Source organism: Triticum aestivum, chromosome 3B, assembly GCF_018294505.1.
Source record: "Triticum aestivum cultivar Chinese Spring chromosome 3B, IWGSC CS RefSeq v2.1, whole genome shotgun sequence".
NCBI classification, from domain to species: domain Eukaryota; kingdom Viridiplantae; phylum Streptophyta; class Magnoliopsida; order Poales; family Poaceae; genus Triticum; species Triticum aestivum.
In genome coordinates, this window is record NC_057801.1 from 662,642,182 (window position 1) to 662,714,270 (window position 72,089).

General features: G+C 45.5%; 2 protein-coding genes across 2 annotated transcripts; both read left to right on the forward strand.

The window, feature by feature from the left end:
* Positions 1–13,317: 13,317 nt before the first annotated feature.
* LOC123071539 (tubby-like F-box protein 3) lies at positions 13,318–16,673 on the forward strand. Its single transcript, XM_044495119.1, has 6 exons — positions 13,318–13,566; positions 14,445–14,505; positions 14,588–14,994; positions 15,121–15,208; positions 15,488–15,620; positions 15,705–16,673. The coding sequence occupies exons 3-6, from the start codon at positions 14,629–14,631 to the stop codon at positions 16,468–16,470; spliced, it is 1,353 nt and encodes a 450-aa protein (XP_044351054.1). The 5' UTR covers positions 13,318–13,566; positions 14,445–14,505; positions 14,588–14,628; the 3' UTR covers positions 16,471–16,673.
* Positions 16,674–33,708: 17,035 nt separating this feature from the next.
* On the forward strand, positions 33,709–34,454 carry LOC123065997 (uncharacterized). The gene has a single exon (XM_044489174.1). It carries the CDS (start codon positions 33,822–33,824, stop codon positions 34,248–34,250), a length of 429 nt encoding a protein of 142 aa, XP_044345109.1. The 5' UTR covers positions 33,709–33,821; the 3' UTR covers positions 34,251–34,454.
* The last annotated feature ends 37,635 nt before the right edge of the window (positions 34,455–72,089 follow it).

Sequence of the window (72,089 nt, forward strand, 5' to 3'; positions counted from 1 at the left end):
CTAGTGAGCCTCTAGTTCACTAGCTTGTTGATCAACAAATATTCATGGTTTCCTGACTATGGACATTGGATGTCATTGATAACGGGATCACATCATTAGGAGAATGATGTGATGGACAAGACCCAATCCTAAGCATAGCACAAGATCGTGTAGTTTGTTTGCTAAAGCTTTTCTAATGTCAAGTATCAGTTTCATAGACCATGAGATTGTGTAACTCCCGGATACCGTAGGAGTGCTTTGGGTGTACCAAACGTCACAACGTAACTGGGTGACTATAAAGGTACACTACAGGTATCTCCAAAAGTGTATGTTGGGTTGACACGAATCGAGACTGGGATTTGTCACTCCGTATGACGGAGAGGTATCTCTGGGCCCACTCGGTAATTCATCATCATAATGAGCTCAATGTGACCAAGTGGTTGGTCACGGGATCATGCATTACGTAACGAGTAAAGTGGCTTGCCGGTAACGAGATTGAACGAGGTATTGGGATACCGACGATCGAATCTCGGGCAAGTAACGTACTGATTGACAAAGGGAATTGTATACGGGATTACTTGAATCCTCGACATCGTGGTTCATTCGATGAGATCATCGTGGAACATGTGGGAACCAACATGGGTATCCAGATCCCGTTGTTGGTTATTGACCGTAGAGCTGTCTCGGTCATGTCAGCGTGATTCCCGAACCCGTAGGGTCTACACACTTAAGGTTCGGTGACGCTAGGGTTATTAGGAAGACTTGTATGTGATTACCGAATGTTGTTAGGAGTCCCGGATGAGATCTCGAACGTCACGAGGAGTTCCGGAATGGTCCGAAGATGAAGATTTATATATGGGAAGTTGTAATACGGTCACCGGAAAGTTTTGGGGGCATACCGGTATTGTACGAGGGCCACCGGAAGGGTTCCAAGGGTCCACCGGGAGGGGCCACCTCTCCCGGAGGGCCTCATGGGCCGTGGAGGGAAGGGAACCAGCCCTTAGAGGTCTGGGTGCATCCCCCATTGGGCCCATGCGCCTAGGGTTGGGGGGAAACCCTAAGGGGGGCGCCCCCCTTTCTTGGGGGGCAAGTCCCCCCCCCTTGGCCGCCGCCCCCCCTCTAGATCTCATCTAGAGGGGGCCGGCCCCCTTCCTCCTCCCCCTATAAATAGAGGGGCGAGGGGAGGTCTGCACAAACGCCTCCAAGGCGCAGCCCCTCCCCTCCCCAACACCTCTCCTACTCCGCAGAAGCTTGGCGAAGCCATGCCGGAGTACTGCCTCTCCATCACCACCACGCCGTCGTGCTGCTGCTGGAGCTTTCTTCCTCAACCTCTCCCTCCTCCTTGCTGGATCAAGGCGCGGGAGACGTCTCCGCTCCGTACGTGTGTTGAACGCGGAGGTGTCGTCCGTTCGACACTAGGATCTTCGGTGATTTGGATCACGACGAGTACGACGCCATCAACCTTGTTCTCTTGAACGCTTCCGCTCGCGATCTACAAGGGTATGTAGATGCACTCCTATCTCTCTTGTTGCTAGATGACTCCATAGATTGATCTTGGTGATGCGTAGAAATTTTTTATTTTCTGCAATGATCTCCAACAGTGGCATCATGAGCTAGGTCTATGCGTAGTTTCTATGCACGAGTAGAACACAATTTTGTTGTGGGCGTAGATTTTGTCAATTTACTTGCCACTACTAGTCTTATCTTGTTTCGGCGGCATCGTGGGATTAAGCGGCCCGGACCGACCTTATATGTACGCTTACGTGAGATAGGTTCCACCGACTGACATGCACTAGTTGCATAAGGTGGCTAGCGGGTGTCTGTCTCTCCCACTTTAGTCGGATTGGATTCGATGAAAAGGGTCCTTATGAAGGGTAAATAGAAATTGGCATATTACGTTTTGGTTTTGGTGTAGGTAAGAAATGTTCTTGCTAGAACCCTATAGCAGCCACGTAAAAACTTGCAACAACAATTAGAGGACGTCTAACTTGTTTTTGGAGCATATGCCTTGTGATGTGATATGGCCAAAAGGATGTGATGAATGAAATATATGTGATGTATGAGATTGATCATGTTCTTGTAATAGGAATCACGACTTGCATGTCGATGAGTATGACAACCGGCAGGAGCCATAGGAGTTGTCTTTATTTATTGTATGACCTGCGTGTCACTGAATAACGCCATGTAATTACTTTACTTCTTTGCTAAACCGTTAGCCATAGTAGTAGAAGTAATAGTTGGCGAACAACTTCATGGAGACACGATGATGGAGATCATGATGATGGAGATCATGGTGTCATGCCGGTGACGATGATGATCATGGCGCCCCGAAGATGGAGATCAAAGGAGCAAAATGATATTGGCCATATCATGTCACTATTTGATTGCATGTGATGTTTATCATGTTTCTGCATCTTATTTGCTTAGAACGACGGTAGTAAATAAGATGATCCCTCATAACAATTTCAAGAAAGTGTTCCCCCTAACTGTGCGCCGTTGCGAAAGTTCATTGTTTCGAAGCACCACGTGATGATCGGGTGTGATAGATCCTAACGTTCACATACAACGGGTGTAAGCCAGATTTACACATGCAAAACACTTAGGTTGACTTGACGAGCCTAGCATGTACAGACATGGCCTCGGAACACAAGAGACCGAAAGGTCGAACATGAGTCGTATAGAAGATACGATCAACATGGAGATGTTCACCGATGATGACTAGTCCGTCTCACGTGATGATCGGACACGGTCTAGTTGACTCGGATCATGTATCACTTAGATGACTAGAGGGATGTCTATCTGAGTGGGAGTTCATTAAATAATTTGATTAGATGAACTTAATTATCATGAACTTAGTCTAAAACCTTTGCAAAATGTCTTGTAGATCAAATGGCCCACGCTCATGTCAACCTCAACTTCAACGCGTTCCTAGAGAAAACCAAGCTGAAAGATGATGGCAGCAACTATACGGACTGGGTCCGGAACCTGAGGATCATCCTCATAGCTGCCAAGAAAGCATATGTCCTAGAAGCACCGCTAGGTGAAGCACCCGTCCCAGCGAACCAAGACGTTATGAACGCTTGGCAGTCGCGTGTTGATGATTACTCCCTCGTTCAGTGCGGCATGCTTTACAGCTTAGAACCGGGGCTCCAAAAGCGTTTTGAGCAGCACGGAGCATATGAGATGTTCCAAGAGCTGAAAATGGTTTTCCAAGCTCATGCCCGGGTCGAGAGATATGAAGTCTCCGACAAGTTCTACAGTTGTAAGATGGAGGAAAATAGTTCTGTCAGCGAGCACATACTCAAAATGTCTGGGTTGCACAACCGCTTGTCCCAGCTGGACATTAACCTCCCGGATGAGGCGGTCATTGACAGAATCCTTCAGTCGCTCCCACCTAGCTACAAGAGCTTTGTGATGAACTACAATATGCAGGGGATGGTGAAAACTATTCCTGAGGTATTTTCAATGCTGAAATCAGCAGAGGTAGAAATCAAAAAGGAACATCAAGTGTTGATGGTCAATAAAACCACTAGTTTCAAGAAAGGCAAGGGTAAGAAGAACTTCAAGAAGGACGGCAAGGGAGTTGCCGCGCCCGGTAAACCAGTTGCCGGGAAGAAGCCAAAGCACGGACCCAAACCTGAGACTGAGTGCTTTTATTGCAAAGGGAACGGTCACTGGAAGCGGAACTGCCCCAAGTACTTAGCGGATAAGAAGGCCGGCAACACCAAAGGTATATGTGATATACATGTTATTGATGTGTACCTTACCAGTACTCGTAGTAGCTCCTGGGTATTTGATACTGGTGCGGTTGCTCATATTTGTAACTCAAAACAGGAGCTGCGGAATAAGCGGAGACTGGCGAAGGACGAGGTGACGATGCGCGTCGGGAATGGTTCCAAGGTCGATGTGATCGCCGTCGGCACGCTACCTCTACATTTACCTACGGGATTAGTTTTAAACCTCAATAATTGTTATTTAGTGCCAGCTTTGAGCATGAACATTGTATCTGGATCTCGTTTAATGCGAGAGGGCTACTCATTTAAATCCGAGAATAATGGTTGTTCTATTTATATGAGAGATATGTTTTATGGTCATGCCCCGCTGGTCAATGGTTTATTCTTAATGAATCTCGAACGTGATGTTACACATATTCATAGTGTGAATACCAAAAGATGTAAGATTGATAACGATAGTCCCACGTATCTGTGGCACTGCCGCCTTGGTCACATTGGTGTCAAACGCATGAAGAAGCTCCATACTGATGGACTTTTGGAGTCTCTTGATTTCGAATCATTTGACATGTGCGAACCATGCCTCATGGGGAAAATGACCAAGACTCCGTTCTCCGGAACAATGGAGCGAGCAACCAACGTATTGGAAATTATACATACTGATGTGTGCGGTCCAATGAGCGTTGAGGCTCGCGGTGGATATCGTTATGTTCTCACCCTCACTGATGACTTAAGTAGATATGGGTATGTCTACTTAATGAAACACAAGTCTGAGACCTTTGAAAAGTTCAAGGAATTTCAGAATGAGGTAGAGAATCAACGTGACAGAAAAAAAAGTTCTTACGATCAGATCGTGGGGGAGAATATTTAAGTCACGAGTTTGGTATGCTCTCGAGGAAATGTGGAATTGTTTCACAACTCACGCCGCCTGGAACACCTCAGCGTAACGGTGTGTCCGAACATCGTAATCGCACTCTATTGGATATGGTGCGGTCTATGATGTCTCTTACCGATTTACCGCTATCATTTTGGGGATACGCTTTAGAGACAGCTACATTCACTTTAAATAGGGCACTGTCTAAATCCGTTGAGACGACACCGTATGAATTATGGTTTGGAAAGAAACCTAAGCTGTCGTTTCTAAAAGTTTGGGGATGCGATGCTTATGTCAAGAAACTTCAACCTGAAAAGCTCGAACCCAAGTCGGAAAAATGCGTCTTCATAGGATACCCTAAGGAAACCATTGGGTATACCTTCTACCTCAGATCCGAAGGCAAGATCTTTGTTGCCAAGAACGGGTCCTTTCTGGAGAAAGAGTTTCTCTCGAAAGAAGTAAGTGGGAGGAAAGTGGAACTTGATGAAGTACTACCTCTTGAACCGGTAAGTAGCGCAGCTCAGGAAGATGTTCCTGTGGTGCCTGCACCGACTAGAGAGGAAATTAATGATGATGATCAAGGTACTTCGGATCAAGTTACTACTGAACTTCGTAGGTCCACAAGGACACGTTCCACACCAGAGTGGTATGGCAACCCTGTCCTGGAAATCATGTTGTTAGACAACGGTGAACCTTCGAACTATGAAGAAGCGATGGCGGGCCCAGATTCCAACAAATGGCTTGAAGCCATGAAATCCGAGATAGGATCCATGTATGAAAACAAAGTATGGACTTTGACAGACTTGCCCGATGATCGGCGAGCGATAGAAAATAAATGGATCTTTAAGAAGAAGACGGACGCGGATGGTAATGTTACCATCTATAAAGCTCGACTTGTCGCTAAGGGTTATCGGCAAGTTCAAGGGGTTGACTACGATGAGACTTTCTCTCCCGTAGCGAAGCTGAAGTCCGTCCGAATCATGTTAGCAATTGCCGCATACTATGATTATGAGATATGGCAAATGGACGTCAAAACGGCATTCCTTAACGGCTATCTTAAGGAAGAACTGTATATGATGCAGCCGGAAGGTTTTGTCGATCCTAAGAATGCTAACAAGGTATGCAAGCTCCAGCGATCCATTTATGGGCTGGTGCAAGCATCTCGGAGTTGGAACATTCGCTTTGATGAGATGATCAAAGCGTTTGGGTTTATGCAGACTTATGGAGAAGCCTGCGTTTACAAGAAAGTGAGTGGGAGCTCTGTAGCATTTCTCATATTATATGTGGATGACATACTTTTGATGGGAAATGATATAGAACTTTTGGACAGCATAAAGGCCTACTTGAATAAGTGTTTTTCAATGAAGGACCTTGGAGAAGCTGCTTATATATTAGGCATCAAGATCTATAGAGATAGATTGAGACGCCTCATAGGTCTTTCACAAAGCACATACCTTGACAAGATATTGAAGAAGTTCAATATGGACCAGTCCAAGAAGGGGTTCTTGCCTGTGTTGCAAGGTGTGAAATTGAGCTCAGCTCAATCCCCGACCACGGCAGAAGATAAAGAAAAGATGAGTGTCATCCCCTATGCCTCGGCCATAGGGTCTATTATGTATGCCATGCTGTGTACCAGACCTGATGTAAACCTTGCCGTAAGTTTGGTTGCAAGACACCAAAGTAATCCAGGCATGGAACACTGGACAGCGGTCAAGAATATCCTGAAGTACCTTAAAAGGACTAAGGATATGTTTCTCGTTTATGGAGGTGACGAAGAGCTCGTCGTAAAGGGTTACGTCGATGCTAGCTTCGACACAGATCTGGATGACTCTAAGTCACAAACCGGATACGTGTATATTTTGAATGGTGGGGCAGTAAGCTGGTGCAGCAGCAAGCAGAGCGTCGTGGCAGGATCTACATGTGAAGCGGAGTATATGGCAGCCTCGGAGGCAGCGCATGAAGCAATCTGGATGAAGGAGTTCATCACCGACCTAGGAGTTATACCCAATGCGTCGGGGCCGATCACTCTCTTCTGTGACAACACTAGAGCTATTGCCCTTGCCAAGGAGCCCAAGTTTCATAAGAAGACCAGGCACATCAAGCGTCGCTTCAACTCCATTCGTGAAAATGTTCAAGACAGGGACATAGATATTTGCAGAGTGCATACGGATCTGAATGTCGCAGATCCGTTGACTAAACCTCTTTCGCGAGCAAAACATGATCAACACCAGAACTCTATGGGTGTTCGATTCATCACAATGTAACTAGATTATTGACTCTAGTGCAAGTGGGAGACTGTTGGAAATATGCCCTAGAGGCAATAATAAAATGATTATTATTATATTTCCTTGTTCATGATAATTGTCTATTGTTCATGCTATAATTGTATTAACCGGAAACAGTGATACATGTGTGAATACATAGACCACAACATGTCCCTAGTGAGCCTCTAGTTGACTAGCTCGTTGATCAACAAATATTCATGGTTTCTTGACTATGGACATTGGATGTCATTGATAACAGGATCACATCATTAGGAGAATGATGTGATGGACAAGACCCAATCCTAAGCATAGCACAAGATCGTGTAGTTCATTTGCTAAAGCTTTTCTAATGTCAAGTATCAGTTTCTTAGACCATGAGATTGTGTAACTCCGGATACCGTAGGAGTGCTTTGGGTGTACCAAACATCACAATGTAACTGGGTGACTATAAAGGTACACTACAGGTATCTCCGAAAGTGTCTGTTGGGTTGACACGAATCAAGACTTGGATTTGTCACTCCGTATGACAGAGAGGTATCCCTGGGCCCACTCGGTAATGCATCATCATAATGAGCTCAATGTGACCAAGTGGTTGGTCAAGGGATCATGCATTACGTAATGAGTAAAGTGACTTGCCGGTAACGAGATTGAACGAGGTATTGGGATACCGATGATCGAATCTCGGGCAAGTAACATACCGATTGACAAAGGGAATTGTATAAGGAATTACTTGAATCCTCGACATCGTGGTTCATCCGATGAGATCATCATGGAACATGTGGGAACCAACATGGGTATCCAGATCCCGCTGTTGGTTATTGACAGGAGAGCTGTCTCGGTCATGTCTGCATGATTCCCGAACCCGTAGGGTCTACACACTTAAGGTTCGGTGGCGTTAGGGTTATTAGGAAGACTTGTATGTGATTACCAAATATTGTTCGGAGTCCCGGATGAGATCTCGGACGTCACGAGGAGTTCCGTAATGGTTCGAAGGTGAAGATTTATGTATTGGAAGTTGTAATACGGTCACCGGAAAGTTTCGGGGGCATACCGGTATTGTACCGGGGCCACCGGAAGGGTTCCGGGGGTCCACCGGGAGGGGCCACCTCTCCCGGAGGGCCTCATGGGCCGTGGAGGGAAGGGAACCAGCCCTTAGAGGGCTGGGGGCATCCCCCCTTGGGCCCATGCGCCTAGGGTTGGGGGGAAACCCTAAGGGGGCGCCCCCCTTGCTTGGGGGGGCAAGTCCCCCCCCCTTGGCCGTTGCCCCCCCTCTAGATCTCATCTAGAGGGGGCCGGCCCCCTTCCTCCCCCCCTATAAATAGAGGGGCGAGGGGAGGGCTGCACACACACCTCCAAGGCGCAGCCCCTCCCCTCCCCAACACCTCTCTACTCCGTAGAAGCTTGGCGAAGCTCTGCCGGAGTACTGCCTCTCCATCACCACCACGCCGTCGTGCTGCTGCTGGAGCTTTCTTCCTCAACCTATCCCTCCTCCTTGCTGGATCAAGGCGCGGGAGACGTCTCCGCTCCGTACGTGTGTTGAACGCGGAGGTGCCGTACGTTCGGCACTAGGATCTTCGGTGATTTGGATCACGACGAGTACGACTCCATCAACCCCGTTCTCTTGAACGCTTCCACTCGTGATCTACAAGGGTATGTAGATGCACTCCTATCTCTCTCGTTGCTAGATGACCCCATAGATTGATCTTGGCGATGCGTAGAATTTTTTTATTTTCTGCAACGATCTCCAACACGAATATATCCGGATCCTCTTCGAATCCGGGGTCAAGGGCTCAGTTATGGTCCTCTGGCTGTGGTGCCGGGCTATGGATCTCCCTGGTTATTTTCTGCCATTCCTGTTATAAATGGACGGAATGAATATTTATGAAAAAAAGACTCAGCAAATGAATAGAGTAGAGTATGGGATGGCAACTCACCCAGCTGGGGGGGTTGCACATGGAAAATCCATCTCGTGGCTTAATGCGGATGAACTCCTCTCTTTCCCCCTTGTATAAACCGGACAGTATTTCCACCAGAGCGGTGGTGGAGTCCGAACCCTTCCGACCGCAGCGGGTGGCGTCGTCTTCTCCATTGAAGTGCCACATGGGACGCCCTCGGTACTGGAGTGGCTGAACCCCCCGCATTATGGATATCGTTGTAACTTCAACTATTGATAGTCTGAACTGAGCGAGCGTTCTTATCTTACTCATCAATTGAAGAACCTCCCTGCTATCTTCCTCTCTGAGGCTCCAGGGACGCCAGTTGAGGCGTTTCTTCAGTGGAGCATTTGTAAACTCAGGAAGACCCATTCGGATTGGGTCAGGAAGGGTGACGTCCTCAATATAAAACCACTCGGAAGGCCATTCTTCGGATGCCTTCTTCGGTGTGCCGGATAAGTATCCGGTCCCGGCGATGCGCCATATCTCAGCTCCGCCCACTTGGAATATTGATCCCCCTTGATTACGGGGGACGAGGCAAAACAACTTCTTCCATAGCTCAAAATGGGCTTCACAACCCAGAAATAGCTCGCAAAGAGCGACATAACCTGCGATGTGCATGATGGAGGCATGTGTAAGTTGTGCAGCTGGAGGCCATGGTACTCCAGAAGCTCGCGGAGGAATGGATGGATTGGAAATCCGACACCCCTCAGTAAGTAGGAAACAAGGCATACTCGCTCCCTCCTGGATGGGTTGGGAAAGTTCTCCGCTTGCTCCCCGCCGTGGAAGCCAATCCGGCTCGAACGGGGACTAGATATGCAGGAGGTAGAAACCCTTGGGTCTGCAACTTCACTAATTGGTCGTGGGATACAGTACACTTCTCCCAATCGCCCGGCTTGGTGCTGTGAGGGTGGGAGGAAGAGTTGTGAGCGCCGGCCATGTTGGAGTGGTTTTTTCGGGCATGTTCTAATGATTCCTCGCTTGCGGAAGATGGTGAGGATTGGATCTGAAGATCCCCGTATCTTTAATAGACAATTTATTTACATGGTTAGGGTGGCAAGTGTAAAAATGCCCCGACTTCTCGCATTAGCTCGACACGTGGAGGCTGGGGCTATAAAGGTACAAAAGCCGATGAGCGTAATATTAAATGGGAAGCCGGCCACTGCTCTTTACAACAGGTACTTTGAAGAGTTCGGAAAAGGAACCCGCCTTGCAATGCCGAAGACAATCTGCACGCTGGACTCATCGTCATTGAAGCCTGGTTCGGGGGCTACTGAGCGAGTCCTGGATTAAGGGGTCCTCGGATAGCCGGACTATATGCGTTGGCCGGACTGTTGGGTTATGAAGATACAAGATAGAAGACTTCATCCCGTGTCCGGGTGGGACTCTCCTTTACGTGGAAGGCAAGCTTGGCGATTCGGATATGAAGATTCCTTTCTCTATAACCGACTCTGTGTAACCCTAGCCCCCTCCGGTGTCTATATAAATCGGAGGGTTTAGTCCGTAGGACAAGAACAATCATAATCATAGGCTAGCTTCTAGGGTTTAGCCTCTACGATCTCGTGGTAGATCTACTCTTGTAATACTCATATCATCAAGATCAATCAAGCAGGAAGTAGGGTATTACCTACATCGAGAGGGCCCGAACCTGGGTAAACGTTGTGTCCCCCGCCTCCTGTTACCATTAGCCTTAGACGCACAGTTCGGGACCCCCTACCCAAGATCCGCCGGTTTTGACATTGACAGTGGGCTCGCCTCCCACCAACTTGGGGGGCAAGCTCCCCCCCTTGGCCGCCACCCCCTTCTAGATGCATCTAGAGGGTCCGACCCCCTCTTCCCTTCACCCTGTAAATAGAGGGGGGGGGGGCTGGGAGGGCAGCCGCACCCCTTCCCCTGGCGCACCCCTTCCCCCTCCTACACCTCCTCCTCCTCCGTAGTGCTTGGCAAAGCCCTGCCGGAGAACCACGAGCTCCACCACCACCATGCCGTCGTGCTGCCGGAGTTCTCCCTCAACTTCTCCTCTCCCCTTGCTGGATCAAGAAGGAGGAGACGTCCCCGGGCTGTACGTACGTGTGTTGAACGCGGAGGCGCCGTCCGTTCGGCGCTTGGATCGGATCTTCCATGATTTGAATCGCCGCGAGTACGACTCTATCAACCACGTTCTTGTAACGCTTCAGCTTAGCGATCTTCAAGGGTATGAATATGCTCTCTCTCTCTCGCTCGCTCGCTCTCTCTCTAGTTGCTAGCATCTCCTAGATTGATCTTGGTGACACGTAGGAAATATTTTGAATTATTACTACGTTCCCCAACATACCACCCTCGGTTTATATAGATACCGATAGGGTTAGGGTTAAAGAAGATAGATTACAATAAGAGATAAAGAGATCCTGCCTATCCTTGACTTGGAGGGCACACCACGACTTCATAAATCTCCCGTTGCTGCACGGCTTCACCAGTCCGGCCCATATTGATGGGCGAGTGCCTTGAGGACCCCTTAGTCTGTAACCCCCTCACTCAGGGTGTTGTAGCGTCTTACCCCATGGACTTGTCGGGCAGTGTCTCGTTTTACATGGATGATGTCGTCCTATTTTGCCACCCAGATAGGATGGATACATGCAATCCACGACCTCCTTGCATTATTCGGTCAGGTATCAGGGTTGCACACTAAACATTGCTAAGTGCTTGGTGACTCCCATCGATTGCTCTTGAGATGACAATGGTTATGGGCTACACCTTGCTTCCTTCCCGATCAAATACCTTGGAATCTTTCACACTGCATGAAAGTCATCCCACGAGGCCCTCTAGTTCCTCATCAGTCGGATCACATACATGCTTCCTACTTGGAAGGCGGTCATGATGACCAAGGTTGACTCTGGTCAAGTCGGTCTTGGAGGTCGCCCCACGCTGTGCGTTGAGAAATGGGCCACGAAGCAAATTGATAAGATCCTTCGATGGTTCCTCTAGACAGATAGAGCGCCTACGTTGGGCGACCATTGCCACAACTTTAGACGGGTAGAGCGCCTACTTTGGGAGACCACTGCCACAACTTTAGACAGGTAGAGCGCCTACGTGGGGTGACCACAACCACATCGAATGTTCAAGGTTTTTACGCCCTCTCAAGCTTGGCGTTCTTCCTGACCTCACGAAAATAGTGGCGCGTCTCGGGGTTCGGTGGCTTTAGATGATGCGGAACGACTTGTTGCGCCCTTGGCAGGGCCTCGATAAGCGGTTCTCTACAGATGAATGTGAGGGGTTCACTGCTTCCATCAAGATGATGGTAGGTGATGGAACCTGTCTACCCTCTTCTTGGAGGACCGATGGATCGAGGGTAGGTTGATCATCGAGACCGCGCCTGAGCTACTTCTCCTAGTCTCGAGATGCATTCGGAAGCGTCGTACCATTCGTTAGGCTATCACTGATAGGCGGTGGATCGCGGACCCGTGGCACACTTAAACCCATGACGCTGTGGCAGTACATCCAGGTCTAGTGGAGCGCTCGCCTTGAGCAACACTCTGACTCGCGGGATGCTCTGACTTACATCGACTACCAGTGGCATGTACTCCTCCAAGTCATGCTATGACACATCTTCAATGCTTGGGCTTCATGGAAGACTTGGGCCCCACGCTTGAAAATCATCTGGCTCACTTACCATGACAAATTCTGGATGGCGAAGAGATTTGCCACGCATTGTCTCCTTAACCCCTGCGCGGTGTGTAATGTGTGATTAGGAGGATGAGTCGATGGAACACCTGGTGACTTGCCCCCCTCCCTCCCCAGCGAACCCTTTGGAGATACGGGATCATTTTCTGGATCTGATTGACTCCTTATCCCCCGGCCCATGGAGTTAGGTTTGCGGATTGGTGGCACAATGCCACCCATTGTGCCCCCTACCGCTACGCGCAAAGGCGCATCGACGATGATCATGTTGAAGTCCTGATGGATTTGGAAGCATTACAATGCGGACATCTTCAAAGGCGCACGCCCAAACATCGCCAGCCTCCTCGACACGGTCAAGGTGAGGGCTAGGTTGTGGGTGCAGGCGGACGCTACGGGGCTCGCAGATCTACCGCCTTAACACTCACGGGCATGACCCTTTCTTCGATATATAAGATAAAGTTGTATCATGAGATAATCTATCATGTAAGCTAAATTCGTTGATTGAGTGAACGGTGCACGTTTCAAACCCACAAGCTCGGCGTGGGCATGTACGGTGCTGGGTGTCTGTAAAGAAAACGTTGGTCACGCAGTGGATACCGTCCCGTTTCTGGTGGCGTGGGCTCGGTGGTGCACGCCGCACGCACACACCACACCACCCTCGCCTGCACGCCGCATGGCCTCCGCTTTTGGTGCCGTGGACGCCGGGGCAAGGCAGCTAGCTCAGCTCGCCGGGCCCGGCCCGACCCGACGCCGTTAGAATAGCATAGCAGGGACGGGGACGGCCCCCCGACGGAACGGAAAAGGCGCGGTCAACTCGACCCACCCCACCACCGCCACACCGGATAAACAAACCGGAGCCCAGCGCCCCGCCCCGCCCCGCTCCTTTCCTCATTCATTCATCCCTCTCCCCTCGCCTTCTTCCCGCAGCCCCCCGCCCCCCTCCTCCCCCACCCACAGCGCGCACGCGGCGCAGCCGAGAGAGCACGCGAGGAGGAGAGCAACCCGGCCGCTCGGAGCTCCCAGCGCTCACCCGGTACCGTCGGGCGGCAGTGGCCTGGCCTGGCTCTGGCGCGTGCGCGTCCTGTGCGTCCGGGAGCTGTGGCGGCGCCGTCTCGGCTGAATGCGATGTGAGCTCCTGTCCTCCCTTCTCTCCCGGGCAGCTCTGGGGCGCTGGCCTGGTTTCCGTGGGTTTTGCGGGGTTCTGTTTTTGTGCGGGTTGTGTTCCGCGAGTGGCGGCGCGGTGATGGTGTGGCCTCCGGACGGGGGCGGACCCCTGGCCGGATCGGTAGATCGTACCCTCTCTGGTTCCGTAGATGCGCGCGTTCTCCGGGACGAATTCTCGCGGCGGAGCGTGGACTTTCGGGCCGTCTCCCTCAGAATTTATTTGTTTTTCTTACATTGCAGGGGTTGAGCAGAGGAACCAGTTGTACTTCTATATTTTTCAAAACTAGGCTTGTTTATTATGTTATCTTTCTACAGTATAACATGCTATACCATACGTACATCCTATTAAACTTGCTAGTACTAGTTTATGTATATTAGTATTAGCGTGAAGAGAAGACGAAGAGAGGGCTATGGTTTGGTTCTGCAAGGCACATGATTTCATTTCATCTTCAAAATGCAATAGAAATTGGCGGCAACTAATTGAGATTTGGTGTTCTTGGTGCTACGTTCCCCCACAGCTTCCACGGGAAGTTAACTCTCACACAAAAAACATGTGACGTGCCCTCTGGTAGCCAAACTGTCATCTCTCAGCACTGTGCATGCATATGGAGGCAATTTTCCGAAACTTCCAGCTGTCTTGCGCTTAAAGTGACGTCCGGTTTATATGTAGCCAAAAAGTGTGTTCTTGCGCCATGAGCAATTTGTGGGTTCAGGGGTTCCTCTTTGATTGCTAGTTAGGCCTACCTAGTTGTTACACAGTCACTGTGAGCCTATCTCAATCAAATCCGTCAGTGTTAGTAATCCTGCCTTGTTTGCTCATGGAGAATTTTTGTTCTCACAGGGACAGCTCGTAGCGGCTGCTTCAGTCATGCACTTTCTGGCGGTCTAATCTTTCCGAGGAGGTGCAGTAATCTACTTGTTCGATGTTCTATCGACTGGAGCTGCTAAAAGTTTGTTGGTAACCTTGTTTATTTCCAATTGCAGGCAATATCGTATGCCTTACTACCTGGCATTGGCTGGCTTAGATGTCGTTTCGTAGCATAGCTCGTGATGTTAGGGATGGTTTCGGTAGCTTGTCGAGACGGAGCTTTGATGTGACAATCGCAAGCCTTTATGGTCTTACTGGGCATCACAAGGGGAAGGCTCAAAGTTCATTGGATGACTTCCTTGATCCAGCTCCTGTAATTCAAGAGAGTCGGTGGGCAAGTCTTCCTCCTGAACTCCTCCAAGATATCATACGGAGACTGGAGGCTGATGAGAGCACCTGGCCATCCAGGAAGCACGTCGTCTGCTTCGCGGCTGTTTGTAAGACATGGAGGGAAATGTGCAAAGAGATTGTGCTGAGCCCTGAGTTCTCTGGGAAGCTTACGTTCCGAGTCTCTCTAAAGCAGGTAAAGGGAAAAAAAGAGATACGGACATCCTTTGCTGAAAGTGCCTACTACTATTTATACTAAAACTGTGAGCAGTGGACATCTTTTCTTGTGCTTCATACGCTACAACTTTTGTTGTCTTGACAGCCTGGTCCTCGAGATGGAATGATTCAATGTTTTATAAAGAGGAACAAATCAAAATCCACCTATCAGCTCTACCTGTGCCTTACCAATGGTATGTTATGCTTCCCCATTTGTACTAGCAGTTGTACATTTTTTTTCTGTGTATGCTGGGTTATTATCTCACTGAGATATAGCCGAGGATGAAAACGTAACCAGTCTTAAATATTTCATCATGCTTGAGTGCTTAAATTGACTGTTCTGCCTCGTTTCATGTAAACTTCTCTAGTTCTAACTTGTGACATGGGAAATGTTTTTCTGTATGAAGGGATCAAATGCCTGAATTATCTCCTCCCACTTAATCAAATATGCTGAATCTTTTTCTTTTGAGCAGTTGTTACTGCAGAATCTGGCAAGTTCCTCTTATCTGCTAAAAGGAACCGCAAGACATCTTGCACAGAGTATGCCATCTCAATGGACTCTGCCAACACCTCAAGATCGAACAGAACCTACATTGGAAAGCTGAGGTGATTAACACTTAAGTTTATGGAAAAAAACTTTTGACATTCTGCTTGTTTGAGAGTGTGACACCAAGCTTACCATTTTTCCAGGTCAAACTTCCTCGGCACAAAGTTTTTAATCTACGACACGCAGCCCCCGTACAACGGGGCCGTAGTGCCACCTGTTGGAAGAAGCAGCAGAAGGTTCAACTCAACAAGGGTCTCTCCGAAGGTGCCTGCCGGCAGTTACAACATAGCTCAGGTGACATACGAGCTAAATGTTCTTGGCACGAGAGGGCCTAGGCGGATGCGCTGCATCATGCACTCCATACCAGCCTCGTCGGTTGAGCCCGGCGGTGTCGTCCCCGGCCAGCCGGAGCAGATCGTGCCTCGGGCCCTGGGCGACTCGTTCCGCAGCATCACGTCCTTCTCCCAGTCGTTCCGCAGCAGCGCCACCTTCTCCAGGTCCATCATGGACCAGTCCATGGACTTCAACAGCGCGCGCTTCTCCGAGATCAGCGGCTGCGGCGGGGTGACGGACGGCGACGGCGAGGGCGAGGTCAAGGAGAGGCCGCTGGTGCTCCGCAACAAGCCCCCGAGGTGGCACGAGCAGCTGCAGTGCTGGTGCCTCAACTTCCGCGGCCGCGTGACCATCGCCTCGGTGAAGAACTTCCAGCTGACCGCCGCGTCGAACCCGCCGCCCGCCGGCGCCCCGACCCCCTCGCAGCCCGGCCCGGTCGACCCTGAGAAGGTCATCCTGCAGTTTGGGAAGGTCGCGAGGGACATGTTCACCATGGACTACCGCTACCCTCTGTCGGCCTTCCAGGCGTTCGCCATCTGCCTCAGTAGCTTCGACACGAAACTGGCCTGTGAATAATTTGTGACACCAAGACCAAAGCGAAAGCGAAGAAGGGGCGCCGGCGCAGATGATCAGACGTCGCCGTCGCCCTGGTTCTTTAGGTTCTTATTAGCTCATGTTTTCGTTTCGCCGTCGTCTTTTTCCTGGTTGTAATTGTGCTTGCTGCTGTAGTATTGAAGAACTGGACACGTACATGAAAAGCATGTGATTCTTGGCCTGCCTGCCCTCTCTCTTCCATGATACAACGTGCTCCCGGTCCATCATCCATGCCATGGTGCAATGTAACATGCCCTGGCAGTGCCACACAATAAGAAGAAGAAAGTTACGTACCATTGACCAACTGTCCTGTGCGCTTTAGTACATGATTTCCGAAACACTGCAGGAAACAAAAGCTGGCGTGGGCTCCCGTTCTGCGCCCCCTGCGTCGCCCGAATTGTGCGAGTCCCTGTCGCTCTCGCTGGCCCCGAGGCGGAAGGAGGAAGGCTCGGCATGGCGTGCCGCTTTTATTAGTGGGCATGGTCAGTCACAGAGACGGAGGGACGGTGACCACGCCTGTGCTGTGCTATGCAATGCAAGTGCGGGTTAATCATTGCGCGAACGACGCCCCTTCCGATGGCGCGCTGGTCACACAGGACAAAACAGTGCCTGCCGTGCTGCGCGCCCGACGGGGGCAATGGCATCGTCTCACATGGGGCGCTGCCTGCCTTTTCCCGTCTCCTTGAGTGAGTGTGCATGCCGTGCCAACATCTTTTAATCAGGTTCGGGTTTCTTTCATCAATCAGTGGCATGCACGCAGGGAGCTCGCCGAGTAAAGGAGAAAGGGGAAAAGATCGAAAGGGCGAGCAAACCTGGGCCTATGTCAGGACCCCGACTCAATGCCACATCGATCTAGCATGTAACACCTCATATCACTTTGCGGCCTCACGCACGGTATCCCCACGGGTGTCGCATTACCTTTGCCCGGGACCGTTTGCGCCTTTTGGCACACGTATATGACAGTGTCGCTAGCATCCATATGATAAGGAGTCCGGGCTGACATGGCTAGTCGTAAACCCAAAGTGGCACAGACTTACAGGGACAGGCATCCATGACCCAGCATCGAACGTGTCGGTCATCAGCGAGTGAATCCAGGCTGTAGCACTGGGCTAGCAGGACTCCGGTGAACCGGGCTGTAGCGGGCTAACAGGACTCCGGTATTCATCGCGTGACATTTCCCCGAAGGGACAGACACAGGAACGAAGAAGGACACATGCCGGCCAGCCTAAGTGTCCCGGAGCAGTAGCAAGCTACCATGGCTCGGTGGAAACACTAGGAGACATTTCCCGGTAAGAGAGGCTACCAAGGATAAACAACTAGATGGTCAGATCCCACACATACCAAGCATTTCAATAACATACACACAATATGCTCGATATGTGCAAATACAACATGGCATCACAACATGACTCTATGACTCAAGTATTTTAATCAATAGGCTCCGAGGAGCGAGATATTACAAACATGGGTCTCACGACCCAACAATCAGAGCATACAAGTCAAAGCACAAGCGGAAGCTATCATGTCTGGGTACAGACATCTATAAATGAAAAAGGCCGAGAAGCCTGACTATCTATCAGATCCTGCCGAGGGCACAAGATCGTAGCTGAGGTAACAAGCTAAACGTCGAAGACCACGCGGAAATACTAGTGAGACTGAAGTCTCTCTGCAAAAACATAAAATAGGCAAACGTGAGTACAAATGTACCCAGCAAGACTTACATCAGAACTATCTACATATGCATCATTATCAACAAAGGGATGGTGGGGTTTAACTGCAGCAAGCCAGCTTTGACTCGGTGGCTATCCTGAACTACGACTGCGAGTAACTTTTTGAGGTGGCGCACACGAGTCCACATATTCACCATATCAATACACCACTATGGATCCGCTCCCGTCTCCCTACGAGAACGCCATCCATAGCACTCACGCTTATCTTGCGTATTTTAGAGTATCCACTTTCACTTGTCTATGAACTGATATAAGCAACCCAGAAGTCCTTTTCCGCGGACACGGCTATTCGAATAGATGATGTTAACCCTGCAGGGGTGTACTTCTTCATACATGTTTCCACCACTTAGCGTCTGCACACGACATGTGCTCGGCAGACTTCAAGCGAAAGCCGACGTGGGTGTAGACCACGACCTACCTAAACACTCAAGTCTCTAGTCCAGGTTTATCGCCTATTCGGGTTCCATCCATGAGGAGATCCGGCCGGAGTTTCGCTCACAGCCCCAAACGATGTGAACAGGGTTCCCGAGATACCAAACGGGCATCCGGTACACCGTGCCACGTACCTACCGCATCACAGCCCACCCCTACGGTCAGCGCTGTCCACGGCCTCCAGTAAGCTACAAACACCAGAAACTACTTGCAACTCCTGGACAGAGGACTAGGGTGAATAAGAAGTCGAGCGGGGTCATATTTCAGGGCCCAATGTATGGTAGTAGCTGAATCATGGATCACAAACACAGAACTCAGTTCCTGAGGACGGCTGCAATGAGACAACCCACCATGTACTCCTACATGGCCTCTCACCGCTACCTTTACCAAATCGTGTTCACACACTTAGCTCACACACAGTAGGACATGTTCACACGCCTCTGATTCATCCCCGATGAATCAGACCTGACTCAACTCTAAGCAGTAGCAGGCATGACAAACAAGCATGAATGAGTAGGCACAACAGGGCTCAAACAATTCCTACTCATACTAGTGGGTTTCATCTATTTACTGTGGAATGACAGGTCATGCAAAGGATAAAGGGGTTCAGCTACCGCAGCAAGTAACAGATGAATCGTTGTTGTCCTAATGCAGTAAAAGAGAGCAGGAGCGAGAGAGTAGGATTGTATCAGAATGAACAAGGGGGTTTTGCTTGCCTGGCACTTCTGAAGATAACATTGAGTCTTCATCAGTGTCAACGATCACATCATCGGTATCATGTCTATCGAGAGGGGACAAATACCGGCAACACAGAAGGGAACACAATCAATGCAATGCACAATATGATGCATGATCATGACATGGCAAAATGAATGTGTTTTGAGCTAATGCAACTAGCAACAGATTAAATGAAGTTGGTTTGAATACAAGATTCAAATTCAAACTCCATATGTGATTAATCAAATGCCATTTAATTGATTTGTGCTAAACATCAGCTAAAAGTTGTTCTAACATGCATGAAAATGGTACAGATGGATTCCTTGAATTTTTCTGATAATTTTTCATATATAAATTATTTAATTTGGAGTTACGGTTAATTTTCTATGATTTATTGAAGTTTTAGCTATTTTCTGAAATTTCCTGATTATTTTTAAATCCAGAAAATACTTATTGCGTCAGCCCCACGTCACAGTGACGTCAGCAGGGTCAACTGGGCTGGCTCGGGTCAAACCTGACCAGTGGGGCCCACTGGTCAGTGACTAGTGCTGGTTAGTGACAATGACAGGTGGGACCAGGTCAACAGCCACGTCAGCTTGGTCAAAGCTGACGTGTGGGCCCATGGTGGTTAGATTAAAACTTAACAGAAAAAGATAAGGATTAAATAAGGGCGTGGGGCCCATACGTCAGCGGCTCTGGGGAGGTTAGCTGGCCGTGATTAGTGCTAATCACGCGGCCACGTCGGCTAGGGACGCCGGCGACCATGGCGACGGCGGGACCTCGCCGGAGTTTCTCGGGATGGTGCTACAGCCCGCGGCTGGTCGCGCTGAGGGCACCAAGAGGGAGCCCGTGCTCCCGCGCATCTAGGGGGACCCACGAGAGGGCGTGGGGTGGCCGGAGTTGAGCGCGGCATCGACCCCGGCGGCGGCCGGAGCTCGGGGGTTCGCGGGACCGGCGCTGCGGTGTGCAAACGAGACGGTTGTCGCGCTAGATTTACTCTACGGGACGTAACGAGTGCAACGGACGCATGCGTGGGACCAAAAGGTCACCGGGGCTTCACCGGCGACGAGCCCGTGCGGCGGAGCGTCTCGGCTCCGGTGGAGGGAGCGGCTGGAGCTCGAAATCGGACATGGGGTTAGGGGGAAACGAAGCAGGGGCTCACGGAGATCACGATGAGACGGTCGGCGTGCTCGGGGAAGGCCTGGGGCGACGGGACAGCGACGGCGATCTCCGGCGACCGAAGCTTGAAGACGAGTCGATGCGGTCGAGTTGGGGCGTCCGAGCGCTCGGGGCTTGCTCGAGGCGACGTAACAGGCGGTGGCGGAGTTTGCAGACTACACGGGGAGGCGAGAGGAGCATGGTGGGCGTGGTGGCAGCGAACGACGGCGGCGGCTCTCTGTTCGGGCGAAGAACGAAGAGGGAGAGGGGAAGGAGAGCAGCGAGTGAGGGAGAGGAGAGAGGGCCACCAGGGGGGGTTCGTGGCATCGTGGTGGCGTGAGGGGGGGGGGCTCGGGAACGCCTCGGTGGAAGCAGGAGGTGGCCGAGGCGGCATCGGCGCTCGCCACCCGAGCTGCTTCGGTGCGAGGGAAGGAAGAAGACAAGGGGGAGGAGGTGGGCTGGGCCGGCCAATTGGGGGGGGGGGGAGCTGGGCCGGCTACAGGTAAGTGGCCCAGGTACTTCCTTCTCTCTCTCTCTTTTATTTCTATTTCAGTTCTGTTTTCTTTTTTTTTTAATTCTTTTGCCACTGTTTTGAATTAAAATAATAATTCAAACAATGCCAAAGCTCCTCTGAATATTTTATATTGCTAGATGGACTTTTCCAAAAGCTTATAAAATATTTCAGGGGGTATTTGAAATTATATTCTAATTATATGAATATAATTCAAATTCAAATAGCTAATGAATTAAATCCAAAGTCCCAAAAATAAATCCTTAAAAATGTTCAATATTTTGGTTGGGACCAGAACCCTTACCAAAAATTATCAAACATTTAAGAAGAGCCTTTTGGAGCAATGAATGAGATTTCTAGGGTTTTTGCCCCTCTTTTATTTAGGGTTTTGAGGCTTCCAATATTCCTCAATTCAAGTTTCAAAAATATAGACATGATGCACACATGAAGCTAGCCTAGAGCAATGCCAGAAACTAGGGATGTGACAACTCACCCCCACTAAACAAGAATCTCGTCTCGAGATTCAAGCGTAGGGTAGGATGAAGGGGAAACGCAAACTAGTATAATCTTCACGATCCAGGGTGCACTTCAAATGAACGTTGATTTGAACACCATTATTGTCTTGAAGTCTTGCTCTGAGAAATCCTGTCAACATGACATGGAGGGAAGAAGGAGACTCTAGAAGGGTCGATCTTCTCGAAGATCGAACAACTCAGGATTAACTCACGGAATGAGACATAGCAACATCTCTCGAGCTGAGAGATGAAGCACACCTCTAGAGAAATGGAGTGGAACAGATGACGAAGGTTCACTAGGTAGACAACGATTCCACACCTAAGAAGGTGGTGAACGGTTGTCAACGTAGCGAGGAGTTGAGTTGCCATGATACCACGACGAAACATCCTGGAGGGGGGTGATTCGTAGATTATTATCTTAAGTGGCAAAGAGAATTACCTTTGATATAGAGATCGTTAAGACTCTCTATATCAGCCTAAGGCAAATCACAGCAATCGATTGGCGGGGTCGGTAGAATGGCATACTTGGACTTGGATGATGTGGATTACCTTGTTGAAGACAACGTAATGGATGATTTTGCTTATCACCGGAAATGGAAGAGACCCATGGTAGAATGGCACATTGGCGGTGCAAGCTAGGAACAAAATGCAAATGCTGGGAATGATTCTGGTAACTGGGGAAGAACCCAACAAAAGAGAGTGAATTCACTGTTTGAAAAGGTCATAGCATTTGCCGAGGAAACTGAGAGGAATCCCAGTTAGAGATGATGATAACACGTAGTGCTTGTGCGTGCTCTCAAGAACTTGAGCATTTCCATAATCATCAAGGTTTTATCAACAACCGCGTCAAGGGTGCTGACAACACAACATACTACCATGATAAATAGCGATGGACGATGCAGATGCGAAGGAGGATAACACTTTCTCAGATTTCACCTTAGCGAGGCCAAGCAAATAAAATCTGGATGATCGACCGAGAGACATTTAGCACTCCGCTTCTAATGTTCTCCTTGATGTGCTAGTATAACCCATTCATAGATATGGTTTGATATCTAAAACATCAAGTAAAAGGTCGGACTTCGGGAACACAAAAATCCATAGGGGCAACTAGGGAGTAAATCCTACGAAATCCCTATGGGGGGGGTGGCCAACTTCCTCAAACAAGATACTATAATAATAGGTCTACCGGATGGGTGTGTTGGCCACGACATCCACCTTACCGGTTATCGAGAGACCAATATTATAGTTCTTAGGGAAATGTTCCAACCATCATATCTGCCTGAGATTCAGCTCTGGTTGGTGTTAGGATATTCCAGGCTCATCGAGTCTTAGGAAGAAAAATGAAAGTTTGCAACACAAATCGACGAGATGACGTTGCGGGATTCTCGGGAGATGAACTACGATAGCAAGCTCCAAAACATGAGCTGGTTCTGCTACAAACATGTGAACACGTTGTCCCAGACAAGCATGACCACGTGGTAGTCTTATAATAAAACACTACCGAGTTCAGGAGGGGGAACCATCAACGAGGGTATCGAAGTTCTTTCATAAGTCCGGATTAGCTCTTATGAAGGAACTCCTTCTCCTTGAACAAATCAATCAGTGGCTTGGTGTGCTAGGGATACATATAGATTGAAGGTTGCAAGTCTTCAAACCACAGCATTCTTCGCACGTGTGCATGACTGATTTGGAATGATTCCAAAGAAAGCAACATTGACTTTCTCGAATCCACGGCGGCAACTTGCATCAGATGCACATGAATTAAAGGAAGTCACTACCTTCATCCAAACATATGCTTCATGAGCTAGCATGAACAAATGCTTTCAAAAGTTTCCAACACTAGCTTAATGTTCAGCAAAATTATGGAGAAGACAAGGATGTTGTCAATGGGCTCAACAACAATTCATCTAGGTTTCCTTTTAAAAGGAATTCCATAGTTAAGTGAACACGGTGATAGCATTGGTCAGACCCAAAGGATATAATGGTGTATGCTCGAGGGATCAACCACGAGTAAGACAACATTACGAACATCGTTGGTTCCGACTTGATTTGACGATAGCCCACACTCAAATCAAAGGATTGGTAAGACAATAGGTCCAGCAACTGATCACAAGGACCAATCGATGAAGATATCATCTTTCTTCAACACACACTACACAAGAATATCCCTTTGGAATGAACTAAGTCAGGCAAGCTTTTATCTTCCAACCCTCCAAGTTGTCGTTTAGCTTAACCAACTAGCTCAGGGATATCTAACACCGATTCTTGGAGAGAAGGTGGTTCACAAGAAACCAACTTGATCACGAACTCAACATAGCGGTCAGGTGACAACCCGGTAACACCTCCAAGAAGATATTTGGAAAGTCACGAACCACCGGTATGTTACTAAGCTCGAGAACAATCTTGCTTTTGAGGGCAAGACGATATGATCAAATGAGTGAGGACTTGACAAGATCCTAACTCATCAATCGAAGGGTGCACCGAAATAAGGACTAGGTAGCACGATCAGTCTTAGAAGGATGATTCGAAAACCAACATACTAAGAATGAAATTATTATCCTTTAACTACCAAGCAACAGAGTTGCTAGCAGTATTGATTTCACACATCACAATTCATTTGTCGGTATTCCGGTTGCATCAACACGAGGGCCGAGGAATGAACAGTGATGGCAAGAAGTATCACTGTACCAAGAGTTCATGGGATGGTGTGCAATTCCTATAACAATCTCGATATAAAATATGTAATACTCCAAGGTAGAGCAGAACCAAAAGCTGGATTGGCATTTGATCTGCGGAATACAACTACTTTGACCCAATCCTAGATATGGAAGAGGTACTGGAGTTTGTTTCTCCTAGTCATTCCGGAATAGAATGGCTTGACAGACCACAAGAGTCATAGGCATCGATGAACGAACGCACGCATACTCTTGACTATCAATTGATAGACGAGGGTCAGAATGCAACTAAAGAGAACAACTCAAAGGAACATATAACTTTCTGAGTTGTGGATGCATAGATTAGTATGTCGAACCAAGTTCAACATATTTCTTCCGGATAACCCATGCAGAAAGGTAGAACTGGCAGAGTCACGATTTATGAATGGAGAACTCCTGAAGAGTACTCTAATTGTGATTTTTTTTGATCCAATAAACATCTGCCATAAGTAGTTCATGGTATTTGGGAGAAGAAGATACCACGGACTTCAAGGACTATCGCAAAGGTTACTAATATCCTAAAGGCACTAGCAATTACTATCCACATGAAGTAGGTAGAGTGAATCTCGGGTTCAGAACCCAGGAGTAGAATACCTACTACTAAGTAGCATCACGGGATGCTTCCGAGAATAAAGGCCAGAATCTTCACACTAGGACACAAATCATGGCTAGACCACTAGATGATCCCCTAAGCACTTAGGGTCATAATAATAATTCCAACATATATGTCGAGGCAATAATTACCTCAACACACCGATTAGTGTGGTTAATCTGGCCCATGGGAACATCGGAAACAGAAGGAAGGGATTTGCAAATGCATCGGACTATTTAGAAACCTGGGATGACTCGGACAGCATAACGGCTATAATTGCTCAAAAAGATTTGAGACAATCACAAAAATGGTGGCATAACCACTCAGAAGCACAATATCAAGGTTCCGAGATCAACAATTAACATACGGAAGTAGTAGGAACTGAACTGAGACTTAAATCCAACAATCTTATAAGTCTACTGATTAGTAACACGTGATCCTAATAGAAAGAAGAGATAGCCTAGTTCTTAATCCCCGCAGGAAAGATAAGATGACTCAGATCAGAAGGGCATGAGGTATAAGGAGTAAAAAGAGCCTTACGTTCCATCCCACAATCAATTCCCTTATATAACTAAAGAATTTCTAGACTCAACTTCGACCAGTTTGGCTTGGTAATCCTACAGGCAGTCAAGCTCTGATACCAACGCTGTCAGGACCCCGACTCAATGCCACATCGATCTAGCATGTAACACCTCATATCACTTTGCGGCCTCACGCACGGTATCCCCACGGGTGTCGCATTACCTTTGCCCTGGGACCGTTTGCGCCTTTTGGCACACGTATATGACAGTGTCGCTAGCATCCATATGATAAGGAGCCCGGGCTGACATGGCTAGTCGTAAACCCAAAGTGGCACAGACTTACAGGGACAGGCATCCATGACCCAGCATCGAACGTGTCGGTCATCAGCGAGTGAATCCAGGCTGTAGCACTGGGCTAGCAGGACTCCGGTGAACCGGGCTGTAGCGGGCTAACAGGACTCCGGTATTCATCGCGTGACATTTCCCCGAAGGGACAGACACAGGAACGAAAAAGGACACATGCCGGCCAGCCTAAGTGTCCCGGAGCAGTAGCAAGCTACCATGGCTCGGTGGAAACACTAGGAGACATTTCCCGGTAAGAGAGGCTACCAAGGATAAACAACTAGATGGTCAGATCCCACACATACCAAGCATTTCAATAACATACACACAATATGCTCGATATGTGCAAATACAACATGGCATCACAACATGACTCTATGACTCAAGTATTTTAATCAACAGGCTCCGAGGAGCGAGATATTACAAACATGGGTCTCACGACCCAACAATCCGAGCATACAAGTCAAAGCACAAGCGGAAGCTATCATGTCTGGGTACAGACATCTATAAATGAAAAAGGCCGAGAAGCCTGACTATCTATCAGATCCTGCCGAGGGCACAAGATCGTAGCTGAGGTAACAAGCTAAACGTCGAAGACCACGCGGAAATACTAGTGAGACTGAAGTCTCTCTGCAAAAACATAAAATAGGCAAACGTGAGTACAAATGTACCCAGCAAGACTTACATTAGAACTATCTACATATGCATCATTATCAACAAAGGGATGGTGGGGTTTAACTGCAGCAAGCCAGCTTTGACTCGGTGGCTATCCTGAACTACGACTGCGAGTAACTTTTTTGAGGTGGCGCACACGAGTCCACATATTCACCATATCAATACACCACTATGGATCCGCTCCCGTCTCCCTACGAGAACGCCATCCATAGCACTCACGCTTATCTTGCGTATTTTAGAGTATCCACTTTCACTTGTCTATGAACTGATATAAGCAACCCAGAAGTCTTTTTCCGCAGACACGGCTATTCGAATAGATGATGTTAACCCTGCAGGGGTGTACTTCTTCATACATGTTTCCACCACTTAGCGTCTGCACACGACATGTGCTCGGCAGACTTCAAGCGAAAGCCGACGTGGGTGTAGACCACGACCTACCTAAACACTCAAGTCTCTAGTCCAGGTTTATCGCCTATTCGGGTTCCATCCATGAGGAGATCCGGCCGGAGTTTCGCTCACAGCCCCAAACGATGTGAACAGGGTTCCCGAGATACCAAACGGGCATCCGGTACACCGTGCCACGTACCTACCGCATCACAGCCCACCCCTACGGTCAGCGCTGTCCACGGCCTCCAGTAAGCTACAAACACCAGAAACTACTTGCAACTCCTGGACAGAGGACTAGGGTGAATAAGAAGTCGAGCGGGGTCATATTTCAGGGCCCAATGTATGGTAGTAGCTGAATCATGGATCACAAACACAGAACTCAGTTCCTGAGGACGGCTGCAATGAGACAACCCACCATGTACTCCTACATGGCCTCTCACCGCTACCTTTACCAAATCGTGTTCACACACTTAGCTCACACACAGTAGGACATGTTCACACGCCTCTGATTCATCCCCGATGAATCAGACCTGACTCAACTCTAAGCAGTAGCAGGCATGACAAACAAGCATGAATGAGTAGGCACAACAGGGCTCAAACAATTCCTACTCATACTAGTGGGTTTCATCTATTTACTGTGGAATGACAGGTCATGCAAAGGATAAAGGGGTTCAGCTACCGCAGCAAGTAACAGATGAATCGTTGTTGTCCTAATGCAGTAAAAGAGAGCAGGAGCGAGAGAGTAGGATTGTATCAGAATGAACAAGGGGGTTTTGCTTGCCTGGCACTTCTGAAGATAACATTGAGTCTTCATCAGTGTCAACGATCACATCATCGGTATCATGTCTATCGAGAGGGGACAAATACCGGCAACACAGAAGGGAACACAATCAATGCAATGCACAATATGATGCATGATCATGACATGGCAAAATGAATGTGTTTTGAGCTAATGCAACTAGCAACAGATTAAATGAAGTTGGTTTGAATACAAGATTCAAATTCAAACTCCATATGTGATTAATCAAATGCCATTTAATTGATTTGTGCTAAACATCAGCTAAAAGTTGTTCTAACATGCATGAAAATGGTACAGATGGATTCCTTGAATTTTTCTGATAATTTTTCATATATAAATTATTTAATTTGGAGTTACGGTTAATTTTCTATGATTTATTGAAGTTTTAGCTATTTTCTGAAATTTCCTGATTATTTTTAAATCCAGAAAATACTTATTGCGTCAGCCCCACGTCACAGTGACGTCAGCAGGGTCAACTGGGCTGGCTCGGGTCAAACCTGACCAGTGGGGCCCACTGGTCAGTGACTAGTGCTGGTTAGTGACAATGACAGGTGGGACCAGGTCAACAGCCACGTCAGCTTGGTCAAAGCTGACGTGTGGGCCCATGGTGGTTAGATTAAAACTTAACAGAAAAAGATAAGGATTAAATAAGGGCGTGGGGCCCATACGTCAGCGGCTCTGGGGAGGTTAGCTGGCCGTGATTAGTGCTAATCACGCGGCCACGTCGGCTAGGGACGCCGGCGACCATGGCGACGGCGGGACCTCGCCGGAGTTTCTCGGGATGGTGCTACAGCCCGCGGCTGGTCGCGCTGAGGGCACCAAGAGGGAGCCCATGCTCCCGCGCATCTAGGGGGACCCACGAGAGGGCGTGGGGTGGCCGGAGTTGAGCGCGGCATCGACCCCGGCGGCGGCCGGAGCTCGGGGGTTCGCGGGACCGGCGCTGCGGTGTGCAAACGAGACGGTTGTCGCGCTAGATTTACTCTACGGGACGTAACGAGTGCAACGGACGCATGCGTGGGACCAAAAGGTCACCGGGGCTTCACCGGCGACGAGCCCGTGCGGCGGAGCGTCTCGGCTCCGATGGAGGGAGCGGCTGGAGCTCGAAATCGGACATGGGGTTAGGGGGAAACGAAGCAGGGGCTCACGGAGATCACGATGAGACGGTCAGCGTGCTCGGGGAAGGCCTGGGGCGACGGGACAGCGACGGCGATCTCCGGCGACCGAAGCTTGAAGACGAGTCGATGCGGTCGAGTTGGGGCGTCCGAGCGCTCGGGGCTTGCTCGAGGCGACGTAACAGGCGGTGGCGGAGTTTGCAGACTACACGGGGAGGCGAGAGGAGCATGGTGGGCGTGGTGGCAGCGAACGACGGCGGCGGCTCTCTGTTCGGGCGAAGAACGAAGAGGGAGAGGGGAAGGAGAGCAGCGAGTGAGGGAGAGGAGAGAGGGCCACCAGGGGGGGGGGGGGGTTCGTGGCATCGTGGTGGCGTGAGGGGGGGGGGGGCTCGGGAACGCCTCGGTGGAAGCAGGAGGTGGCCGAGGCGGCATCGGCGCTCGCCACCGAGCTGCTTCGGTGCGAGGGAAGGAAGAAGACAAGGGGGAGGAGGTGGGCTGGGCCGGCCAGGTGGGGGGGGGGGGGAGCTGGGCCGGCTACAGGTAAGTGGCCCAGGTACTTCCTTCTCTCTCTCTCTTTTATTTCTATTTCAGTTCTGTTTTCTTTTTTTTTAATTCTTTTGCCACTGTTTTGAATTAAAATAATAATTCAAACAATGCCAAAGCTCCTCTGAATATTTTATATTGCTAGATGAACTTTTCCAAAAGCTTATAAAATATTTCAGGGGGTATTTGAAATTATATTCTAATTATATGAATATAATTCAAATTCAAATAGCTAATGAATTAAATCCAAAGTTCCAAAAATAAATCCTTAAAAATGTTCAATATTTTGGTTGGGACCAGAACCCTTACCAAAAATTATCAAACATTTAAGAAGAGCCTTTTGGAGCAATGAATGAGATTTCTAGGGTTTTTGCCCCTCTTTTATTTAGGGTTTTGAGGCTTCCAATGTTCCTCAATTCAAGTTTCAAAAATATAGACATGATGCACACATGAAGCTAGCCTAGAGCAATGCCAGAAACTAGGGATGTGACAGCCTACTCCGACGAGTGTGACCGGGCGAGAGGGATATCGTTTGTACCACACAGACGCCACGGCATGTAGCACCTCGACCCGTCGCCTTTCTCGCTCGCTGGCTCGCTCGCCCGTAGTGCTCCACGAGCGCGCGCGAGAGGGGTGGTGCCGGTGCCGGTGCCGTGGCGTCGTTTCACGTAGTACGTTTGGAATCATGGACCAGGAGGACGACAGGAGAAGCGACGGCGTGTGCGAGGACGGGGAGGCACGCACGGCGGCACGCGCAACAGCGACACTGCTTTCGGGAATGGCTGATGTGGGTACTTGGCGCCACTAGTGCATTCAGTAGTCGATCGATCGGTCGCACGATGGGTGAAGCAAGGCTTTTGACTTGGGCATCGGCGTGCTACGTGTCGCTTGTGCTTTAATATTGCGGTGAAGATATGTGGTGTTGTGATGGGGATGTAGTTTTCAGAGAACTGTTTTGTGCGTTCGAACGGATAAGGACTGGAGCGAGATCTCCTGGTAGGACCGGAAGGGTCGGTGCCCGCTGCTGGTTTGCTTAGCCTTTAGTGAACTGTACTCTGTTTTGGTTTTCTATTTGTGTTTCATTTCAGGGAGAGTGGTCTATAAATAATTTCCAGAGGTTCTAAAGGACTTGCCTTTTATCATATAATTTTTTTTTAAGAATTAAAGACTTTTTTAGCGGAACATGGTTCTTTATTCATTCAAAACATTCATTTGTAGTTAGGTAGCTACACTACAAGAGGATTTTGGAAACTTTTTGGAAGCTTCCTGGTCGATTTCTATCTATAGCTTTTCTTTTATATAGTTTTTATATAGCGTTTTCGTTTTTTCCTTTTCTGATAATGTTTGTAAATTCCAAAATTTCTTTGAATTACTCAAAAATTGTTCAGAAAATTTGAAAATTGTTCAAAAATGTAAAAACGTTTCAGATATTTATAATTCATTTGTAGTTTTTTGTAAAATGTTTGAAATTTTCAAAAAATGTTCGCAATTATGTAAAATGCTGAAAATAGAAAATATTCAGAATTTTGAATAATGATTGGTAATTATTTAAGAATTTTTTTTCAAAAAATGTTCTCCTTTTAAGAATTTCCAAAGCAAAACAAGAAGTCCTGAAATTTGGTTATAATCATCGCCTCTGTGCAAATGCCCAACATCTTGACGCACAAAGCATCATATATGGAGTCCCGTCCCAGAGGAGCCTTATGCAGTGTTGCCACTGATCCAAAGCATCGCACAACGGGCTGGACCGGTGTGAGGGGTGAGCACACGCCTCAAGCCACTGGGCTGAAACCAAGGCCCCGGAACCATTGGTTCTCGAAGAAGAACAAAGGATTTTGCCTTTGGGAAAGCTTGCCGGAGTTCACCATGACTACTAGATTGGGGTATTGATTAGAACCAAGCCAATGACCGTTGATCGCGAGGTTGGAAACTTGGCTTCCGCGTCGCAGAATACAAACAGGCAATTGAGCACACTTCTAGTTGGGGTCTTGGGGCCACGGTGGCTATATCTTGCTTGTGGCGAGATATATGCTCCCCTCGCTTAAAGCTTTGCCTGCGCGGAATAGTATAGGGCCAACCCATTTTGTATCGTTCAATCGCTCGCTCGCATTCACCGTCTTCATTCGCTTCTATTTTTATTTTTATTTTTGTTTTATTTGATTTATTAGTTTCCTCTATTTTCTGGTTTCTCCAATTTTCTTTTTTTATCGGGTTTCATTGGTTTTTTCTTGGTTTTCACAGGTTTCTTTTCTTTTCTTTCTTTTTTTCTTCAGATTCCTTTCTTGGGTTTGATCCTTTCTCTTCATTTCTTCCTCGGTTTCACTATTTTCCACTTTTGCACTGGTTATGTTCGGTTTTCTGTTTTCTTTGGTTTCCTTTTTTTGGTTTTTCTTTGTTTTTCTTTTTTTTTACTTTTGGTTTTATTGTTTATTTTCTTTCTCTTTTTGTATAGAAAGAGATTTTTTAGAAATGTTTAACATTTATTCAAATACATGAAACATTTTTTGCATACATCTGAAAATACATTGTGTACCCATTGAACATTTTTTGAAATACATGATTAACATTTCTTTCCAAAAATATATTTTTGATGTCAACTTTTTTTCATACACATTCTAATTTTCCGCATACATCTGAAACATTTTTTGTGTAGATGTTTAAAATTTCTCAAATATTTTTCTACCGTTTATTTTATTTCTATTCTTTTGCATAAACATTATACCTTTTTGTATACCCTTGGAACATTTTTGTGTACAATTTTGACATTTTTCAAGTATAATTACATTTTTTTAAACATGTATTTTTAATATCTATTTTTTCGCGTACACATTCTACATTTTTGGTATACATCAGGAACACTTTTGATATACATGTTTAACATTTTTAAAATACATGATTTGTATTTTTTAAAGCATATAATTTTTGTGTATAATTTTTCCCATACCTGTTGTAATTTTTCTGTATACATCAGGAATATTTTTTATATATGTTTATTATTTTCTAAATATATAATTAACATTTTTTTTCATATATATGTTTTTATTTCTATTTTTACACACACATTGTACATTATTTGTATATATCAGGAACATTTTTATACACCTTTTAGATTTTAAATACATGATTAAAAAAAATTCATATAAATGTTGGATGTTTAATTTTCATCTTACATATTATACAATTTTTGAATACATTAGAAAACAGTTTTCTATACACGTTTAATATTTTTCTAAATGCGTGATTTACATTTTTCAATTGAGTATGTAAAGTGATTTTTATAATAGATATACTGAAAATATTTCGGAATATAGATGTGAAAATAAAAGTTGAAGGCCTGTGGTCCCTGCAGGGCTCACACGTCTGGCTGTTAGCGAGACATAGTTGTGCTCGGTCTGGGCGAGTTTTTTATGTTATTGAAATCGCCGCTTAGGGCAAGTTTTTTTTTCAAGAAATTTTCGATCTACTCATCTCTAATCATGGCAGTACAACGAACACAATAAATAATAAAAATTATATTCAAATTCATAGACCACCTAGCGACGAATATAAGCACTGAAGCGAGCTGAAGGAGCGCCGCCGTCATCGCCCCTCCCTCGCCAGAGCCGGGCACAACTTTTTGTAGTAGACAGTCGGGAAATCGTCGTGCTAAGACCCCATAGGACCAACACATCAGAATAGCAACCACTGCCGATAAAGAGAAGTTTAGATAAGAAGGATATAACCTGAAGACACATGAACAAAGCCCGGATCCGAGCGGATCCACCAAAGACAACCATGAACTGAATCCTATGAGATCAGGCGAAGACACACCTCCACACGCCCTAGACGCACCACCGGGACAGGGGCTAGGCGAGAAGAACCTTATTCCATCTTCAAGAAGCCGTCACCGTCTCGTCTTTCTGAACAGGACATAGACTCCAACAAAACTTGAATAAGCACATAAAAATGTAGCTCTCCCATCGGCAAGGACTGGAATTCACGCTCACCCATGACACACATAAAATCGTAGCCCTCCTATCGGCAAGGACCGGAATTCACGCTCACCCATGACACTAGGGCCACAGGAGACGTGGCAGATCGATAGGGCCACCGGCGGGTGGCAGAAACCCTATCCGCGGATTACAAAAGGGGCCGCTGCTCTGTGGCTTCTTCCGCTTAGTTCGAGTTCATTGTTCGTCCACGTGAATCTGGCACCAGATCGGATTTATCCCTAGCCCCTCGCAGCAGGTTAAAATCCCCTCCTACCAGCACCCATCCCTTGTACTCATTCGAGTACTTCTAAAAGAAAAAAGGGACAGGATGGTGTCCATCCCCATTCCTTGTGCCGCCGTTGATCGTTAAACCCCAGGGAATATTAAGCGTACGTACGTCGGTACGTGTACAAATCAGAACGCGGCGGAGCGGCTCTAGAAGCAACCTCGCACGTCACCGGCAGCGAGCAACGACGACCTGGCACTTCTCCTCGGCCCGCACGCATGCTGCGCTACCACATACATATATACCACCTACCTCAGATGGACGCCAAGCGAGAGACCAAGCCGCGGCTTCCATCGCAGCCCTACCGGTTGATAATTCAGAAGCGTCGATGTCGGTAGGCAAGAAGCCGTCGCCGTCGACGTCGCGGCACAACGCGGAGGAGGCCGTCCAAGAAGTAGAGGGAGGAGACAACGGCCGCGACGTCGCCGTGATGCAGCGCAAGGAGAGCGGCAGCAGAAGCGGCGGGAAGAAGGCCGCCGATCAGCGGCGGTACAGGCGGTGCTTCTCGGGGCTGGAGATCAGCATCGGTCCGGGCCCGCTCAAGGACGTCGACGCCGGCAAGCTGAAAGGCCAGATCAGGAAGTGGGCCAGAGCCGTCGTGGGCTACGCGCGCCAGCTCAGCTTCGGCTCGCCGAGGTCCTCCCCTCGCAAGTCAGGCGACGGCGTCGGCGCCACGCCGAAGTCGGCGGCCGTCCGGTCCAAGTATGGCCTCAGCGGCGCCAGGAGCGACCCTCCCTCGGCCGTGCTGCCACCGTGAAAGCTTTGGTAGCTTAGAAGAGTACTCCTTGACCGGTCGGTTGCGTGTGACCATGAAGAGTTATGCAGCTTCTTCCTTTCTTCCTCCCATCTTATAACAGTAAAAATTTATCTCTTTCGGTTGAGTATAAGATTCTTTGATTTAATTGTTCGTGCGTAGATACCAGATATGTACATGTTTAATAATAATGATTTAGTCCTACCATGGATGCTTCAGTTGCAGCGTTACTAAATCCATACGGAGCAGTCTCGATCGCTTTGTAAACTTAATTATTTGTCTACCATTGATGGTGCGGTGATATTCTACCACCTTTCACTATGAGCAGTATCATAAACTAGTATTATGCACATGATACTATTTAATTATGTGCATATTGCTAATTTATGATAAGAACTCCCCAATGCATAGTATATACACTATAATCATATTATCATTATTTTATCATTTGTAGAACTATAATATAAAGTTATGGTTACAATTTAGTTTTTAATATAATTTTCTCGTTTGTTGTATTATGATATTGCATTATAATACGATATTACAATCATCTTTCACATTATTAAATGCAGTGTCATGTCATATTTTTCACTTAGATGCCAATGCTTATGATACTCTCATTAATGCTCTATCCATTCCTTTTTTTCCTTTGCTCGTAACTTTAATCACTCAGACCAAGGAAAGCAAAAGGTAACTTAGAATCAAATTGGATGGACGATTATATCCCTCAGTTCTTAAACCGATCTCTCTCCCCGACGGCCTTCAGCAATAACTGTTGTTGCATGATCGAGCAACCCTCGAGGCTCGGAATATTTTTGTTGCATACCATCTCCAAACCTCCATCCGTGCATACCCGATGTCGTCAGCTGCCACTTGTCTAATTGAATCATCGGACAACATGCTTTCCTGAGAACAAGTATAATAAAGTGATGTAAGCAAGCTATAAGGATCAAAATATAATATTTTCGCTGAGTTGGATGAGAGTGAGAATGAGAGAGAATGAAAGCGAGTTGAAGAATAAGCGTCAGCTCCAGCACGGACTCCAAGAAACATTGTGAGAGTGTAAGATGAGTCATCTACTAATAAAGTAGTACTTCTTTGTATCCAACTACCATACATGTTGGCTATTAGGTTGACTATAGATGACATGGCAACAAGGTATGGCTATAACTTAGCTCTACTATTAACCAATGCTCTAAGCTCACGATACTTATCCCTTTGGATCATATCGAGACGCTCCTAGCTTCTCCTGGCTCCGTCCCATGTAGTATCGATGTAGGAAGGCCATGACCTATCTCCTACAAGAAAGGAGTGATGCATCTGGCTGAGGCGCAGTCGGACGACAACCATGGCCGAGCGTCACTTCGCCGAACAGAGTGTTGGCAGCGACACTCTCCTCCATCCTCCATGTCTACACCCGCGACTCGTGGCCTCCATTACCAAAGCGGTATACTCGCTGAAGTGCAATCAAGATCGGTGCCAACCTTGTGCAACATAGCCGGATCAGACATATTAATATTCGTCATCATTTTCTCTGAGATCATGTTTCAGTGAAGACATTGAGATATTTCATGTTGGCGCTAAGAAGCAATTTACCGATGTTTTCACCAAGCTGCTTGATGAGCAAGGTTCTGTGAGTTAAGGCACGAGCTAAATATCATCGAATCGAGTAACATGGGTTGCTAATTTTGCATACACACATGAGCTCAACTAGTATGTTATTCAGATGTAGGCGGATACCTCTTTTTATTGATCCGGTAGTGAAATAGAAAAGTGTATCCCACACCTATTTCTCCAGAGGTGACCGTGGGTTATCGAACCCACGAGAGGAAGATTCCCTTGAAATGATGGTCTCTAGCAAGCTTTTGTCAAAGTGTCAAATTCAGCTTTTGACCGGATCAAGCAAGCAAATAGTGATTTAAACACTTATAATAAAAAGAGGTACGGGTATGAGGTCTTAATGCTTACAACCATGTATTTGTGTTGGGATCAGATATGATCTTAATTTGTGCGCTGGAAGTCACCTGTCGAGATGTTCTTGTTACGGATCGAAGTTGGGGATGTGTCCAAATAAGATATTGACCGACACAAGTCCTGCATCAAGAATCAGTTGTCCTATCACATGCCCTATTCGTCGCGTGGGGTTGCCTCGATAATTAAGATAACAAATCAGAAAAGAGCTTTGCGCGTTTAATGACTACACCTCATATATCCTCAAGGATATGATCCATGTTACCCCTACTGAGCCTTACTGTCACTAGTGTTCGGCATAACACTTGATGGTCTCATCGCTCCTAGCATCACCGGTGCTCGATCTCCATGATCCTGGGTACCTGCAGGGATGAAGATTGCGGACAAGACAAGTGACATCTACGAAACAATTTTCTTTCACACATACAGGACCTTATTTCCAAGCCCTTGATCCCCACTACCACAAGAAATACTGAGGGTTGCATGGCTCATGTCTCAACCCACACCTTACCAAATTACTCACGCATGGAGATCATATCGCGAGAAGAAAACATTGAAGAACACATCTTGAAGATTGATTGATTGCAAATATGTCTTACAACGGATGCCTTGTGCGATGCACGATTACAAGTATGAACTAGATAAGGAAGTACTATGGTGGTGATGGTGGCTATGGAGATGGAAATGGCGGCGGCTAGGGTTTATAGATGGAGAGGATGATGAAGGTGTTCTGGCTGCTGATGACGCTCTTCCCGTGCTCATTCTGGTGACATTTCGATGGGGTCCCCTTTATAAAAGTTGTACGAGTGGACGATGTACCTCGGTTTCCACGCTGTGTACAGGCGCACCAATGTCGTATTTTGCTCTGTTTCTGCAGATACGCCTCCCGTTGATTCCTTCTTCTTCCATTCTCCTTTCTTTCCATCTCCACACTTGATTTCTTCTCTTTTAGCCCATTTCTAGTGGAAACACATCAAAGAGAGGATTTGTGGAATCCTCTGCATTCATTAGTCATTAGTAGCAATATCAGAGCGAATATCTCTTTCTAAATGAAATATCTCGGTTTAAACAAAGGTGAATGAGTGTAAAAATATCACTCATCACAGTCACATAAGTAGTGTGGGATGGGGGTAGCTTAATTCGTGATCATACCTAGTAGTGCATAAATGAATTATATCTTTCACACAAGTCATTTATCATGACACATGTGCTTAAATATGATAGTGGTGTTGAGCCCAAGGTTCTTTTCTACGCGATGCCAAACCTAATTACTCAGACATGCTGCCTTCATCCACCGTCCTACTAGGAGGTTGGATCTTAATTGGTTCTTATTTGAGTATTTTAGACCCATATGCCACTATATGCTAAGTATGATAGTTGCACTCATCATTTGTTTTTTGTTTCTTCCTACAAATATGAGTGTATAAGATCTCTATACTCCAATTTAGTACGTTTCTGTCCAAAACCCTTGTGTCTATCTAAGGCATGCTTTTACCCTTTCAAGATGTCCTCTTTGGTCATACCATATGGTATTGGGTATATTTTCGGCATGCACAAGGTCCTTCAGATTACCTCTTTGGAAGCTTGGAATTTTTTGGTCACTCGGGAGCCTTCCCCTAAAGTGGCTTCTCGAGCCTCTAGACACCCCATGTGCACGAGGTTTGTACTGTGTGCACGGAGCTTTGTGCACACGGGGTCTTTAGCTCATGCACACAGGGTAGCAATTTTTGGGTTGGTAAGAAGTGGTCCGCGAGAGGGTTAGGGTTCCCACTCCTCACTGACCCCACCCCTTTCGTCCTGTGACGCTTTTGCAGCCACTGTTGTCACCTCGACCTTCTCTGCATGACCCCATGCCCACAGATTCCTTCCTCGATGTCATTTCATCACTATGTTGGGATCCTCTGGTTTGTGGTCATTTCCATCCAATTAGATTCGTGAATCCTCTCTGAAAATTCTTTCAAATTTCTATAGTTTCATAAAAATTGCATGAGTACTTCATCTTGTATAGATTTAGTTGGTTCAAAATGGTCTAATCCACTCGGGATGGTAGTATGGCATCTCCCTCTTTCCGGATCCGTCTAGGAAGACGGCGCCGCACTACGCCGTGTGCATGGGGTTTGAGCCCCTTGCCCATGGGACCCAGTGCCTACGGGATCGGTACTGTGCGCATGGGACCCCATGCGCGCACATGAGGTATCCAGAGGGGATTCGGCTACTTCTTTTCAACTTTGTCATCTATCCGCTTAATTGAACTCATATACTTGTCCATTCTGCTTATCTAAATCTATTCTTAGGTTCATTCACTAGGGAGATCAGGCACTCTCGTAGAAAGAAGGCCAAGGGCTTATCAAGCTCCTCATAGTTCATGTCACAGTCTTGCAAGTATTTCAAGGGCTAAGGTACTTCTACAACACCTCATACCAGCAAGGCGCATCGGGCAGCATCGAAAAAGCATGTTATTGAGCAGTCTGAGTCCGAGGATAATTCTGACTCGCAAGAGGATGAAACATATGTGTCAGATGGAGGCCAGAGGGATGATGATAATCAGTTGTCTGATGAGGTTGAAATTCAGGGGGATGATGAGGATGCAGAGAACTTGGCTACAGATTATTGTCATGAGCCTGACTATTGGGCTTATCACAATGAGAATATGTACATCTGAGGCACGTATCCGTGTGTAGATCCCCGGTTCCAGAAATTCTAATAAATGTGGGTTGACAATGAGATTCTCTTAATAAAGAAGGACATGTTGGCACACCACAAGTATATCGATGTGGAATATGTGCGGAACAATTCACATTTATAACCAGAAATATACAATATTCTTGATGACATGGGATCATCTCATTTATGAGATTCAATCAGATGTTGAGTGAGGAGCTTGGCTATAATTCTCTGCCACTGCCTGGTTTGGCAATGATAATGCTAGAACCTTGCATTGTATGTGAGGTGATAGGCACTGTGGTGCTCCTATGACATGACACCGTTCGTTCTAGAGGAGAATCCTGAGTATATGGCCATGTTAGGGAGCCTAGGCAATGCCACTGAGATGAGATTGCACTTGCTTACATGCCAGAGACCTCATTTATCATAGGATCTATCCAGACCTTGAAGATGTTCTAGGCCACATTCTCCATTGCACTCTTGCTCCTAAGGTAGGATAAGCTCACAAATTTAGAAGCACCACCATTGATCTATTTGTCTATGCTCAGTAGAGGAAGAAGGTGGATGCACTGGACTTCATGTTTGTGGAGATTTGGCAGTATGTTATAGAGAAGAGGTTATGTATCTATGCTTGTGTTTTATCCAGGCCTTGATCGAGTTTGTTGCTCTGACTGCTACTATTGCTAGATACCATGCCAACCTTCCTAAGTGTAACCCAGCATGAAATCCTCGTGTGCTTGCGACGCAATCCAAGGCCAGGGGATAATGCCACATATGTTGAGAATGACTTGTAACATCCGCATTAATCCCAATGAACAATCCATGGATGTTCCTGCAATGAACAAGAAGGAGAAACATTACTAACTACAAATCTTGTTGGAGATTTCATATTTCTCAACTCGGGCATTTGCTTGAAATATTAACTTCAACTCTTGGAACATCTCATATGCTCCATGAAGTTCAAAATGTCTTTGAAGTCCCGATTCTAAGCCGTAAAGCATGGCACACTGAACTATCGAGTAGTCACCAGCTTTGCTTTGCCAGACGTTCTTAACATCATCAGTAGCGTCTGCAGCAGGCCTAGCACCTAGCGGTGCTTCCAGGACGCAATTCTTCTGTGCAGCAATGAGGACAATCCTCAAGTTACGGACCTAGTCCGTGTAATTTCTACCATCATCTTTCAACTTAGCTTTCTCTAGGAACGCATTAAAATTCAAAGGAATGGTGGCACGGGCCATTGATCTACAATAACATAGACATGCAAAATAAGGGATCATCTTAGCTTTCCCCGTTGTATGTGAACATAGAGCTTATCACACCCGATCATCATGTGGTGTCTCGGCACGACGAACTGTAGCAACGGTGCGTACTCAGGGAGAACACTTATACCTTGAAATTTAGTAAGGGATCATCTTGTAATGCTACCACTGTACTAAGCAAAATAAGATGCATAAAAGATAAACATCACATGCAATCAAAATGTGTGACATGATATGGCCATTATCATCTTGTGCTCATGATCTCCATCACCGAAGCATCGTCATGATCTCCATCGTCACCGGTGCGACACCTTGATCTCCATCATAGCATCGTTGTCGTCTCACCAACTATTGCTACTATGACTATCGCTACCGCTTAGTGATAAAGTAAAGCAATTACATGGCGATTGCATTGCATACTATAAAGCGACAACCATATGGCTCCTACCAGTTGCCGATAACTCTGTTACAAAACATGATCATCTCATACAACAATTTATATCGCATCATGTCTTGACCATATCACATCATAGCAAGCCCTACAAAAACAAGTTAGACGTCCTCTACTTTGTTGTTGCAAGTTTTATGTGGCTGCTACGGGCTTCTAGCAAGAACCGTTCTTACCTACGCACCAAAACCACAATGATTTTTTGTCAAGTGTGCTGTTTTAACCTTCCACAAGGATCGGTCGTAGTCAAACTCAATTCAAGTAAAGTTGGAGAAACAGACACCCGCCAGCCACCTATGTGCAAAAGCACGCCGGTAGAACCAGTCTCATGAACATGGTCATGCAATGTCGGTCCGGGCCGCTTCATCCAACAATACCGCCGAATCAAAGTAAGACGTTGGTGGTAAGCAGTATGACTATTATCGCCCGCAACTCTTTGTGTTCTACTCGTGCATAAAACATCTACGCATAGACCTGGCTCGGATACCACTGTTGGGGTACGCAGTAATTACAAAAAAATTCCTACGATCACGCAAGATCTATCTAGGAGATGCATAGCAACGAGATGGGAGAGTGTGTACACGTACCCTTGTAGACCGAAAGCGGAAGCGTTTAGTAACGCGGTTGATGTAGTCGAACTTCTTTGCGGTCCAACCGATCCAAGTACCGAAAGTACGACACCTCCGCGTTCAGCACACGTTCAGCTCGATGACGTCCCTCGTGCTCTTGATCCAGTTGAGGACGAGGGTATGTTCCGCCAGCACAACGGCGTGGCGACGGTGATGATGATGTTACCGACGCAGGGCTTTGCCTAAGCACTACAATGGTATGATCGAGGTGTGTAACTGTGGAGGGGGGCACTGCACACGGTTAAGAGAAACTTGTGTGTCCTAGGGTTCCCCCTTGCCCCCGTATATAAAGGAGGGAGGGGGAGGCCGGCCGGCCCTAGGGGAACGCCCCATAAGGAGGAGTCCTACTAGGACTTCCTAGTCCTAGTAGGATTCCCCTCCAAGGAAGAGGGGGATGGAAGGAAAGGGAGAGGGAGTAGGAAAGGGGGGCGCCACCCTCTTTCCCTTGTCCAATTCGGACTCCAAGGGGGGGGGGGGGGGCACGCGCCTGCCTTGGCTGCCCTCCTGTCTCTCCACTAAGGCCCATGGTGGCCCATTAGTTCCCCCTGGGGGTTCCGGTAACCCCTTTGGCACTCCATTTTTACCCAAAACTTCCCGGAACACTTTCGGTGTCTGAATAACATGGTCCAATATATCAATATTTATGTCTCGACCATTTCGAGACTCCTCGCCACGTCCGTGATCTCATCCAGGACTCTGAACAAACTTCGGTCATCAAAACACATAACTCATAATACATATCTTCATCGAACATTAAGCGTGCAGACCCTACGGGTTCGAGAACTATGTAGACATGATCGAGACACATCTCTGATCAATAACCAATAGCGGAACCTGGATGCTCATATTGGCTCCTACATATTCTACGAAGATCTTTATCGGTCAAACAGCATAACAACATACGTTGTTCCTTTTGTCATCGGTATGCTACTTGCCCGAGATTCGATCGTCGGTATCATCATACCTAGTTCAATATCGTTACTGGCAAGTCTCTTTACTTGTTCCATAATACTTCATCCTGTAACTAACTCACTATTCACATTGCTTGCAAGGCTTATAGTGATGAGCATTACCGAGAGGGCCCAGAGATACCTCTCCGAAACACAGAGTGAGAAATCCTAATCTTGATTTATGCCAACCCAACAAACACCTTCGGAAACACATATAGAGCATCTTTATAATCACCCATTTACGTTGTGAGTTTGATAGCACACCAGGTGTTCCTCCGGTATTCGGGACTTGCATAATCTCATAGTCTGAGGAACGTGTATAAGTCATGAAGAAAGAAGTAGCAATAAAACTGTAACGATCATAATGCTAAGCTAACGGATGGGTCATGTCCATCACATCATTCTCCTAATAATGTGACCCCGTTCATCAAATGACAACACATGTCTATGGTTACGAAGCATAACCATCTTTGATTAACGAGGTAGCCAAGTAGAGGCATACTAGGGACAATATGTTTTGTCTATGTATTCACACATGTACTAAGTTTCCAGTTAATACAATTCTAGCATGAATAATAAACATTTATCATGAAATAAAGAAATAAACAATAACTTTATTATTGCCTCTAGGGCATATTTCCTTCAATTAAATATTAACATCAAAGCCTCTGTCTCTCCGACCTCAAGAGCACCCGCCGCAGCCAATGGAACTCGCATTCACCGATAGCACTCTCTAGACTGCTATAGCGCCAAACTCCACAACAAAAAAATCTAAACCTAATCTACTATGTTTAGAAGTTGCCCGCGCTCTTCTCCCGTACCTCCTCCGAACGATGACACCATTGGAGGGGGAGGGGATGAGCTGGGATCTCAACACTGAACTCTTGAGAATTGGTGTCGGGGTGAGGGAAGAAACTACCGGAAGGAGAGCTAGAAGTGTCGTGGTTTTGTCACGGCAGATGCCCTAGTGAAAGGACTTAGGTGTGGAGCCATAAACGTTGGTTAGCTCGAAGGGGTTGAACGAGACAAAGGACACAAAGGATTTACCCAGGTTCGGCCCCTCACAGCGAGGTAAAAGACTACGTCCTGCTTTTAGTTGTATTGCTTGAGTTTCGATTACAGGGGAGCAATTATGCTTGACCTAGCTGTCGATCAGTTGTTTCTTGACCTAACCCGCTGTCGGGTCTCGCCTTTATATACATAGGTCGAGGCCCAAGGCTTACAAGAGTCTGAGCCGGATCACACAACGTGATCGGCCAGGTTGCTAAATCGCCTTGCCTTACCAGACAAGCCACCATATGGCGGTTCATACGTCTGGGTCTTGGGCCGCCACCAGGCCCGCCTCTTGAGTCGCCGCCTTTACACTTGTCTTCTTGGGCTTACTTGGGCCTTCTTTGTTGAGTCCTTGATATGTCCATTTTGCATCATGCTTTTATATTGATATTTATTGCATTATGGGTCGTTATTACACATTATATCACAATACTTATGTCTTTTCTCTCTTATTTTACAAGGTTTACATGAAGAGGGAGAATGTCGGCAGCTGGAATTCTGGGCTGGAAAAGGAGCAAATATTAGAGACCTATTATGCACACTCCAGAAGTCCTGAAACTTCATGGAGATTCATTATGGAATTAATAAAAAATATTGGGCAAAGAAAGCACCAGAAGGGGGCCACCTGCCATCCACAAGGGTGGAGGGCATGCCCTACCCCCTGGGCGCGCTCCCTACCTTGTGGACAACCTGGCAGGCCCCGGATGCCCATCTTCTGCTATATGGTGTGTCTTGACCTGGAAAAATTAGAAGGAAGCTTTCGGGACGAAGCGCCGCCATCTTGAGGTGGAACCTGGGCAGAACCAATCTAGGGCTTCAGCGGAGCTGTTCTATCGGGGTAACTTCCCTCTGGGAGGGGGAAATCGATGCCATCGTCATCACCAATAATCCTCTCATCGAGAGGGGGGTCAATCTCCATCAACATCTTCACCAGCACCATCTCCTCTCCAAACCCTAGTTCATCTCTTGAATCCGATCTCTGTCTCAAAACCTCAGATTGGTACCTGTGGGTTGCTAGTAGTGTTGATTACTCCTTGTAGTTGATACTAGTTGGTTTATTTCATGGAAGATCATATGTTCAGATCCTTAATGATAATTAATACTCCTCTTATTATGAACATGAATATACTTTCTGAGTAGTACGTTTGTTCCTAAGGACATGTGAGAAGTCGTGTTATAAGTAATCATGTGTATTTGGTATTCGTTCGATATTTTGATGAGATGTATGTTGTCTTTCCTCTAGTGGTGTTATGTGAACGTCGACTACATGACACTTCACCATGATTTGGGCCTAGGGGAAGACATTGGGAAGTAATAAGTAGATGATGGGCTGCTAGAGTGACAGAAGCTTAAACCCTAGTTTATGTGTTGCTTCGTAAGGGGCTTATTTGGATCCATATGTTTCATGCTATGGTTAGATTTATCTTAATTCTTCTTTCATATTTGCGGATGCTTGCGAGAGGGGTTAATAATAAGTGGGAGGCTTGTCCAAGGAAGGACAGTACCCAAGCACCGGTCCACCCACGTATCAAATTATAAAAGTAACGAACGCGAACCATATGAGCATGATGAAAACTAACTTGACAGTAATTCCCATGTGTCCTCGAGAGCGCTTTGCTTTATATAAGAGTTCGTCCAGGCTTGTCCTTTGCTACAAAAAGGATTGGACCACTTGCTGCACCTTGTTTACTTTTGTTACTTGTTACCCGTTACGAATTATCTTATCACACAACTATCTGATATCGATAATTCCAGTGCTTGCATAGAAAACCTTGCTGAAAACCGCTTGTCATTTCCTTCTACTCCTCATTGGGTTCGACACTCTTACTTATCGAAAGGACTATGATAGATCCCCTATACTTGTGGGTCATCAAGACTCTTTTATGGAGCCATTGCCGGGGAGTGAAGCGCCTTTGGTGAGTGGAATTTGGTAAGGAAACATTTATATACTGTGCTGAAATTTACTGTCACTTGTTAATTACTATGGAAAATAATCCTTTGAGGGGCTTGTTCGGGGTATCTTCACCTCAACCAGAAGAGCAAAGAGTTGCTCCTCAACCTAGTGCACCTACTGAAAATATTTATTATGAAATTCCTTCCGGTATGTGATGTCCACTACGCAACCTTCTCCTTGTAGACGCTGTTGGGCCTCCAAGTGCAGAGGTTTGTAGGACAGTAGAAAATTTCCCTCAAGTGGATGACCTAAGGTTTATCAATTCGTGGGAGGCATAGGATGAATATGGTCTCTCTCAAACAACCCTGCAACCAAATAACAAAGAGTCTCTTGTGTCCCCAACACACCCAATACAATGGTAAATTGTATAGGTGCACTAGTCCCGCGAAGAGATGGTGATACAAGTGCAATATGGATGGTAGATATGAGTATAAGTAATCTGAAAATATAAAAACAACAAGGTTGCAAGTGGTAAAAGTGAGCGTAAATGGTATTGCAATGCTAGGAAACAAGGCCAAAGGTTCATACTTTCACTAGTGTAAGTTCTCTCAACAATAACAACATAACTGGATCATATAACTATCCCTCAACATGCACCAAAGAGTCACTCCAAAGTCACTAATAGTGGAGAACAAACGAAGAGATTATGGTAGGGTACGAAACCACCTCAAAGTTATCCTTTCTGATCAATCTATTCAAGAGTCCGTAGTAAAATAACATGAAGCTATTCTTTCCATTCGATCTATCATAGAGTTCGTACTAGAATAAAACCTTAAGACACAAATCAACCAAAACCCTAATGTCACCTAGATACTCCAATGTCACCTCAAGTATCCGTGGGTATGATTATACGATATGCGTCACACAATCTCAGATTCATCTATTCAACCAACACAAAGAACTTCAAAGAGTGGCCCAAAGTTTCTACCGGAGAGTCAAGACGAAAATGTGTGCCAACCCCCATGCATAAGTTCACAAGGTCACTGAACCCGCAAGTTGATCACCAAAACATACATCAAGTAGATCACGTGAATATCCCATTGTCACCACAAATAAGCACATGCAAGACATACATCAAGTGTTCTCAAATCCTTAAAGACTCAACCCGAAAAGATAACTTCAACGGGAAAACTCAATCCATTACAAGAGAGTAGAGGGGGAGAAACATCATAAGATCCAACTATAATAGCAGAGCTCGCGGTACATCAAGATCGGGCCATGTCAAGAACACGAGAGAGAGAGAGAGAGAGAGAGAGAGAGAGAGAGAGAGAGAGAGAGATCAAACACATAGCTAGTGGTACATACCCTCAGCCCCGAGGGTGAACTACTCCCTCCTTGTCATGGAGAGCACCGGGATGATGAAGATGGCCACCAGTGATGGATCCCCCCTCCGACAGGGTGCCAGAACAGGGTCCTGATTGGTTTTTGGTGGCTACAGAGGCTTGCAGCGGCGGAACTCCCGATCTATGATGCTCCTGGATGTTTTCGGGGTATATGGGTATATATAGGAGGAAGAAGTAGGTCGGTGCAGCTGCGAGGGGCCCACGAGGGTGGGGGGCGCGCCCAGGGGGGAAGGCGTGCCTCCCTTCCTTGTGGCCTCCTTGCTTCTTTCTTGACGTCCACTCCAAGTCCTCTGGATCACGTTTGTTCCAAAAATCACTCTCCCGAAGGTTTCATTCCGTTTGGACTCCGTTTGATATTCCTTTTCTGGGAATCACCGAAATAGGCAAAAAAACAGCAATTTGGACTGGGCCTTTGGTTAATAGGTTAGTCCCAAAAATAATATAAAAGTGCATAGTAAAGCCCATTAAACATCAAAAACAGATAATATAATAGCATGGAACAATAAAAAAATTATAGATATGTTGGAGACGTATCAAGCATCCCCAAGCTTAATTCCTGCTCGTCCTCGAGTAGGTAATGATAAAAATAGAATTTTTGATGTGGAATGCTACCTAGCATATTTCTCAATGTAATTTTCTTTATTGTGGCATGAATGTTCAGATCCAAAAGATTCAAGATAAAAGTTTAATATTGACATAAAAATAGTAATACTTCAAGCATGCTAACCAAGTAGTTTATGTCTTATCAAAATAACATAGCCAAAGAAAGCTTATCCCTACAAAATCATATAGTTTGGCCATGCTTCATTTTCGTCACACAAAATGCTCCCATCATGCACAACCCCGGTTTCAGCCAAGCAATTGGTTCATACTTTTTAACGCGCTTCAGCCTTTTCAACCCTCATGCAATACATGAGCATAAGCCATGGACATATCACTATGGGTGGAGTAGAGTATGATGATAGGGATTATGTGAGAAAACAAAAAGTGAGAAAGTCTCATATTGACGCGGCTAATCAACGGGCTATGGAGATGCCCATCAATTGATGTCAATACAAGGAGTAGGGATTGCCATGCAATGGATGCACTAGAGCTATAAATGTATGAAAGCTCGTCAAAAGAAACTAAGTGGGTGTGCATCCAACTTGCCTGCTCAAGAAGACCTAGGGCAATTTGAGGAAGCCCATCATTGGAATATACAAGCCAAGTTCTATGAAAGTGACAACATAAGAGACTCTCTATCATGAAGATCATGGTGCTATTTTGAAGCACAAGTGTGGTAAAAGGATAGTAACATTATCCCTTCTCTCTTTTTCTCTCATTTTTTTATTTGGGCTTCTTTGGCCTTTTTTTATTTATTTGGGCTTCTTTGGCCTCTTTTTTTCATAAAGTCCGGAGTCTCATCCCGACTTGTGGGGGAATCATAGTCTCCATCATCCTTTCCTCACATGGGACAATGCTCTAATAATGAAGATAATCACACTTCTATTTATTTACAACTCAAGAATTGCAACTCAATACTTAGGACAAAATATGACTCTATGTGAGTGCCTCCGGCGGTGTACCGGGATATGCAATGAATCAAGAGCGACATGTATGAAAGAATTATAAAGGTGGCTTTGGCACAAATATGATGTCAACTACATGATCATGCAAAGTAATAATGATGGAGCGTGTCATAATAAACGTAGCGGTGGAAAGTTGCATGGCAATATATCTCGGAATGGCTATGGAAATGCCATAATAGGTAGGTATGGTGGCTGTTTTGAGGAAGATATAAGGAGGTTTATGTGTGATAGAGCGTATCGTATCATGGGGTTTGGATGCACCGGTGAAGTTTGCACCAACTCTCAAGGTGAGAAAGGGCAATGCACGGTACCGTAGAGGCTAGCAAATTGCGGAAGGGTAAGAGTGCGTATAATCCATGGACTCACATTAGTCATAAAGAACTCATATACTTATTGCAAAAGTTTATTAGCCCTTGAAGCAAAGTACTACTACGCATGCTCCTAGGGTAAGGGTTGGTAGGAGTTAACCATCGCGTGATCCCGACCTCCACTCATAAGGAAGGCAATCAAAGAACACCCCATGCTTCAAATTTGTCACACAACGTTCACCATACGTGTATGCTACGGGACTTGTCAACTTTAACACAAGTATTTCTCAATTTCATAATTACCCAACTAGCATGACTCTAACATTACCACCTTTATATCTCAAAACAATTATCAAGTATCAAACTTCTCATAGTATCCAATGCACTTTATATGAAAGTTTTTATTATATCCCTCTTGGATGCCCATCATATTAGGACTAAATTCATAACCAAAGAAAATTACCATGCTGTTCTAAAAGACTCTCAAAATAATATAAGTGAAGCATGAGAGATCAATAATTTCTACAAAATAAAACCACCACTGTGCTCTAAAAAGGTATAAGTGAAGCACTAGAGCAAAAGACAAACTACTCCAAAAGATATAAGTGAAGATCAATGAGTGGTCAAATAATTGTGCAACTATGTGAAGACTCTCTAACATTTAAGAATTTCAGATCTTGGTGTTTTATTCAAACAGCAAGTAAAACAAAATAAAATAAAGTGACGCTCCAAGCAAAACACATATCATGTGGTGAATAAAAATATAGCTCCAAGTAAAGTTACCGATGAATGAAGACGAAAGAGGGGATGCCTTCCGGGACATCCCCAATCTTAGGCTCTTGGTTTTCCTTTAATATTACCTTGGGGTGCCTTGGGCATCCCCAAGCTTAGGCTCTTGCCACTCCTTATTCCATAGTCCATCGAATCTTTACCCAAAACTTGAAAACTTCACAACACAAAACTCAGCAGAAAACTCGTAAGCTCCTTTAGTATAAGAAAATAAAACCACCACTTAGGTACTGTTGTAAACTCATTATAAATTCATATTGTTGTAATATCTACTGTATTAAAACTTCTCTATGGTTCATACCCTCCGATACTACTCATATATTCATCAAAATAAGCAAACAACACAATGAAAACAGAATCTGTCAAAAACAGAACAGTCTGTAGTAATATGTATCAAACGTATACTTCTGCAACTCCAAAAATTCTGAAATAAATTGGTGGACCTGAGGAATTTGTCTATTAATTATCTGCAAAAATAATCAACCTAAAAGCACTCTCCAGTAAAAAATGGCAGCTAATCTCGTGAGCACAAAAGTCTCTATTTTTTTACAGCAAGATCATAAAGACTTCACCCAAGTCTTCCCAAAGGTTCTACTTGGCACAAACACTAATTAAAACATAAGACCACATCTAAAAAGATGCTAGATGAATTATTCATTACTAAACAGGAGCAAAATGCAAAGAACAAAAATAAAATTGGGTTGCCTCCCAACAAGTGCTAAAGTTTAACGCCCCTAGCTAGGTATGATGATTTCAATGACGCTCACATAAAAGATAAGAACTGAAACATAAAGAGAGCATCATGAAGATTATGACTAGCACATTTAAGTCTAACCCACTTCCTATGCATAGGGATTTTGTGAGCAAACAACTTATGGGAACAATAATCAACTAGCATAGGAAGGCAAAACAAGCATAACTTCAAGATTTTAAGCACATAGAGAGGAAACTTGATATTATTGCAATTCCTACAAGCATATGTTCCTCCCTCATAATAATTTTCATTAGCATAATGAATGAATTCAACAAGATAACCATCACATAAAGCATTCTTTTCATGATCTACAACCATAGAATTTTTATTACTCTCCACATAAGCAAAATTCTTCTCATTCGGAATAGTGGGAGTATCATAAGAGACTCGAATACTATAAATTGTTTCCATATTAAAAGAGTAATGTTCAAAAAAAGGATAATAATAATTGTCGGTGTCAAAACCGGCAGATCTCGGGTAGGGGGTCCCAAGTAGTGCGTCTTAGGATCAATGGTAATAGGAGGCAAGGGACACAATGTTTACCCAGGTTCGGGCCCTCTCGATGGAGGTAAAACCCTACTCCTGCTTGATTAATATTGATGATATGGGTAGTACAAGAGTTTATCTACCACGAGATCAGAGAGGCTAAACCCTAGAAGCTAGCCTATGGTATGATTGTTGTTGTATATGTCTATCGACTAGCCTGGCCCCGGTTTATATAATGCACCAGAGGCCTAGGATAACAAGAGTCCTAGCCGAATACGCCGGTGGGGGAGGAGTCCTTGTCTTGATCGCCAAGTCTTGTGGATTCTTCCTTGTATGCGGCAGCTGTCCGGACTGGCCCATGAGTATACGGCCATGGTGGTCCTCGACCCAATCCAACTGATCGGGAGACGACGCGTTGAGTACCCCCTAGTCCAGGACACCGTCAGTAGCCCCCTGAACTGGTCTTCAAGTTAGGGACGCTCCTCGATTCTTCCGAACTGTTCTTCATCTTTGGTTGCCGGTCTTGAAAACTGGTTCAACAAATCTTCTCATCTTCGATCTTGAGGATCGCCGAAATGCATTCCACGAGTTTACACGTTGGGTATCCGAGGAGCCCCTTTAAGTTTCCGGCCTTTATCAATGCCTTGTTATTTTTATGCCACACTTCGGGTTTGAAGTTGTTCCCGGGCGGCAGCGTCCTCTTGCGTCCGAGCTCCAACGCCGGACTGTATCCGAGCTCCAACGCCAGATTATGTATCCGAGCTCCAACGCCGGACTGTATCTGAGGTGTCGTAAATCACCTTAGTTCAAAGAATTTTGAAGGAGTTTAGCCGAGCTTAATGCCGGAAATGCCCTCTATGGAGCCAGCCACTAGTGCCCGAGCTTTATGCCGGACTACTTCCGAGGTGGTGCACCACCCCGAATGTGGGCCGATTTTTGTCAATATTTTTTATTGATGCAATTTATTCTCTGCCGAGATACATAGCCAGTAGCCCTCAAGGTGGGTATCGGTCTAAAACCCGAGATGCACATGAAGGATGACATAAGACCGTTGATCCCCATAGCCGCTGAGACTCAGGTTGATTTGCGAAATCAGTCTGAGGATCAAGTCCTAGCTCGGCAGAATACTTCGGGACACAACAAGCGGCGTGCTCAGTCCTCAAGACTCAGGTTGGGTGCTGCCGACCAACCTGAGGATCAAAATCTCCTCGGAGACTGTATTACACTTAAAATTTTCTGCATTGGACAGGCAATGCAGTAGCCCCCGAGACACTGGTCGGGTGGCAACATCAGATCATGGGATCGATGTGCCCCTTTAATATTTGTAAATAATAAGCCCGAAACCCAGTAGCCCCCGAGCCTTAATGCAGGCATGAGAGGCCGAATTAAGGATCGATATCCATAGTAAAATCACAAATTATGTGTAATGACTCTATGTATCCAAGTACTTTACGTCATTAATGCTCGGATCCGCATTGTACAAAACTTTGTTGACCGACCATCGGCTTCCACCTCCTTGGCCAATAGCCGAGGAGTGTTTGTCCTACTTTATAAAGCCTTTATGAGGGCAAAGATTTACAACAAACAAGGCAATCTGGCCATACGGTTTTATAAACAAAGGTACGCGGAGAGACATGTTATATTACTGTTTAACAGAAGAAATGTCTTCCAAAGAAAATAGTCCCGCTATCAGTTCCTTTCTTTGGGTTGTCATGCTAAGCATGATCATGAAACCTCAGCTCCAATGTAAGAGCAAAATATCGAGGATTTAGTTTGGGAGGCCAGTTAATAGCCCCCGGTAGTGTTCGTCGACAGTCGAGGTCAAGCCGTAAACACTTCGGCCATTGTTATGAATGGCCCGTCGTTTAACACCGTCATCAGATCGCCGACCAGTTTACGCTTATTGTGACAGTCAGTTTTCGGCTTTCTCCACTGAGGTGCTTAACCATGTGAGCTGGAAGCACAATCGCAGTGGTTCTCCCTTTGCACACCTAGTCGGACAAAGCGGAACATAGGAGGCAAGCGCAGGAGCCGGGCGACCCAACTATTGACCGAAGACACAATTCGAAACCGATGCATATATAGCAATATCTGAGAATGTTTTTGCCGAATCTCTAAAGGTGTCCGGCGTTGCACTGCGAGACTTGTGCTGAAAACACACAAATAGTTTAAAAGTGCCATGGGCTCGAAAAGCCAAAAAACTTATTCAAAAGGTTAATGTCCGAACTAGATCAAGTGTTCGGTGCCAAACCGAAAATTGGACTTTAGAGGAAAAAAGGTGCTTCTGCCGTGCTTTAACATGACACATCATGTCTCAAAACTTCAAGCGGGTCAGCCTACGACTTCAACCTTCTATCCCGAAGGCGGAGTACTTCTTACTAGGCCAGTTTAGCAAACTAAACTCTAGCGGCTTTGAGAGAGAAATTAGGCTCCCCGGCTAGTGACCGCACACTTGTGTCGAAAAAAGGAGTGATAAATAATAATAAAAACTTTGCAACGACTAAGAAGAAAAACACTTATCATAAAACGGCTCATATAAATTTAAGAGCCCCCAAGTGACTTGGGTAAAAGAATGATTGCATGTACCGAAGTACTTATATCATATCTATGTTCAACCGAACTTTAAACGCGTCTTAACCGACCGTCGGCTTCTCCCTCTTCGGTCAAGGACCGAAAAGTGTTATGTACTCCATCTGTCGAGAATATCGACGGTGTTTCCAATAACCAGGCAATCAGGCCATAAGGCTGTAACAGACAAAGCGCGCTCAGGGAACTTATGCTATATTACTGCGAAGTGTAAGAAGCATCTTCGAAGAAAATAGTACCCCACCGATACCTTTCTTCGGTGCTCATTGTTATTATGAGACTTGTGCAATAGATTTTTTGTACTCATGAGTTCCGTTGTGTGCCGACCATGATTGAAAACAATAAGAGCGCTAGCTTTCGGCTTCACCCAGTCTGAGGTCCGGCTCGGGTGACCCGATCGTGACAATCGCAGAGGTGCTCCCTTTACTCCCTAGCCTAACAATCGGGAACGTAGGGGTAAGCACAGGAGCCAGGCAACCCAGCTTGCAAATCGCTTAAGTCAATATGGTGCATATTGTGGCGTAATACACGAACAAGGAACGAAGCCGTACAAGTATAACCATATGCAAGAGGAAAAAGCTTCATGAAGGAAGCCCCCAAGTAAACGGGGTATTTGAATTTGCGCGTCACAAACAAAGTTTGGACAAGGAAATTTTTACAAGCAACTTTTTTCCAAAAAAGTATAATGCTTGGCCGAGCCGAACACAAGTTAAAAATTTAAAACTTTGAGCATGAAGACAACTTAGCTGGTTAATGTGTTCGGTATTGATGACGCGGTCCGAGCTTGATGCGGGACAAGGTTCCATCCCCGAGCCGGTCCTGAGGTGGCGGAGCAAAGAGCTCGGCACTCCGAAGTGGTGACATAGCACGGTCAATGCAGGACAGCAGGGTGATGCCGAAGTCCCTGACATGGGGTAATGAAGTGTTGACGAAGCCCCCCGTCCAGCCGAGGTGACGCCAAAGGATATAGTCCGACTGGATCATTTTCCTGTGCACAAAAAATAGTGCAAACCGGAGATAATAGTAATAATAAAAAAATAAAAAAATTCATTGCATAACAAATAATTTATGCAAAGTGAGTAATAAAAAGAAATATGGCCTGGCGCCGAAGTCGATGTCGATGCAGGGCGGCGGCGTGATGCGGTAAAGGCATGGCAACGCCTGAATTCACAGGTCGGTTCGAGTTCCAGATACGGCGTTCGCCGGACTATGTACGGAAACTGACCGAACCACTATGCGACCGTCGTTAATGCGGCCACCATTTGATAGACCTGCGTACATATGAAGGACAAACCAGAGTAATAATTCATTGGAAAAAATGAACCCTAACAAGCAAAAAATACTAGGATTAATAGCATCTGGCTTATTTGTTGTAGCAATCCGAAGAAAGGTGATTCCCAAAATTGGGACTCGATCCGCACACCTATCGCCTGATGGGCGATAAAGCAACGGCATGGCGATGCTGCCAAAGGTTGGCTCGCCGAGGCAAAGCCCTCGGTCCAGCTAACGTGACGGAGCTGGTCGGCCAGCGACGCCGAAGTCTTCGGAGTAGGTTGACGAAGAGATGATGAAGCCCCCGGTCCAGCGATGCAGGTCGTGACGTGGTCGATGCAGGTGTGCCTGCTCCGTGTAATCCGTGGGGCGGCGATGTTGGTGACGATTTATCCTTCGCGATGCCGAACTATTGTTCGGCTGGCCGAGATGATGATCCGAAGAAATTGAGCTTGGCTCAACAAAGCGACGACGTGTCTAATGCAGGTCGGCCGCCGTGGAGTGATGTTGTCGGGCTGGTTTGACACCGGCGCGATGGTGAAGTTCGTATTGCAAGAATACTTTTAATACTACTGGGATGTGTTTGAAATAAAACACAGCACCCCATACAAAAACTTCCTTCAAAAAGGATGTCCGAGATCCCGTTCATAAAGAAGATGAATTCGGGTCGGATTCGTTCTCGCGCAGAAAACAGATCCAAAAAGTGATGCACTAATTGGAAGTTTCCCGAAGTTTGGACGGTCGGATTGAGCTGAATTTTTGGCAGGTGGTAGATATGGGAATTCCACAGCAAATCAACGGTTGGATCCTCCAAAGGACATCTGAGCTAGATGCTGGATACCACGCCCTAAACTCGTCCGGATTCTCGTCCAGATTCAACAGGGCTCCGGTATATCGGAGATTGCCGGAGATTCCTCCATCGGAACTCGACGAAATTTTTGCAGGGTTGTTGTAGACTTAATTCCGCATAATTCCACCGAAGTAATCGTTTAAGCGACACTCGAGGAGGCGGTGGCGGCGGATACAAGTTTGCTGTCCAGAAAAACAGCACGGTCGCCTGAGGGCAATGTTGACGTTGAGCCCCCGAGCTCCATGGATGACTCCTCCATGATCTTGACAGAGATCGGAGTTGGTGTTGATGAAGGCCTTCATCCGAACATGACGATCGGAGGTAGGGCGCAGTCCTCGGTCAAGCCAAGGTGACCAGTCGAGCTGGTGACGAAGAAGCCGACGTCGCAGTTGACCTGCAGTCGAGCCATTGATCCTTTCGTCGATCACACAACGGAACTCTCAATGAAAGCACCAATGTCGATGTCAAAACCGGCAGATCTCGGGTAGGGGGTCCCAAGCAGTGCGTCTTAGGATCAATGGTAACAGGAGGCAAGGGACACAATGTTTACCCAGGTTCGGGCCCTCTCGATGGAGGTAAAACCCTACTCCTGCTTGATTAATATTGATGATATGGGTAGTACAAGAGTTGATCTACCACGAGATCAGAGAGGCTAAACCCTAGAAGCTAGCCTATGGTATGATTGTTGTTGTATATGTCTATCGACTAGCCTGGTCCCGGTTTATATAATGCACCAGAGGCCTAGGATAACAAGAGTCCTAGCCGAATACGCCGGTGGGGGAGGAGTCCTTGTCTTGATCGCCAAGTCTTGTGGATTCTTCCTTGTATGCGGCAGCTGTCCAGACTGGCCCATGAGTATACGGCCATGGGGTCCTCGGCCCAATCCAACTGATCGGGAGACGACATGTTGAGTACCCCTAGTCCAGGACACCGTCAATAATCATGACAAGTTTTATAAATAATCATCACTACTTTTTATAGCCTAAGTTTTATCACAATAGTCATCGTAAGTAGCAACATTGTTCTCATCATAATCAATTGAAACCTCTTCCAAAATAGTGGATTCATCACTAAATAAAGTCATGACCTCTCCATATCCACTTTCATAAATATTATAAGATTCAACACCCTCCAAAATAGTGGGATCATTACTTCCTAAAGTTGTCACTCTTCCAAACCCACTTTCATCCATATAACCATCATAAATAGGAGCCATGCTATCATCGTAATAAATTTGCACATCAAGACTTGGGAGGCTAAAAATATGATATTCATTAAACATAGCATCCCCAAGCTTGGGACAAACATTAATTGCAGCAAATATATTCTCAAACATGTCATTCTCATCAAACATAGCATCCCCAAGCTTGGGACAAACATTAATTGCAGCAAATATATTCTCAAACATGTCATTCTCATCAAACATAGCATCCCCAAGCTTGGGCCTTTTCCTATCATAGTCATAATCACTCTCATCATTAATAGTATGGATAGCACCAATAGTATAGCAATTATCTTCATCGCAATGAGTAATAGGAGCAACATCATTTGGGAGGGATACCTTTCTACCCTTGCTTCTCCGTCTTTTCTTTTTCTTCTTCACGTCATGTGTGGGTTTAACCCTCTTTTTTGAGCTCCTTATTAATGAGATTGGTTGAATAGAAAGCTCCTCCTTGTTACCTGATTCATCATAAGAAATAATAGGAGGATATTGGGAAGTCTCTTACCTTTCATTAGTATTCTCTTCATCTTCTATTTGCTTCCTTTTCTTTATGTAATTGGCAATATAAGGATTTTCAATGCAATTCACCGCACAATACATAAAAATTTCTTCTAGATCAAAGTCAAGAACTTTATCAAGGACAAATTCTAGCATATCTTTAGTTATATGTTTTATTTCTTCATAACCCAAAAGCAAACTAAGTTCATTATGATGTGCAAGGGAAATCAATCATCACAATTTTTGACACGATACGATCATGAAACAATTTTCATTGGGCATTTAGATGATCACGTTCATTGCAAAGTTCACAAGGATGGCAAAGAAATTTTAAATTTTTAGCATAAGCATCTAGCCTTTCTTGCAACCATTTAGTTTCTAAATACTTATGCCTTTTGCAAAATCTATCTTCTCTATTTGGTGTGTACTTGCAAACTCTATGCACTCCACAAAAATTGATATGCTTATAATAGACATTTTCATCATAACTAGTGCAATCGTCATTAGTACTATGGATATTCAAAGAGTTCATACTAACAACATTGCAATCATGCTCATCATTCAAAGATTTAGTGCCAAACATTCTAATGCATTCTTCCTCTAGCAATTGAGCACAATTATCGGAATCCTTATTTTCATGAAAGATATTAAAAAGATGAAGCATATGAGGCACCCTCAATTCCATTTTTTTGTAGTTTTCTTTTATAGACCAAATTAGTGATAAAACAAGAAACTAAAAGATTCGATTGCAAGATCTAAAGATATACCTTCAAGCACTCACCTCCCCGGCAACGACGCTAGAAAAGAGCTTGATGTCTACTATGCAACCTTCTCCTTGGAGACGTTGTTGGGCCTCCAAGTGCAGAGGTTTGTAGGACAGTAGCAAATTTCCCTCAAGTGGATGGCCTAAGGTTTATCAATTCGTGGGAGGCATAGGATGAAGATGGTCTCTCTCAAACAACCCTGCAACCAAATAACAAAGAGTCTCTCGGGAGCCTTCCCCTAAAGTGGCTTCTCGAGCCTCTAGACACCCCATGTGCACGAGGTTTGTACTGTGTGCACGGAGCTTTGTGCACACGGGGTCTTTAGCTCATGCACACAGGGTAGCAATTTTTGGGTTGGTAAGAAGTGGTCCGCGAGAGGGTTAGGGTTCCCACTCCTCACTGACCCCACCCCTTTCGTCCTGTGACGCTTTTGCAGCCACTGTTGTCACCTCGACCTTCTCTGCATGACCCCATGCCCACAGATTCCTTCCTCGATGTCATTTCATCACTATGTTGGGATCCTCTGGTTTGTGGTCATTTCCATCCAATTAGATTCGTGAATCCTCTCTGAAAATTCTTTCAAATTTCTATAGTTTCATAAAAATTGCATGAGTACTTCATCTTGTATAGATTTAGTTGGTTCAAAATGGTCTAATCCACTCGGGATGGTAGTATGGCATCTCCCTCTTTCCGGATCCGTCTAGGAAGACGGCGCCGCACTACGCCGTGTGCATGGGGTTCGAGCCCCTTGCCCATGGGACCCAGTGCCTACGGGATCGGTACTGTGCGCATGGGACCCCATGCGCGCACATGAGGTATCCAGAGGGGATTCGGCTACTTCTTTTCAACTTTGTCATCTATCCGCTTAATTGAACTCATATACTTGTCCATTCTGCTTATCTAAATCTATTCTTAGGTTCATTCACTAGGGAGATCAGGCACTCTCGTAGAAAGAAGGCCAAGGGCTTATCAAGCTCCTCATAGTTCATGTCACAGTCTTGCAAGTATTTCAAGGGCTAAGGTACTTCTACAACACCTCATACCAGCAAGGCGCATCGGGCAGCATCGAAAAAGCATGTTATTGAGCAGTCTGAGTCCGAGGATAATTCTGACTCGCAAGAGGATGAAACATATGTGTCAGATGGAGGCCAGAGGGATGATGATAATCAGTTGTCTGATGAGGTTGAAATTCAGGGGGATGATGAGGATGCAGAGAACTTGGCTACAGATTATTGTCATGAGCCTGACTATTGGGCTTATCACAATGAGAATATGTACATCTGAGGCACGTATCCGTGTGTAGATCCCGGTTGTCACCGAATCTTATAAATGTGGGTTGACAATGAGATTCTCTTAATAAAGAAGGACATGTTGGCACACCACAAGTATATCGATGTGGAATATGTGCGGAACAATTCACATTTATAACCAGAAATATACAATATTCTTGATGACATGGGATCATCTCATTTATGAGATTCAATCAGATGTTGAGTGAGGAGCTTGGCTATAATTCTCTGCCACTGCCTGGTTTGGCAATGATAATGCTAGAACCTTGCATTGTATGTGAGGTGATAGGCACTGTGGTGCTCCTATGACATGATACCGTTCGTTCTAGAGGAGAATCCTGAGTATATGGCCATGTTAGGGAGCCTAGGCAATGCCACTGAGATGAGATTGCACTTGCTTACATGCCAGAGACCTCATTTATCATAGGATCTATCCAGACCTTGAAGATGTTCTAGGCCACATTCTCCATTGCACTCTTGCTCCTAAGGTAGGATAAGCTCACAAATTTAGAAGCACCACCATTGATCTATTTGTCTATGCTCAGTAGAGGAAGAAGGTGGATGCACTGGACTTCATGTTTGTGGAGATTTGGCAGTATGTTATAGAGAAGAGGTTATGTATCTATGCTTGTGTTTTATCCAGGCCTTGATCGAGTTTGTTGCTCTGACTTCTACTATTGCTAGATACCATGCCAACCTTCCTAAGTGTAACCCAGCATGAAATCCTCGTGTGCTTGCGACGCAATCCAAGGCCAGGGGATAATGCCACATATGTTGAGAATGACTTGTAACATCCACATTAATCCCAATGAACAATCCATGGATGTTCCTGCAATGAACAAGAAGGAGAAACATTACTAACTACAAATCTTGTTGGAGATTTCATATTTCTCAACTCGGGCATTTGCTTGAAATATTAACTTCAACTCTTGGAACATCTCATATGCTCCATGAAGTTCAAAATGTCTTTGAAGTCCCGATTCTAAGCCGTAAAGCATGGCACACTGAACTATCGAGTAGTCACCAGCTTTGCTTTGCCAGACGTTCTTAACATCATCAGTAGCGTCTGCAGCAGGCCTAGCACCTAGCGGTGCTTCCAGGACGCAATTCTTCTGTGCAGCAATGAGGACAATCCTCAAGTTACGGACCTAGTCCGTGTAATTTCTACCATCATCTTTCAACTTAGCTTTCTCTAGGAACGCATTAAAATTCAAAGGAATGGTGGCACGGGCCATTGATCTACAATAACATAGACATGCAAAATAAGGGATCATCTTAGCTTTCCCCGTTGTATGTGAACATAGAGCTTATCACACCCGATCATCATGTGGTGTCTCGGCACGACGAACTGTAGCAACGGTGCGTACTCAGGGAGAACACTTATACCTTGAAATTTAGTAAGGGATCATCTTGTAATGCTACCGCTGTACTAAGCAAAATAAGATGCATAAAAGATAAACATCACATGCAATCAAAATGTGTGACATGATATGGCTATTATCATCTTGTGCTCATGATCTCCATCACCGAAGCATCGTCATGATCTCCATCGTCACCGGTGCGACACCTTGATCTCCATCATAGCATCGTTGTCGTCTCACCAACTATTGCTACTATGACTATCGCTACCGCTTAGTGATAAAGTAAAGCAATTACATGGCGATTGCATTGCATACTATAAAGCGACAACCATATGGCTCCTACCAGTTGCCGATAACTCTGTTACAAAACATGATCATCTCATACAACAATTTATATCGCATCATGTCTTGACCATATCACATCATAGCAAGCCCTACAAAAACAAGTTAGACGTCCTCTACTTTGTTGTTGCAAGTTTTATGTGGCTGCTACGGGCTTCTAGCAAGAACCGTTCTTACCTACGCACCAAAACCACAATGATTTTTTGTCAAGTGTGCTGTTTTAACCTTCCACAAGGATCGGTCGTAGTCAAACTCAATTCAAGTAAAGTTGGAGAAACAGACACCCGCCAGCCACCTATGTGCAAAAGCACGCCGGTAGAACCAGTCTCATGAACATGGTCATGCAATGTCGGTCCGGGCCGCTTCATCCAACAATACCGCCGAATCAAAGTAAGACGTTGGTGGTAAGCAGTATGACTATTATCGCCCGCAACTCTTTGTGTTCTACTCGTGCATAAAACATCTACGCATAGACCTGGCTCGGATACCACTGTTGGGGTACGCAGTAATTACAAAAAAATTCCTACGATCACGCAAGATCTATCTAGGAGATGCATAGCAACGAGATGGGAGAGTGTGTACACGTACCCTTGTAGACCGAAAGCGGAAGCGTTTAGTAACGCGGTTGATGTAGTCGAACTTCTTTGCGGTCCAACCGATCCAAGTACCGAAAGTACGACACCTCCGCGTTCAGCACACGTTCAGCTCGATGACGTCCCTCGTGCTCTTGATCCAGTTGAGGACGAGGGTATGTTCCGCCAGCACAACGGCGTGGCGACGGTGATGATGATGTTACCGACGCAGGGCTTTGCCTAAGCACTACAATGGTATGATCGAGGTGTGTAACTGTGGAGGGGGGCACTGCACACGGTTAAGAGAAACTTGTGTGTCCTAGGGTTCCCCCTTGCCCCCGTATATAAAGGAGGGAGGGGGAGGCCGGCCGGCCCTAGGGGAACGCCCCATAAGGAGGAGTCCTACTAGGACTTCCTAGTCCTAGTAGGATTCCCCTCCAAGGAAGAGGGGGATGGAAGGAAAGGGAGAGGGAGTAGGAAAGGGGGGCGCCACCCTCTTTCCCTTGTCCAATTCGGACTCCAAGGGGGGGGGGGCACGCGCCTGCCTTGGCTGCCCTCCTGTCTCTCCACTAAGGCCCATGGTGGCCCATTAGTTCCCCCTGGGGGTTCCGGTAACCCCTTTGGCACTCCATTTTTACCCAAAACTTCCCGGAACACTTTCGGTGTCTGAATAACATGGTCCAATATATCAATATTTATGTCTCGACCATTTCGAGACTCCTCGCCACGTCCGTGATCTCATCCAGGACTCTGAACAAACTTCGGTCATCAAAACACATAACTCATAATACATATCTTCATCGAACATTAAGCGTGCAGACCCTACGGGTTCGAGAACTATGTAGACATGATCGAGACACATCTCTGATCAATAACCAATAGCGGAACCTGGATGCTCATATTGGCTCCTACATATTCTACGAAGATCTTTATCGGTCAAACAGCATAACAACATACGTTGTTCCTTTTGTCATCGGTATGCTACTTGCCCGAGATTCGATCGTCGGTATCATCATACCTAGTTCAATATCGTTACTGGCAAGTCTCTTTACTTGTTCCATAATACTTCATCCTGTAACTAACTCACTATTCACATTGCTTGCAAGGCTTATAGTGATGAGCATTACCGAGAGGGCCCAGAGATACCTCTCCGAAACACAGAGTGAGAAATCCTAATCTTGATTTATGCCAACCCAACAAACACCTTCGGAAACACATATAGAGCATCTTTATAATCACCCATTTACGTTGTGAGTTTGATAGCACACCAGGTGTTCCTCCGGTATTCGGGACTTGCATAATCTCATAGTCTGAGGAACGTGTATAAGTCATGAAGAAAGAAGTAGCAATAAAACTGTAACGATCATAATGCTAAGCTAACGGATGGGTCATGTCCATCACATCATTCTCCTAATAATGTGACCCCGTTCATCAAATGACAACACATGTCTATGGTTACGAAGCATAACCATCTTTGATTAACGAGGTAGCCAAGTAGAGGCATACTAGGGACAATATGTTTTGTCTATGTATTCACACATGTACTAAGTTTCCAGTTAATACAATTCTAGCATGAATAATAAACATTTATCATGAAATAAAGAAATAAACAATAACTTTATTATTGCCTCTAGGGCATATTTCCTTCAATTAAATATTAACATCAAAGCCTCTGTCTCTCCGACCTCAAGAGCACCCGCCGCAGCCAATGGAACTCGCGTTCACCGATAGCACTCTCTAGACTGCTATAGCGCCAAACTCCACAACAAAAAAATCTAAACCTAATCTACTATGTTTAGAAGTTGCCCGCGCTCTTCTCCCGTACCTCCTCCGAACGATGACACCATTGGAGGGGGAGGGGATGAGCTGGGATCTCAACACTGAACTCTTGAGAATTGGTGTCGAGGTGAGGGAAGAAACTACCGTAAGGAGAGCTAGAAGTGTCGTGGTTTTGTCACGGCAGATGCCCTAGTGAAAGGACTTAGGTGTGGAGCCATAAACGTTGGTTAGCTCGAAGGGGTTGAACGAGACAAAGGACACAAAGGATTTACCCAGGTTCGGCCCCTCACAGCGAGGTAAAAGACTACGTCCTGCTTTTAGTTGTATTGCTTGAGTTTCGATTACAGGGGAGCAATTATGCTTGACCTAGCTGTCGATCAGTTGTTTCTTGACCTAACCCGCTGTCGGGTCTCGCCTTTATATACATAGGTCGAGGCCCAAGGCTTACAAGAGTCTGAGCCGGATCACACAACGTGATCGGCCAGGTTGCTAAATCGCCTTGCCTTACCAGACAAGCCACCATATGGCGGTTCATACGTCTGGGTCTTGGGCCGCCACCAGGCCCGCCTCTTGAGTCGCCGCCTTTACACTTGTCTTCTTGGGCTTACTTGGGCCTTCTTTGTTGAGTCCTTGATATGTCCATTTTGCATCATGCTTTTATATTGATATTTATTGCATTATGGGTCGTTATTACACATTATATCACAATACTTATGTCTTTTCTCTCTTATTTTACAAGGTTTACATGAAGAGGGAGAATGTCGGCAGCTGGAATTCTGGGCTGGAAAAGGAGCAAATATTAGAGACCTATTATGCACACTCCAGAAGTCCTGAAACTTCATGGAGATTCATTATGGAATTAATAAAAAATATTGGGCAAAGAAAGCACCAGAAGGGGGCCACCTGCCATCCACAAGGGTGGAGGGCACGCCCTACCCCCTGGGCGCGCTCCCTACCTTGTGGACAACCTGGCAGGCCCCGGATGCCCATCTTCTGCTATATGGTGTGTCTTGACCTGGAAAAATTAGAAGGAAGCTTTCGGGACGAAGCGCCGCCATCTTGAGGTGGAACCTGGGCAGAACCAATCTAGGGCTTCAGCGGAGCTGTTCTATCGGGGTAACTTCCCTCTGGGAGGGGGAAATCGATGCCATCGTCATCACCAATAATCCTCTCATCGAGAGGGGGGTCAATCTCCATCAACATCTTCACCAGTACCATCTCCTCTCCAAACCCTAGTTCATCTCTTGAATCCGATCTCTGTCTCAAAACCTCAGATTGGTACCTGTGGGTTGCTAGTAGTGTTGATTACTCCTTGTAGTTGATACTAGTTGGTTTATTTCATGGAAGATCATATGTTCAGATCCTTAATGATAATTAATACTCCTCTTATTATGAACATGAATATACTTTCTGAGTAGTACGTTTGTTCCTAAGGACATGTGAGAAGTCGTGTTATAAGTAATCATGTGTATTTGGTATTCGTTCGATATTTTGATGAGATGTATGTTGTCTTTCCTCTAGTGGTGTTATGTGAACGTCGACTACATGACACTTCACCATGATTTGGGCCTAGGGGAAGACATTGGGAAGTAATAAGTAGATGATGGGCTGCTAGAGTGACAGAAGCTTAAACCCTAGTTTATGTGTTGCTTCGTAAGGGGCTTATTTGGATCCATATGTTTCATGCTATGGTTAGATTTATCTTAATTCTTCTTTCATATTTGCGGATGCTTGCGAGAGGGGTTAATAATAAGTGGGAGGCTTGTCCAAGGAAGGACAGTACCCAAGCACCGGTCCACCCACGTATCAAATTATAAAAGTAACGAACGCGAACCATATGAGCATGATGAAAACTAACTTGACAGTAATTCCCATGTGTCCTCGAGAGCGCTTTGCTTTATATAAGAGTTCGTCCAGGCTTGTCCTTTGCTACAAAAAGGATTGGACCACTTGCTGCACCTTGTTTACTTTTGTTACTTGTTACCCGTTACGAATTATCTTATCACACAACTATCTGATATCGATAATTCCAGTGCTTGCATAGAAAACCTTGCTGAAAACCGCTTGTCATTTCCTTCTACTCCTCATTGGGTTCGACACTCTTACTTATCGAAAGGACTATGATAGATCCCCTATACTTGTGGGTCATCAAGACTCTTTTATGGAGCCATTGCCGGGGAGTGAAGCGCCTTTGGTGAGTGGAATTTGGTAAGGAAACATTTATATACTGTGCTGAAATTTACTGTCACTTGTTAATTACTATGGAAAATAATCCTTTGAGGGGCTTGTTCGGGGTATCTTCACCTCAACCAGAAGAGCAAAGAGTTGCTCCTCAACCTAGTGCACCTACTGAAAATATTTATTATGAAATTCCTTCCGGTATGTGATGTCCACTATGCAACCTTCTCCTTGTACACGCTGTTGGGCCTCCAAGTGCAGAGGTTTGTAGGACAGTAGAAAATTTCCCTCAAGTGGATGACCTAAGGTTTATCAATTCGTGGGAGGCATAGGATGAATATGGTCTCTCTCAAACAACCCTGCAACCAAATAACAAAGAGTCTCTTGTGTCCCCAACACACCCAATACAATGGTAAATTGTATAGGTGCACTAGTTCCGCGAAGAGATGGTGATACAAGTGCAATATGGATGGTAGATATGAGTATAAGTAATCTGAAAATATAAAAACAACAAGGTTGCAAGTGGTAAAAGTGAGCGTAAATGGTATTGCAATGCTAGGAAACAAGGCCAAAGGTTCATACTTTCACTAGTGTAAGTTCTCTCAACAATAACAACATAACTGGATCATATAACTATCCCTCAACATGCACCAAAGAGTCACTCCAAAGTCACTAATAGTGGAGAACAAACGAAGAGATTATGGTAGGGTACGAAACCACCTCAAAGTTATCCTTTCTGATCAATCTATTCAAGAGTCCGTAGTAAAATAACATGAAGCTATTCTTTCCATTCGATCTATCATAGAGTTCGTACTAGAATAAAACCTTAAGACACAAATCAACCAAAACCCTAATGTCACCTAGATACTCCAATGTCACCTCAAGTATCCGTGGGTATGATTATACGATATGCGTCACACAATCTCAGATTCATCTATTCAACCAACACAAAGAACTTCAAAGAGTGGCCCAAAGTTTCTACCGGAGAGTCAAGACGAAAATGTGTGCCAACCCCCATGCATAAGTTCACAAGGTCACTGAACCCGCAAGTTGATCACCAAAACATACATCAAGTAGATCACGTGAATATCCCATTGTCACCACAAATAAGCACATGCAAGACATACATCAAGTGTTCTCAAATCCTTAAAGACTCAATCCGAAAAGATAACTTCAACGGGAAAACTCAATCCATTACAAGAGAGTAGAGGGGGAGAAACATCATAAGATCCAACTATAATAGCAGAGCTCGCGGTACATCAAGATCGGGCCATGTCAAGAACACGAGAGAGAGAGAGAGAGATCAAACACATAGCTAGTGGTACATACCCTCAGCCCCGAGGGTGAACTACTCCCTCCTTGTCATGGAGAGCACCGGGATGATGAAGATGGCCACCAGTGATGGATCCCCCCTCCGACAGGGTGCCAGAACAGGGTCCTGATTGGTTTTTGGTGGCTACAGAGGCTTGCAGCGGCGGAACTCCCGATCTATGATGCTCCTGGATGTTTTCGGGGTATATGGGTATATATAGGAGGAAGAAGTAGGTCGGTGCAGCTGCGAGGGGCCCACGAGGGTGGGGGGCGCGCCCAGGGGGGAAGGCGTGCCTCCCTTCCTTGTGGCCTCCTTGCTTCTTTCTTGACGTCCACTCCAAGTCCTCTGGATCACGTTTGTTCCAAAAATCACTCTCCCGAAGGTTTCATTCCGTTTGGACTCCGTTTGATATTCCTTTTCTGGGAATCACCGAAATAGGCAAAAAAACAGCAATTTGGACTGGGCCTTCGGTTAATAGGTTAGTCCCAAAAATAATATAAAAGTGCATAGTAAAGCCCATTAAACATCAAAAACAGATAATATAATAGCATGGAACAATAAAAAATTATAGATATGTTGGAGACGTATCAAGCATCCCCAAGCTTAATTCCTGCTCGTCCTCGAGTAGGTAATGATAAAAATAGAATTTTTGATGTGGAATGCTACCTAGCATATTTCTCAATGTAATTTTCTTTATTGTGGCATGAATGTTCAGATCCAAAAGATTCAAGATAAAAGTTTAATATTGACATAAAAATAGTAATACTTCAAGCATGCTAACCAAGTAGTTTATGTCTTATCAAAATAACATAGCCAAAGAAAGCTTATCCCTACAAAATCATATAGTTTGGCCATGCTTCATTTTCGTCACACAAAATGCTCCCATCATGCACAACCCCGGTTTCAGCCAAGCAATTGGTTCATACTTTTTAACGCGCTTCAGCCTTTTCAACCCTCATGCAATACATGAGCATAAGCCATGGACATATCACTATGGGTGGAGTAGAGTATGATGATAGGGATTATGTGAGAAAACAAAAAGTGAGAAAGTCTCATATTGACGCGGCTAATCAACGGGCTATGGAGATGCCCATCAATTGATGTCAATACAAGGAGTAGGGATTGCCATGCAATGGATGCACTAGAGCTATAAATGTATGAAAGCTCGTCAAAAGAAACTAAGTGGGTGTGCATCCAACTTGCCTGCTCAAGAAGACCTAGGGCAATTTGAGGAAGCCCATCATTGGAATATACAAGCCAAGTTCTATGAAAGTGACAACATAAGAGACTCTCTATCATGAAGATCATGGTGCTATTTTGAAGCACAAGTGTGGTAAAAGGATAGTAACATTATCCCTTCTCTCTTTTTCTCTCATTTTTTTATTTGGGCTTCTTTGGCCTTTTTTTATTTATTTGGGCTTCTTTGGCCTCTTTTTTTCATAAAGTCCGGAGTCTCATCCCGACTTGTGGGGGAATCATAGTCTCCATCATCCTTTCCTCACATGGGACAATGCTCTAATAATGAAGATAATCACACTTCTATTTATTTACAACTCAAGAATTGCAACTCAATACTTAGGACAAAATATGACTCTATGTGAGTGCCTCCGGCGGTGTACCGGGATATGCAATGAATCAAGAGCGACATGTATGAAAGAATTATAAAGGTGGCTTTGGCACAAATATGATGTCAACTACATGATCATGCAAAGTAATAATGATGGAGCGTGTCATAATAAACGTAGCGGTGGAAAGTTGCATGGCAATATATCTCGGAATGGCTATGGAAATGCCATAATAGGTAGGTATGGTGGCTGTTTTGAGGAAGATATAAGGAGGTTTATGTGTGATAGAGCGTATCGTATCATGGGGTTTGGATGCACCGGTGAAGTTTGCACCAACTCTCAAGGTGAGAAAGGGCAATGCACGGTACCGTAGAGGCTAGCAAATTGCGGAAGGGTAAGAGTGCGTATAATCCATGGACTCACATTAGTCATAAAGAACTCATATACTTATTGCAAAAGTTTATTAGCCCTTGAAGCAAAGTACTACTACGCATGCTCCTAGGGTAAGGGTTGGTAGGAGTTAACCATCGCGTGATCCCGACCTCCACTCATAAGGAAGGCAATCAAAGAACACCCCATGCTTCAAATTTGTCACACAACGTTCACCATACGTGTATGCTACGGGACTTGTCAACTTTAACACAAGTATTTCTCAATTTCATAATTACCCAACTAGCATGACTCTAACATTACCACCTTTATATCTCAAAACAATTATCAAGTATCAAACTTCTCATAGTATCCAATGCACTTTATATGAAAGTTTTTATTATATCCCTCTTGGATGCCCATCATATTAGGACTAAATTCATAACCAAAGAAAATTACCATGCTGTTCTAAAAGACTCTCAAAATAATATAAGTGAAGCATGAGAGATCAATAATTTCTACAAAATAAAACCACCACTGTGCTCTAAAAAGGTATAAGTGAAGCACTAGAGCAAAAGACAAACTACTCCAAAAGATATAAGTGAAGATCAATGAGTGGTCAAATAATTGTGCAACTATGTGAAGACTCTCTAACATTTAAGAATTTCAGATCTTGGTGTTTTATTCAAACAGCAAGTAAAACAAAATAAAATAAAGTGACGCTCCAAGCAAAACACATATCATGTGGTGAATAAAAATATAGCTCCAAGTAAAGTTACCGATGAATGAAGACGAAAGAGGGGATGCCTTCCGGGACATCCCCAATCTTAGGCTCTTGGTTTTCCTTTAATATTACCTTGGGGTGCCTTGGGCATCCCCAAGCTTAGGCTCTTGCCACTCCTTATTCCATAGTCCATCGAATCTTTACCCAAAACTTGAAAACTTCACAACACAAAACTCAGCAGAAAACTCGTAAGCTCCTTTAGTATAAGAAAATAAAACCACCACTTAGGTACTGTTGTAAACTCATTATAAATTCATATTGTTGTAATATCTACTGTATTAAAACTTCTCTATGGTTCATACCCTCCGATACTACTCATATATTCATCAAAATAAGCAAACAACACAATGAAAACAGAATCTGTCAAAAACAGAACAGTCTGTAGTAATATGTATCAAACGTATACTTCTGCAACTCCAAAAATTCTGAAATAAATTGGTGGACCTGAGGAATTTGTCTATTAATTATCTGCAAAAATAATCAACCTAAAAGCACTCTCCAGTAAAAAATGGCAGCTAATCTCGTGAGCACAAAAGTCTCTATTTTTTTACAGCAAGATCATAAAGACTTCACCCAAGTCTTCCCAAAGGTTCTACTTGGCACAAACACTAATTAAAACATAAGACCACATCTAAAAAGATGCTAGATGAATTATTCATTACTAAACAGGAGCAAAATGCAAAGAACAAAAATAAAATTGGGTTGCCTCCCAACAAGTGCTAAAGTTTAACGCCCCTAGCTAGGTATGATGATTTCAATGACGCTCACATAAAAGATAAGAACTGAAACATAAAGAGAGCATCATGAAGATTATGACTAGCACATTTAAGTCTAACCCACTTCCTATGCATAGGGATTTTGTGAGCAAACAACTTATGGGAACAATAATCAACTAGCATAGGAAGGCAAAACAAGCATAACTTCAAGATTTTAAGCACATAGAGAGGAAACTTGATATTATTGCAATTCCTACAAGCATATGTTCCTCCCTCATAATAATTTTCATTAGCATAATGAATGAATTCAACAAGATAACCATCACATAAAGCATTCTTTTCATGATCTACAACCATAGAATTTTTATTACTCTCCACATAAGCAAAATTCTTCTCATTCGGAATAGTGGGAGTATCATAAGAGACTCGAATACTATAAATTGTTTCCATATTAAAAGAGTAATGTTCAAAAAAAGGATAATCATAATTGTCGGTGTCAAAACCGGCAGATCTCGGGTAGGGGGTCCCAAGTAGTGCGTCTTAGGATCAATGGTAATAGGAGGCAAGGGACACAATGTTTACCCAGGTTCGGGCCCTCTCGATGGAGGTAAAACCCTACTCCTGCTTGATTAATATTGATGATATGGGTAGTACAAGAGTTTATCTACCACGAGATCAGAGAGGCTAAACCCTAGAAGCTAGCCTATGGTATGATTGTTGTTGTATATGTCTATCGACTAGCCTGGCCCCGGTTTATATAATGCACCAGAGGCCTAGGATAACAAGAGTCCTAGCCGAATACGCCGGTGGGGGAGGAGTCCTTGTCTTGATCGCCAAGTCTTGTGGATTCTTCCTTGTATGCGGCAGCTGTCCGGACTGGCCCATGAGTATACGGCCATGGGGGTCCTCGGCCCAATCCAACTGATCGGGAGACGACGCGTTGAGTACCCCCTAGTCCAGGACACCGTCAGTAGCCCCCTGAACCGGTCTTCAAGTTAGGGACGCTCCTCGATTCTTCCGAACTGTTCTTCATCTTCGGTTGCCGGTCTTGAAAACTGGTTCAACAAATCTTCTCATCTTCTATCTTGAGGATCGCCGAAATGCATTCGACGAGTTTACACTTCGGGTATCCGAGGAGCCCCTTTAAGTTTCCGGCCTTTATCAATGCCTTGTTATTTTTATGCCACACTTCGGGTTTGAAGTTGTTCCCGGGCGGCAGCGTCCTCTTGCGTCCGAGCTCCAACGCCGGACTGTATCCGAGCTCCAACGCCGGACTATGTATCCGAGCTCCAACGCCGGACTGTATCTGAGGTGTCGTAAATCACCTTGGTTCAAAGAATTTTGAAGGAGTTTAGCCGAGCTTAATGCCGGAAATGCCCTCTATGGAGCCAGCCACTAGTGCCCGAGCTTTATGCCGGACTACTTCCGAGGTGGTGCACCACCCCGAATGTGGGCCGATTTTTGTCAATATTTTTGATTGATGCAATTTATTCTCTGCCGAGATACATAGCCAGTAGCCCTCAAGGTGGGTATCGGTCTAAAACCCGAGATGCACATGAAGGATGACATAAGACCGTTGATCCCCGTAGCCGCTGAGACTCAGGTTGATTTGCAAAATCGGTCTGAGGATCAAGTCCTAGCTCGGCAGAATACTTCAGGACACAACAAGCGGCATGCTCAGTCCTCAAGACTCAGGTTGGGTGTGGCCGACCAACCTGAGGATCAAAACCTCCTTGGAGACTGTATTACACTTAAAATTTTCTGCATTGGACAGGCAATGCAGTAGCCCCCGAGACACTGGTCGGGTGGCAACACCAGATCAGGGGATCGATGTGCCCCTTTAATATTTGTAAATAATAAGCCCGAAGCCCAGTAGCCCCCGAGCCTTAATGCGGGCACGGGAGGCCGAATTAAGGATCGATATCCATAGTAAAATCACAAATTATGTGTAATGACTCTATGTATCCAAGTACTTTACGTCATTAATGCTCGGATCCGCATTGTACAAAACTTTGTTGACCGACCATCGGCTTCCACCTCCTCGGCCAATAGCCGAGGAGTGTTTGTCCTACTTTATAAAGCCTTTATGAGGGCAAAGATTTACAACAAACAAGGCAATCTGGCCATACGGTTTTATAAACAAAGGTACGCGGAGAGACATGTTATATTACTGTTTAACAGAAGAAATGTCTTCCAAAGAAAATAGT

What these genes read in the sequence shown, in the direction of transcription:
- LOC123071539 (XM_044495119.1), top strand. Translation starts at nt 14,629, where the DNA reads ATGTCGTTTCGTAGCATAGCTCGTGATGTTAGGGATGGTTTCGGTAGC. An exon ending in TCCGAGTCTCTCTAAAGCAG is followed by an intron (nt 14,995 to 15,120) that starts GTAAAGGGAAAA and finishes TTGTCTTGACAG; the next exon opens with CCTGGTCCTCGAGATGGAAT. An exon ending in ACCTACATTGGAAAGCTGAG is followed by an intron (nt 15,621 to 15,704) that starts GTGATTAACACT and finishes CCATTTTTCCAG; the next exon opens with GTCAAACTTCCTCGGCACAA.
- LOC123065997 (XM_044489174.1), top strand. Translation starts at nt 33,822, where the DNA reads ATGTCGGTAGGCAAGAAGCCGTCGCCGTCGACGTCGCGGCACAACGCG.